At 48.9% G+C, this 65061-nt stretch overlaps 2 protein-coding genes across 2 annotated transcripts; both read left to right on the forward strand.

Moving 5' to 3' along the window:
• Window positions 1-20342: 20342 nt before the first annotated feature.
• Window positions 20343-54077, forward strand: notch3 (notch receptor 3). Its single transcript, XM_079746297.1, has 33 exons — window positions 20343-20612; window positions 21753-21825; window positions 31937-32079; window positions 32252-32587; window positions 33404-33526; window positions 33839-34072; window positions 34251-34406; window positions 34773-34958; window positions 36282-36395; window positions 37892-38005; window positions 39326-39559; window positions 39797-39907; window positions 40053-40245; window positions 40558-40703; window positions 41252-41485; window positions 41970-42122; window positions 42447-42675; window positions 43072-43273; window positions 43559-43715; window positions 43874-44058; window positions 44185-44317; window positions 44489-44746; window positions 45391-45503; window positions 45658-46187; window positions 46346-46672; window positions 47056-47204; window positions 47675-47900; window positions 48151-48241; window positions 48366-48534; window positions 48881-49185; window positions 49559-49706; window positions 50016-50113; window positions 50259-54077. The coding sequence occupies exons 1-33, from the start codon at window positions 20552-20554 to the stop codon at window positions 51822-51824; spliced, it is 7497 nt and encodes a 2498-aa protein (XP_079602423.1). The 5' UTR covers window positions 20343-20551; the 3' UTR covers window positions 51825-54077.
• A 1659-nt stretch (window positions 54078-55736) lies between these two features.
• LOC307082538 (microfibril-associated glycoprotein 4-like) lies at window positions 55737-60639 on the forward strand (the record flags this gene model as incomplete). Its single annotated transcript, XM_079746157.1, has 5 exons — window positions 55737-55742; window positions 55854-56105; window positions 57065-57161; window positions 57270-57437; window positions 60374-60639. The coding sequence occupies 5 exons, from the start codon at window positions 55737-55739 to the stop codon at window positions 60637-60639; spliced, it is 789 nt and encodes a 262-aa protein (XP_079602283.1).
• Window positions 60640-65061: the final 4422 nt, after the last annotated feature.

Consider the following 65061-nt stretch of genomic DNA (forward strand, 5'->3'; position numbering starts at 1 on the left):
CCGGCTCTGTGCTGGTGGCACCTTATTCAGGGCTCAGTTTAAAGTTTCCTCTCATCTGAATAGGAAAGCAGGGATCCAGCAAAGACTCACTCGCACAATGCAGAGACAGACAAAAATGGTATTTCATTCGCTAAGATAACAGCACAGTTACTCTGACGCACACTTTAAGCCTCTCTAACCCTCCTTTAAAGCCAAGGGCCCACACAACATTAAGAACACGTATTCAGCAAAGTTACAAAGTTAGTTCTTATCCAGGAACAAGTTCAAATTCCTAATAAGCTGGATAATAAGTGTTGGGCTTAGTCTGTGTGTGTGTGTGTGAGCAGGAGAGATGGCAGGCATTGTGCTTCCCTGGGTCAAAGCTGTCTTGTGCATTGTGTGGACAGGTTGTCTCTAAGCCAGGGTGGATTCACAGGCTGAATGGTATGAATTTATATTTCATTTTTAAAACTAATAGAAGTCACTGAAGCCAGCACTCCGTGATAAAAGATATTGTTTTGGCCTTTTTTGTTTCAAACCGGTTCTTGTGAACTGTCAAGCTCAGGAGTTGCTTGAAGAAACTGTCTTCCTTTAGGTTGTTGAAATGGTATAAAAACGGGGTCGATTTTGTTAAAGAGATAAAATAGTCAAATGTTTTGAAGTTTATGTTTCAAGTATGTTTAACATTATTGCAAAAGCACGAGTAATATGGTTCCACTTAACCACATTCAAATAATTTTTGCTGGATTTGGCTCGACCCTGTAAGGTATTTCTTGGGGGATTTGTGAACTCAGACATTGAGTTCCTCCTCCAGCGATAGACCCAGTCTGACCCAGGGAGGGAGGGGATGAGGGCTGGGTCCAAAGGGCCTACAAAAGCATCTCCAACCTGGAATGTTTGATGAAGAAGGGGGTAGCTGAGCAATCCTCACTGGAAGGGACGCAGGGTAATTTGATCATTGTAATTATTATCGGGACATATGGGTGACGATAAGACGATAGAAGAACAATAATAAGAAGAAAAAAAATAACAACACAATCAAAGGTACGATCCAATTAAACGATATGAATCACATTAGCTATGATAATTATTTCCAAATATTTATTTGAATAATCACTGTAGTTAACACACTTCAAAAAAATATCAAAAATCATCCAGACCATTAGCATCATTATCATCAATCTCCAACCCCCCTTCCCTTGTCTCTCTCTCTCTCTCTCTCTCTCTCTCTCTCTCTCTTTCATTCACACCATCAATATCTCTCGCCCCCGCCCCGGCCCTCTCAGTAGGCCTGGCGCTGCGGCCTGTGAGCGATGCTGCTGCACCGCAGTGCTGAGCAGCGGGGCACACAGCCGGCTGCGTGACGGCCGCAGGATCCTCAGCGACACAAAGAGGAACTTGGCAGACTGCAGCGCAGCGGCCCGATCAAACGTAGCCTTGTTTATTGGACCTCTCTCTCTCTCTCTCTGTCTCTCTGTCTCTCCGTCTATCTCTCTCTCTCTCTCTCTCTCTCTCTCTCTCGCACATCTAATCAAAAATGACACACAGTGTGTGTGTGTGTGTGTGTGTGTGTGTGTATGAGTGCAGTCTGGAGTGCCTTTAAAGATCTGCTCACTTGCTTGCTGGAATACAGCGGCAGCAGCACAGACCACACACACAGGGCCTCTAACCGTCACAAAGGAGAACCACAACACAAGCCTATATATACACACACAGAAACACACACTCACACACAAATGCACACACACACACACACACAAACACACAGCACACACATGTTCTTGCTCTTTTCATTGTCCGACTCCGTCTACCACTCTGTTGGGTATAGTCTGATGGCGGCTAGAACAAAACCCCTCTTTTCTCTCTCTCCTGGGCCTTTCTAGTCCTTTCTCCATGGCCATGCTGTCTAACACAGCTCTGTCTTTTACCTCTCTTGGCAACTTTCCTCGCAGCCCACTGCCCTTTTCCCTCCCTCTCTTTTAGTCTCTCTCTCGCTCTCTCCTTTCTCTCTCCTCCCTTTTGTTCTCTCACTCTCCTCTATATTTTTCTCTCTCTCTCTACTTTCCCCTCTGTCTTTTCCTATAACTCTCTTGCCCTCCCTTATCATCTCTCTCTGACTCCCATTTGTTCTCCTCTCTCTTTTTCCACCCCTCCTTTCTCTTTCTTCCTCTCCCACTCTCCTTTCCTCTCTCTATCTTTACCATTCTCTCCTGTTCTCCCTTCTTCTTCTTCTTCTTCTTCTCTCTCTCTCTCTCTCTCTCTCTCTCTCTCCTCTCTATCTGTATGTCTCCTCTCTCTCAGTGTGTCTCCTCTCTCTGATTACTCTGAGAACAATATGCTGCTCCCATTCGCTTGCCCCTCTTTCTGTCCTTTTCTTCCGTTGCCATGGTTTCAGCTGCAGGAATGCCTTCTTGTTAAAGGTGATATATACTTTCCATTTTGGGAAAGAGAGAATGACTACCGGAGCCATCATTACAGCCAGATACTGTAAACAGGAACAAGTGGAACACGTGTCCCATTATTCAAGTCAGTCGTAAGCCCCCCAAAGTTGATGCCGTAAACCTTAACAGGAATAACGTGGAAGAAAAACGGGTAGCGGATGTGCGTGTGTGACTGCATTTTGAGAGAGAGCCAGAGTGGGATTACGATGGTGTGAGCTAGGTGTGACTGGCAGATCAAGTGGGATCGGACGGAGCACAGTTTTATCACTGCATCTGCTGCCCGGTTTCCCAGGAATCTCCCGGTACTTGGACATCATGTACAACATGGAACGGATGTGATTGAAGTTACCACTGCAGGTGGTTAGGGATGGGGATTACGAGGGTGTGTGCGGATCCCGTTCGGAGCGCTATCCCTATCTGTCCAAATGTTGTGCACGCTTGACTGACGGACTGAACAATTTCCATTCTCCCACCATCTCTCCTCTCCATGACCTTGGTTCCCATGCCCTATAAGCGCAAGGGCTGATGGGAAAGTGTGTTGACAAACACACAGGGACAGTGGAGGGATCCTACAGTTTAGTGTCTACAAGCAACGAGGGAAAAGGGAGAAAAAGATAGATAGGGTTGTTTCTCAGGGTAGCATTGCGGCAGTTTCATTGTTGTTTTTTGGTAGAATGTACAACCCCCGTAGAGGAAGTTCTCAAACACTCCAAATCACGGTTTCCATGCGTGCTCCACCAAGGCCAGTGGGCAAGTCTTATCTCTCTCCCATCGATCCCCACTGGGGGAGAACCACTTTCCCACACAGAGTCCCCCCCCCCTTTACCCAGTAGGATAAACAAACACAGACACAGACACACACACACACACTTTGTCCACCCTCTGCCTCTGGAGCAGCTCACCTCAAGAAGTGACTCGAACCCATAGCTCAGGATCTCCACACACATCTGTCTGAAAAGCACAGAGTCTACCGTGTGTTTTGGAACGGTTGACGGCGTGCGTGCCGCTGTGAAAACCCGGAGAGAGGAGACGAGCTGTGGTCAAAGTGGGGGGATTATGAGCCTTAGTGGGCAGAGGAGGGTTACAAGGAACCTGGTGGAGGACCGCTGGCTGTGGGGGTGGAGTCGGAGGGAACGGTGGGGGGTGGGGGGGGGGGGGGGGGGGGGGGGGGGGGATGATGCAGCAGAGCAGGCTGAGTTAGTTAAGGTCATTAAAAAAAACGAACTTTGCCTTTGGTCCAAATGAGTGCATGTGTTCCAGTCATTAGGCCAGGGGGCTGTGTGGGGGGGGATCCTTTAGCGGTGTACCTTGGCTTGTCTGTCTGGGACAGAAGCAGTCGGTTCTCGTTATTTGGTAACAAGCTGGCCTCCGGGCACCAGAGAGCAGCTCGTCAAGGACCAGAGTGTAGGCTTCATGGAAGCAGCACATGTCGCGAGGCAAGACAAAACATCCCCAGAGTTCAAAAACTCTCCAGAGGAAAACAAAACCCCACCTGTTCCGGGGTCTCACTCCACCCACGCCCAACACCCCCAATGTCACATTCATTTTCCTTCTATCATCCATCCCTTCTTTATCAAAACACACAGGAGCTAAGCTCCACATCGCTATTTACTATTCAGTTGTTTAGCAGATGCTTCAATCCACAGCGAATGGCTTATTCTTATTTTACATACAGATACATTTAGTTAATGTGCAGGGCTAGGGGTTAGTCCTCTGGCCTTCGAATGCCCACTGGTAGACTTTGGACCTTTGGATTGAGACTCAAACAACCTCACCACTTTCCTGTGCCACCAACAAACTGTGTGTCCCCTAACAACTCGTGAGTTTCCCTGCACCGATGATGCCACCCACCTCAACTCCAGCTCTTCGATAAACACCCCATTGTTCTCAGACTGCAGGACTCCATGACGGAACGGTTTATTCCGAGGAGGGGCGGTGTTGACAGGTGGGTCCTTGTATTATCATCTCTCCCAGACTGATAGAAAGAGGGGACTTTCTAACGTCAAGGGAAGGAAGAGAAGACTAAATGGAAACCTCGAAGCGCTTCCAAGGTCGCCCTTTGATGTCCTCCTACGGAGTCAGATCTGATCGCTAGGCAAACAGTTGCCAGCGTTCGTCTGCTCGGGCCCTTATTTCAGAAGCCGCGGGAATGTCGGTACACACTTGCGTGGTCCACAGAGCGAGAATTACCCTGTAAAATGTTCCGGGGCACTGCTTCTCTATGCCAGTTTTCTTTACTTTATTTTCCCGCCATGTTGAAAAACGTAATTTCTAACAATGCCGGACAGGCCGCTATTCAAATAACACGGTGCATGGGTACCATAACTTTACAAAAAAAGCTGTTCAAGCTAAGGCCAGAACATGATTGCTTCAAGAAATGGGGTTTAGTGGAGGGGGTCGGGTTTCACCAGTACTCCAAACAGCCATGGGATCCCTGCTTGTGAAAACCGCTACATCAACAGAACCCCATGTGAAGTCGAAAATATTTTTTGCACTATTATGTTGACGTGGGCTACCTACTTCCGTTCCTCGCTGCCCCCTCACTGCTGCACCTCGAGCCCCACTGTGTCGGCAGTGACCCTCCTCCTGCATGCTTGGGGCCCCCAGGGGCCACCCTTATTATGGGGTTGTTGTGCTTTGGCGGGCCCCCTTCCTCAGACGGCCTATCAGGAGCTGGGAACGAGTGAAAAATCAGAACAATCTGTGGAAGCAACGCATTTCTCCAGGAGAACACTGGGGTCAGAGAGACCCCTCAGGATGTGGTGGTATTTCCCAGACACATTTTGGAAAGCCGGGGTCCTAAAGCCCAGAGCTGAGAGGGATGGAGTCAGGGTTCTGCAGTTAGAAGCCAAGGCTTAGATAATACTTGGAGGAACAACAGCGCGCTCGATGCTTCAATGAGGGCTATGTAAAGAGTATTCATAAGCACAGCACATCCACTTTTGAGAAGACAAAAAACGCTTGTTTCTGTTAAATGTAGGAATGTTTCTCTAGCCTGTGTAAGTGTGTGTGATTGTGTGTATGTATCTGTGTATGTGCCTCCGTGTGTGTGTGTGTGAGTCTGTGTGTGTGCCTGCACGTGTTTGTGTGTGTGTGTGTTTGTGTTTGTGTTTGTGTTTGTGTTTGTGTTTGTGTTTGTGTTTGTGTTTGTGTTTGTGTTTGTGTGTGTGTGTGTGTGTGTGTGTGTGTGTAAATGTGTGTTTCTTAGGCTTTCTCTAGTTTGTGGGTGCATGCATCTATGTATAAAGGCATGTACATATGTGTGAACGTATGTCTGTAATGTGTTTTTGAATACATTTGTCTATACACAAAAAGTTGATGTGTGCGTACGTGGGTGCCGACGAATGCATCTCTGTGTGAACCAGGGGGGAAGAAGAGGGGAGAGAAAGGACATAAATCAATCGCTGTACACTCCCCTGGATCCCACACCCGAGTCTTTCCCATGTCATTACGGCCCCTAACAGGGCCCAGAGGGTAATTAGCTGCCCGGCGGAGAGCAGAATGCGGGGCCACATCTGGGATACCCTTGGGTCCCCTCCTCGTTCCAACATGTTCAACCAGAGTGTGAGAATGTCAGGTCTTTCGCAACAACACCTCAGCACACAAGGCTGCGACACACGGGTACAGACAACTCCCCGCGTGCAACCTGTTGAGTTCTGTAATCGTAAAACCGTAGTAATTTCGGTGGATAACGCCTGTAAGGGTATTACCTAAATACTGCCACTTAGGCCCAAACCTGCGGCTTGCTTTGGAATAAACTGGTTTAAAAATGCTTGTTTATTATGTGGTTTTTGAATACCCGTTTATCTTTCATCTTTCATCTTTTCCATTTCAACCAGTGTGTAATTTGAGCCATTTGAATGTAATTTTGTTCAGAAGCATGTTGTTAAACATGTCACATTTTGTATCATTTGGTAAGGAGAGTTATTATTAAGGCTTGAAGTGATTATGGTCAGCCATGTTTTCCAATGTGGTGTTGCAGGGGACTCTGACTCCCAGAGGCCTGGGACTAATTCCGGCCCCAGGGCTTGTCAGCACTCTGCGGGTATGTTCTCCTCCCCTGGCTGGTGGGCTTCCGCCTCAGTTCCCCTACCAACCCCTCCCCACCTGAAAAACATACAAGTTATGCTAATTGAATGCTCAGTGTTGCCCCAAGGTGTGAGTGTGTATGTGTACCCAGCATTCAGGAAGCCTCCCTGCCCTGAGGCCATGTTTGAAGCGACCTCTCTAACCCTAACCCTAACCCCATTTCCATTTCCTAACCCTGACCAGGCCAAAAGAACAAATCGATTTTTCTTTAAGATATAATTGTTGATTAAATCAACAGTTAGGTTAAATAAAGCTGGGTCAAATTTTTTATTAGACCAAGCTTTAAATACAAATGTCCCTATATTTTTTGTTTGTTTGTTTGTTTGATGTTTCTTATTTTGTTTCCTTTCTTTCATTTCGTCTTGGAGAATCGTGTTTGTTTTTCCAGGCGTCGCTATATCGTGAGATCTCTGTGGTGCTGTGAGAAGCCTGTTTGAGTCAGGATCTCATGGACCAACATGCGCCAATCGGCCCTCCCTCCTCATCGGTATTATAACGTTACTGAAGAAAGTAAACAGGTGATGGCCCGGGCAAACAGGTGCCCGCCCAAGTCTAAACAAGCCAGAGAGGCCCTGAGCTTTTCCCGCGTGAAAGCTCAATCCTTAGGAGACTAAGTTTCCTATGCCCCCCTCCCCAAGCACTTGGTTTAATTGAATTAGCACTGATTGTACAGACAGAGACCCTTCATCTGAATCACTGAAATGGTTATTTTCTTCCTGTGGTACTTTAAGTTAGTAACGATAAGGGTAAATCAATGAACCATTAATTAACATGAGTTAATGCAGTACGAAACAATGCATTAACCAACAGTTAATTAAATGTTAAATAATGGTCATACTTTTTTCATGGTCACTAATATTGTTCATGTTAACTAAGATAATGATGTTCATGCTAACTTGAATTTATAATTGAATAGGGTTAAATAAAGTATAAATAACCCTAACCCCCAACCTTAACCCCTATGATATTATAATGATGCTTATTGCTGCACTTACCCATATTAATTAATGGTTAATTATCCTACCCTTATGGTATAAGGGTACAATTGACCATGTCGTTCCAAGTAATTACAGGTCCTTGCATACATCCAATCTGGTGATCAGAGAAAAATACACACACCACGTCTACGACCCTGTGTACCTCCCCCCCACCACCCTACCCTATACCCCACCTTCCTGGCCAGCCTTGATGGCGGATGGTTTGCTGGGGCCCAACAGCTGCTCCTAAATTAAAGACTAGAGGAAGACACGGCAGGACGCTGGAATGCGTGGATTGTCTTTCCCTTCCGCACGGCCCTGGGAAAAACGGCTCCCGATAAGGACGCCGCTGTCCGGGCATATCATAAACGGAATATCACGTACGTGCATCATACATTCCCACTGTATATTTCTGCTGGAGCTGCCAGCTGACTCACATTCATTACGTCTGACGCTGAATGTCTGAATGCCCGGATTCCAAAGGTTCTGCTGGGAAAAAAACCCATCTTAAGACGTGTGTAGCAATGAGGAAGTGATCCAGGCCCTACCCGTGGGTCCAGCTGGGAGTCTGAGGCCTTCCTGATGTGGGACCCCCTCTGCTCTCTCTTTCGTTCTCCCTCTCTCCGGCATTATCACACTTCCTTCATTAGTTGCCGGGGAGATAGTGACCAACGGGCCACCGGGGGTCAGCGGGGCTAGAGTCAAGGGTTGTAAAATCTGCCAGACAATACAAGCCGGCCTCAATAACGGTGTAGTAACCATTCAGGGGAGATTAGCACGACACAGCCCTCTGAGGATCCACCCAGGAATACAACCTACATCGCCCACCACCCACCCCCGGGGATGGTGTGGGGGGGGGGGGGGGGGAACCATGCAAACACAGATGGAACTGGTGAGAAGAGGGAGGAGGAACAGAACACACAGAATATGTAGCAAGACTGTACTTAGAAGGGAAGCCTGGTGGAGGATGAGTGAGATGGAGTGTGTGTTGAGGGATTCAGGGGGCAGCATTGATGGGCTTCATAGCTGTTAGGACAACATGAGAAGGATGTTGGGGCAAACGAGGTATGCAAGGAGGAAGGAGGAGCGATAGAAGCTTCCGGGAGGGGTGCTGGAGAATGGACTGCATTAACATGGCGCTTTTCAGACCAGTGGCCACTCAAAGTGCTTTACAATAATTGTTCCACATTGACCCATCCCTACACCCATTTATGCCCCCACAGCGCTGTCAGCCATGTTAGATTACACCTAGGTCGCTGGGAGCAGATAGGGTCAGGTGCCTTGCTCAAGGACGCCTCGACACTCTATCTAGGAGGAGCCGGGGAACGGACCAGACAACGCGCTCTACCTTCGGAGCCAAGGCCGCCCCAAAGAAGAAGAAGATAAAGAAGATGGCGGGCAGGCGGGGGGAGGGTTGAATCCCCGCCTGCCCCCCCCCACCCCAATCCTCACCCTTCCCTCTTTTCTTTTCGTTTTCCTTCAATATATTTTAATAAACATGGCATTACCGCGAGGCCTCCCAGCTGACCCCCGCCTCTCCCCTTCTACAGGCCCTGGGTGGTGTGTATGGAATGTCTACTGATGTTAGCTCCCCACCGTCACCCCACCCTTCTCCACAGCCTCCGGACCCGGGCCCATGGTACACTTGACCCCTGCGTCCCCAGATATGCGACGAGGAACAATAATTCATCACAGTTAGCCCAGGACGTAGGATTTCCCACGCTCTCCGTTTGCGTTTCTCTCCGACCGCCATTTGAATAGGAAAGCTATCAGACAAGCAAACGTGTCAGCTGATTACAATGGTTGTGTTCGCCGCATTCATCTGGCTCTGCTACTGACAAATGGCCGAGGGCAGGAGTTAAAACGCTATCGGCGACAACAATCTCTCAAGACTAGTTTGGTTGGAGTCAGAGCTGTCACCCCCGAAAGTGTGCCCAGAATATCTCTAAAAGTAGCAACGGGATAAGGAAAGGTCTCTGGAAGTTTCCTTCATTAAAGCGCCTTGGCTCCAGCCTCGGGCCATTCTCCAGCTACTTCCTTTCAGCCGCAGCCCTCCTCTGATTCCATTACAAACCCTTTGTCACTTATCACTCTGGCGGCTGGTGCACCTTCCAAACTCAACATGGCCATAACCTTTAGACTTGTGGGTCTCTTCTAAGTACACAATATGGGGCTCCGACGGCGCCGGGAACGCTGGGGATTCACCAGAGAAATGCAACATTTAGGGGCCAAGGAACAAACAGCTGAAGTCTTTTTCCCTGAAAATCTTCACTCAACGCTTATAATGACAAAGAGGGGACTTCCCCTGCTCCTTAAATGTCATCAAATCAAACCGCTTTTGCCACGTGTTTTAAATATAGTGTAAGATATATTTTATTTTCATTCAAAAGGCAGGGGGGAGATGGTGTTAATAACCAGGAATGTAATCTAGCTGCACTTCAGTGGGTTTGGACTAAAGGGCCAGAGGCCTCCGTGACAGATTTCGCGATCATAGACAGCTTGGCCGCCAGAACAAACAAGCCTGTTGATTTTGGCACGGAAACCTTCTTAAGATTGGCCAGCCTTGGCAAGATTCACATCACTCATTCACACAGAGACGCTTCTCATACACAGCGCTGAAGTACCATCCAACACACAACAGGAACAGTGTACATATACAAAGCATGAATTCACTGCCCCTAAGATTGTAAAATAATTCACAGATAGAAGGGGTGAAGAGGGAGAGAGAGAGGAGAGAGAGGGGAGGAAAGAGAGAAGACCAAGAGAGAGTTTGAGAGAGAGGGAGTTTGAGAGAAGAGAGAGAGCAGAGAGAGAGGGGCAGAGAAGAGAGAGAGCAGAGAGAGAGAGAGAGGGGGAGTGAAGAGAGAGGCAAAGAGCGATGAGAGAGAGAAAGAGTGTCTGTGTTTGTGTGGGACAATGTGCGACCATCTATGTGCACACGCGTGTGTTTGTCCACGCGTAGATGCACGCGTTAGCTCGCGTTCATTCTCTGTCACGTGTAAATATGCGCATGTGTGTGTGTGTGTGTGTGTGTGTGTGTGTGCGGGGCACGATAAGTATCCCGTTCCCTGTAAAACGCTCGATGTAATTACACCTTGGTGGTGCGATGCCATTGTAACATGCTGCCTGTTGTTTTCCTTGCGTCCCGGGACAGATTTATTCCCCCCCCTCCCTCTCCCTCCCTCCCTCCCTCCCTCCATCTCCCTGTTCCTTTCTTAAGGAAGATCCAGGCTCAGAGGGGACTGTGCTCAGGCAGGTTGGGGCGCAGGTGAGGCCCTGGGAGCAGCCTGTTCTACCTGAGCGCGGAGGTGTGGGAACCGTTCGCTAGCTGCTAGTGCATGAGTAACAAGAGCCCCGGGGGAGTGTGGTGTAATCTCCTCTTAACACCGCAATCTCTTGTTTCTCCCGCTTAGCGGAAAACACACACACACACACACACACAAAACACACAAATCACACATTGACGCGTCATCGAACACACACACACACAAAAAAACACCAAACACACACATGCAAGCATACACACATGCAATTACACACACACACAAACACACACACATACTCACACACACACACAAACACACATGCAACACACGTGCAATATCACACACACACATACACACATACAAATGCACACACTCAGACACAGACAAACCCATACTCACAAACCCAGCAAATGTACCCACCCATACACACATTCACTTAACCTTAAATACAAGCACCCATGACAAGATAATCTCAATCTCAACAAGAAAGGAAAGAAAGAAAAAAAACATTTTTAAATGAGAGTGCACTCTGGACAAGCACAGGCAGAAAGCTGCTCTCCTAGTCTGTTTTGGGATACTAGCAACAATGATGTTAGGTTAAAGTGCAATCAACCCTTATAGAGTTTTGTTTTTTTCATTTTATTTTATAGGAACTGTAACTATTGTTATGTGTACAGGGCTGGTCCATCATCACAGCACATTGACATTGCCATTTTGGAAACATACAAGCATTCGAATTATAGTAATTATGTTCAGGGTAAAAAAAAAATGGGTCATTGTTTTGTAATTGTTAATGAATGGATTCGTCATTATGGGGAATAAATGCCACAGGGTTTCTGATGAAAAAAATACCAAAACAAAGTATTGATTGGCCTAGCTAAAATATATTTACATGGATTTAGGTCCGAATCCATTCTGAATGCGTTCTGTAGAAACCCTTTAATATGTCTAAAATGCGAAATACATAATTATTAATACGTATTAAATAATACATCTTAAGACCACTGTCATTGTAGTTAGAATCAAACCACAATCACAAATACTAACTGCCCCGGCAATTTACTACTAGCGCTCATAAATTACATCTATCATATAATCTGTCTTAACATTTTAAGTAGGGGGTTGTGTGAGGCAGGCTATCAAGTACATTAAGAAAGGCATTGGAACTCTAAAATGTTAATCAACGGTTAATCAATCAAAACACATTTGGAAACTAGGTTTACGGGAACTATTATATGTGGGTTGAATTGAGTGTACAAATTTATAAGAGCCAATACATTTTCTGTATTCACGACGCAACAGAAAAGGGAGCACACATTCAAGGGGATAAAGCGTTCGGCTGAAGCCTGTAATTATGCCCTGTGTTGGGACTATGTTTTCACAGTCTCTCGTCAGTGGCGGGAAGAGGACTCAAATATGGCATCCAAACAACAAACATACCACAACCACCTACTGAGAGCTAAATTACATAATTGCTAACCAAAAAACCATATCTGACTTGGAATCCTTCCCTGGCAGCATGGATGGGCATAGCACTATTTACCATGTATCTACTTCATTTTACAGTGCAAAAATCTCCAATTGAGATTCATAATGTAACAACCAAAAAAAAACGCACTGACCTGTGTAACATAGGCATCCCTGTGAAGGAATGTAAAGGGAAGGACAATGATGGCGGGACCTTATACATATTTTATAGCGCTGTTGCGGCTGGGCCTATGGGGTTTGGGATGGGGATGATAAGGGTGTTGGGGGGGGGGGGTGTGAGGGTCCGGGTGGAAGGGTGGAGGGTGGGTGCAGCGGACTGGCAGCTGTTGTGGCTGCTCGGAGCCCTGAGGTCTCGGCCTACCCCTAATGGCCAGACCAGCTGTCGGAGTTCTGTCTGCAGGGGCGCAGGGCTGCAGGAGGCGGGGAGGGCATGAGAACTCCCCCCACCCCCCCACCCCTGCCCTGGGGGGGGCGGGTCCACGCCTTGTCTTCTCCCCACTGAAAGGCGGTGATTGATGGCACAGGGTTGACACCATGCCTATACAACAATTGACTCAGGAGGCCGAGAGGAGGAGCGCAGAGCCGCGCAGAGAGGGCCCCCTGTGCGGCTTTCTCCTTTTTCCCTTTTTTCTTCAGAGCCAAAACGCGCCATCAATTGTGGTTGTAATTCAGTCATTTTTCCTCAATATCTCCCGTTTTTTAAACGGAGCATAGGCCGCCTCAAAACGTGTTTTTTTTTAACACGTACCAAATCCTGAATTTTACCATCAAAATGTCGGTTCTGTCCACATTGGTCAAAGGGACTGTCCGATTGGCTGGGCTTTGGGTTTGTGAGGAAGCTAAAGCTAAAAGGTAAACGAACCCCAGACAAAAACAATCCTATAGTTAAGCCCTCTTGTTACAGCAGCCCTTTGGTGTCCCATCCCTCAAAGCCACTTCAGTTCATCTGGACAGCCAAGGAGAGAAGCGTGGAGGCGGCTCACTGATGCTGCGGAAGGGTGTAGGGGTGTGTGAGTGTGTGTGTGTGTGCGTGTGTGCATGTGTGTGTGTATGTGTGTGTGGAGCGGGAGAGGGGGGGTGCATTTCCCTGGTCTTAAGCGTGCGTGGGGGTGGGTTACCACCAGTGTGAGAAGAGAGAAAGAAAGAGAAAGAGAGAGAAAGAGAGGAAAGCGGGGGAAGAAAGAGAGTGAGAAAACCTGCAACAGAAAGAACGAACAAGAGGAAGATAGAGAGAGAGAGAGAAAGGGAGAAGCCAATACAGAAAGAAAGAGAACAAGAGCGAGTGAGACAGAGAGTGATAATAAGTGGGAGAGAGAGAGAGTGAGAGAGAGAGATAGAAAGAGTAAGAGAGAGAGATAAAAGCGAAAGAGAGAGAGCGGGAGAAAATGCGAGAGAACGAGAGAGAAAGAGAGAGAGAGAGATTGAGAGAGAGAGATAGAACGACACACAGAGAGAGAGAGAGAGAGAGAGAGAGAGAGAGAGAGAGAGAGAGAGAGAGAGAGAGAGAGAGAGAGAGAGAGAGAGAGAGAGAGAGAGAGAGAGAGAGAGAGAGAGAGAGAGAGAGAGAGAGAGAGACCCGGCACCAGGGCCTGCTAGCATAGCGCTGACCTCTTGGCCCCGGACCCCAGGCTCCTCTGTGGACCCCTTTCAGCAAGTCGCCGGCACCTCCGTCCTCCACCGAGATTTACAGCCCTGCAGAGGAGGAGGAGGAGGAGGAGGAGGAGGGGGAGGAGGAGGAGGTGGTGTTGGTGGAGATGGGCTGGAGGGGCTTGGTGGGGGGAGGAGATGATTGGTGGGTTGAGGGGGGGGGGGGGGGCACTGTCCGGCAGCTGTTCACAGAGGTCTTAAGTAGTTGTTTCACATGGAAAGGAGAAGCCGTGGCATCCTGACTTCCCTCCAGCTGGACGCTGGCCAACATGTATCTGAAATACATTCTTCCACAGCTCCGGCTCACTGCACCCGATGCCCTCCTGTTCTCACTGCTAATGCATCCAGAGCGGGCAAACTGGGAGGCCCTGCCCTGTCCAGTAGATTTACATATTCTCAGGACGGGACAACACGTATTCCATCTCCATGAATGATAGCCCCCCCCATCTCATTCATTCATTGACTAGTACAATAATTCCCCCCCCCCCCCCCCCCACCCCCCAACCACCCCTCCTATGGATCGCCCCGCAGACACAATAGCACCTCCGAGAGCCGTCTAAATCCCAATTTGCTGAGGATGAAAGGGAGTATCTCAATGTAGGACCCTGACAATATTTGCGTTGATTAAGCAAAGTAACGAGCATTTGATTCTGACTCCCAGTGTAAGAATCTGTGAGCAGCACATGTGTAGTCGGGTTTAATAACTGTTTAGAGGCCTTGTGTGAAAGTCAAACACTTTTTCACACAACTCAAATAAAGATCCATCATTCCCCTCGTGTTTACTTTAGAGGGAAAAAAGGCTTTTTCTGTCTCACATGCTGTGCACGTGCAAACGGGCATGTGTGTGTGCGTGTGCGTGTGCGTGTGCGTGTGTGTGTGTGTGTGTGTGTGTGTGTGAGAAAAAAGAGAGAGAGCCAGAGAGAGTTAGAGAATGAGAGAATGAAAGCAAGAGAGAGGAAGAAAGAGAGAGAGAGAGGGAGTGAAAGAGAGAGAGAGAGAGAGAGAGAGAGAGAGAGAGAGAGAGAGAGAGAAAGAAAGAGAGAGAGAGAAAGAAAGAGAGAGAGAGAGAGAGAGGGAGGGACTGGACAAAGAAATCTTCTCAGCTCAGTGTTTCAGTCTACTTAAGGTCAGGGTACTTATCCAGCCAAACCCTGATCATAAGGAGATCAAAAGATTATTAGGCAGTGATACAGCAGGTTAATAAAGACTGTAGAGCGGAGCCCTGATTGGCCCAGACATCTGAACTCTGATTGGCCTCAATATCTGTCCTTAGGGGGTCTTGGTTGCTGATAGGCCATGACGTTTTTTTTTTATCAAGAGTGTCTTTAATCCTCTCCACACACTCCATGGGCGCTCTGAGGGATTTTCCCACATAAATCAGTCTCGTCTGGGTGGTAAAGTCATCACATTTACTGTGTCCAGAGAGACCGCCTATTAGCAGCGCTATTACACAGAGCGGGCTTGCTCTTTAAGCATAACAGGAGAAAATGTATCTGCTGCACTTTTGACCTGTGTAATGCCTGCGGGGGCACACAAATCACATGAGATTGATTGAGATACCGTTGAAGAACGTACAACACTTTAAGTTTTATTAGTGTTTGAAACACCAATGGTGTCAATAAAGATATATTTTTTGGATGAAATATAGTCTATAATTATATAGTCAAATATGCATAGCATATACAGTACTAGATAACCGCAGTTATATTTTTTCCATCTTTTTCATGTTTTATTTTTTTCTGTAACGCTTTTGACTTCAGGTTACAGGGTCAATTGTACTTGAACTTAATCGGAAGCCGGTCTGAGTTACCCGGTGGGTCTTTCCTTACGCTGCGTTCCCCAGCGATACCGGCACTACAGATAACGTTCCCCAAGAATGGATATGCATCGATTTGACAGAGGGAAGAAAGGATTGCGATTGGCCCGCTTAATCTCCACTGCTAGGGTTTCCCGGTTTATTTTCACTGAAAACAACGAGGCAGATAAAAGAATTGAGAAGGTTTGCATGCATGTTTGTTTTGGTACGACGCGTCATTAACGCGTCATAAAGATAATCAACCAGATAACCCTTACCCTCACCTTGTTCGAAACGTCTCCGGTGTTTTTGTAACATCGTCTTAAGAAAACACTGACGTGTTAGCCTACTCCACTGTAGGGTGAGTAAGGGAGGGGAGGGGGGTGATAAGAGGGTGACATAGCATTGGGTTAGCACTAATGTCTCTTGTGACCCCCGTGGGTGGTCTTCTTCCCTAAGTGGCTTTCACTGCTTCCCCCCGTGTCATCGTACAGTATCATCAGGGGGGAAACAAAAAACGTGACGTTGCATCACAGTGTGTGAGTGTCTTTGGGTTCGTATTTTTGCATGTGCGCGTGTGCGTGCGTCCGTGCTTGAATCTGTGTGTGTGTGTGTGTGTGTGTGTGTGACTGTGTGTGTGTGTGTGTGTGTGTGTGTGTGTGTGTGTGTGTATGTGTGTCTGTCTGTGCGTGTGTTGTTCGATATTTGATTGAGATTCAATGAGATAGCATGAGAACGACAATCGGCTTGTTCGAATGTTGTACTGTAGTTTTGGCACGCGAGTACTGTATACTGGTGGGCCAGCTTCATTCAGAAGCATCGTGCTAGTGCGGCAGGGGGAGAGCCGGCGGATCCGCAGCCCCGATCCCTGTGAGCATTGCTGAGAACCGTCCAAATGAAAGTTCAAAGGAGGAAGCTTGGGGAGTGCTGCTCTCTCTTCCCAACAGTGAGCAGCATAATAAATCCTGGCTGCTGTCACCATCTTGTTTGTTTGATTGGAGTTCCCCCCCCTGGGTCCCGTGCGAGAACTCTGACGGCAGCCCTTCCTTTCTCACACTGTCTCCCCTAACACAAACAAAACACAGTCTGCCCCTCTCTGTGCCTGCACGTGTGTGTGTGTGTGTGTGTGTGTGTGCGTGCGTGCGAGTGTGTGTGTCTGTTTGTGTGTGTGTGTGTGTGTGTGTGTGTGTGTGTGTGTGTGTGTGTGTGTATGTGTCTGTCTGAGTAAGTGAGTCTTTCTTTGTTTATGTGTGTGTGAGTATGTTTCTTTGAGTGCTTGTGTGTGTACTTGTGTGTGTACTTGTATGTGTGTGTGTGTGTGTGTGTGTGTGTGTAAGTGTGTGTCTGAGTGAGTGAGAGCTTTTGAATGTGTGTCTGCATGTGTGTGAGAGACAGTAAAAATGGTTTAAAATGTAGAATGATAGCCTACAACTGCCTATGACATTTATAATAGGTATAAACTGTATCAGATTGAATTTCATTGACAAGATAAAAAGATGTTGCCTTAAGATGAAGAACAATGTTTATGTTTTCATTCAAATAAAGTAAAGAAGGGTTGGAATTTTGGAACTGTAATACGACAAGAAAGGAGTGAAAATAATACAAGGGCAAGATTGACCAATCTTGTTCATTGTACAGGATTGGGCAACATTACTAAAGTTCCTTTCTCTGTATTGTTTCAGAGGTTAAACCCAGATCTTTGAGATTCCCTCAAACCGTTATTCTAAAGTAAAACAAAAGGCAGAGGAATGCCAGGTTTTTTTAACAGCACACTAAAAGTTTTGTGACAGCCAACTCCAGTTACACAAGAAGATTCAAGACTTCATGAACAGCAGGATGTAACATTGCTGACATACCTGGCTCACACACACACAGACACATACACACTCCCACCCTACCACACATACACACTCACACAAACACACACACACACACACACACAAAAACACAGAAGCACAGACGCACACACACAAACACGCACATGCAAAAATGCGAACACACACATACGCACAAACATACACATGCACTCACACACACATACATAGACACAGACGCATGCAGGCAGACACAATCACTCACATAAATGCACACACACACACACACACACAGACGCACGCAGGCACACACACTCAAATAAACGCACACACACGCGAATGCAGGCAGTCTAGAGATGGAATGATACCCATCAATTTAGAGGGCAATTTATCACTCGGTTCCGCTCCACCTGCCCTCACCACTCAATGCCACAACTATGGAGATAATATTCTGGTATCATATTTTTTCCTACGTTGCCATTTTTCTAACATTGGAAATTGTATTAACAGTTATATCGCAGAGATACAGAGATAGTTCATTTCAAATCAAAGTGCAGTGCTATGTTCTCATTGTCAAGAGGATGCCGCAACCCTAATAAGGGTATATGCGTTTCATAACAATAGCGATAATGTTACAATTGCGTTATATTGCGATAATTTCACATAAGGGTAGTTAAAAAATATCATTGTAAAGATATTTTTACATGTTTTATTTGAGTGGATATTAGTATTGTTGTTATTAAAAGTATTGGGCTCCATTACAATGTCACCTCCCCTACTTTCGAAGCATAGGAGCATTTATTAGTAAATATGTTGGTAGTAATGTTTTTTGGGGCACTGTTTAGTAATTAATGTCTGTCATAATAATTTTTCATGGCGAGGAATTCTAGTGCTTGAAACTGCATCGGCATTTCTCATGCAAGATCTTAGCCTAGTTCCCGGTATAATTAGTAATACTAACTCTTGATCCTCAATATAGCAACAACAATAAAACCCCAGGATGCATTCTGATGCACAAGCACCTGTTATCATAATAAGCAAATCATGATACAGCAATAGCCTGTAATAAAACAACTTTGAGACAACACAGCTCCAACATGAATATCTTAAGTGCAACACTGCGTCTAGCGCCAGTGTCCATCACAATTGATGATGATTACACAAACACGTCCAATTAAGGGCTGCAAAGAGCCCAGCGTGCAGCGAGAACGCTCCACACAACACAATCTCTGGGCTGGGCCATTGACAATGTTACTCATGGCAGCGCACAGCGCTCTATCATGGGCCAAACGAGGCAGGTGTCTGTTTGGCCTGCACAGTCTCTTTTCACTGAACCCCTATAGATGACGTCACACAGGCACTAACGAACTTCACTCCAAAAACCAGCCAGCCACATTCATGCCCCCCACGTAATTTATTCAAGGCCAGGAACGAGAGTTTTGAGGGGGTTGCGGGGGGATGTTGGGGGGTTTGGGTGAACAGAGGGCGGGGTGGGGGGGGGGGGACGTCCTTGAATATTAGCATGTTGCTCTCCCCCACAGCATCCCATCCTCCCCCCCCCCTCCTCTATCCCCCTTGCAGAAAGAAAACTGTGTCATAATGCCGAGCGTCTTTTATCATTCAAATCACGGCCATTGTCTCTGTAAGCGACGGGCACCACTCCGTGGCACAGAACAACAACCCAGGGCCCTATATACGCGCCGGCTGCACAGAATGAGAGTCTGCTGCTGCGGGCCGGCCACAAGCTGGAGGAGGTGTGAACGTGAAGGAGGTCCCGCAGCGCGACGCCAGCGTATGGGCCAAGGGACAACAAGAATGGCGGCTCTGATCACTTCCACCCGTGTAAACAGAATGCACTCGCTCTTATTGGAGGGTCGGGTTTGGGGGGTGGGGGGGGGGGAGAGAGAAAGGCCAATGTAAACACATAGTAACAAACAGGTTATTGTGCACTCCGGTGTGTATAGTTTAATACAGTTACTATAGTTTTCACTTCCTTTTGGTACATTTCAGAGGTAGAAGTGAATTGAAAAGGGTTTGAGGTTGGAATGGTACGTAATAGAAAAGCACAGCTTTTTATTTTTCTTTAAAATACTCCTAAGCCTGTAACCACCTGAACAAATATGAGGCATATGAACAGCCTGAAATTGATTAATTAATATGAAAGCCCCTTCGGTGGAAGCATATCTATATCAAAGAGCAGAAGGTTCAGGCACAGATACAAATTGGTGAACATAGTTGTCATAATTAAACATTACACATTTTTCTCAAATTCTTCTGTGGGACTTTGCCAGATTAATCAGAAGTGCAAAGTGAGGTTCATATCTTATCTGTACTTATGTCTGGGCAATCAACCATTTACACTTTCATCAAACTTTAAGATTGTCACTTGTATACTTAACCTGTGTGGGAGGATAATTTAAACACACTCCAGGTACATTTATAAAACGTAAATGTAAAATGTAAAATATTATTATAAAAAGTGCATATCTAGGGAAAGTGATGAAGGTGTAAATGTAAAGAGTCTTTAGAGCCATATAGCTTACAACCAAAATCAGTCAGATGCCAGGCTATAACCTATCGGTCATTAAACCGTTGCTACACAGCTTATATCTCCTTAACGTTTTGGTTTAATGTCTGCCAATCATCTCTGCGTCGCGTGTAAAGTCCTATGGACCACAAACTATTGGGTAATACCACGGGAATACGAACTACTTGTGTGCGGAATAGCGGCCGTCTCGAGGGAGGGGGGTGCGGCAAGGAGGAGAAAAGGAGGCGGAGTAATACCAGCCCGGACCAGCGACTGGAAGCGCGAGAAGAAAGTTTCTCCAAAGTTTCAGGAGGTCGGTGAAGACGCACAGCAGCAGTCCCCGTGCTGCAGAGGATATTACGGGATTGGACCTACGCTTTCTTTGCTGTTTTTTGGCTTTGAGCTAAAAAAAAAATACAATATATGAAGATTGCCTATCCACCTTGGAGCTTTTACATTCACGTGAACTTCTAAAAGGATGTATCACTGCTAATATTTCACAGAAGAATTGGAAAGTTTTCCACCGAAATGGAAGGGACTATTCCATGGATAATCTTTTCATTTGTGTTGTTAATTTGTCATTGTGAAGGTAAGACCACGCTGTGAATGACTTAAAAAATAAACGTGAAGTTAGCCGGTTATTATGTGGACTAGGCATGCCTGGACAATATCACTTGATTCTAATAACGTCGTAGGGATCCATACCTACCTTCCTCTAACGGGAATAGTTTTAATTATGATGCCCACCAACAGTGGATTATTATATATCATCAAAACAAAGAAGTACTATATGATACAGTTCTTAAAAGTTTGCTCATTTTTCGGAAAGTCGGTTGCGACTGAATGATTTTAAACACACGTGTGAAAGTAGCCTACCTATCTAGCTTACTACTGCGCTGGGAAATAATCGATGACCGAAAAGACCGCTAAACATGTTGTATCAATCTGACCCAACTCCGACTTGTTTGGTGTGTTTATGGAGGTAAAGTTGTAAAATTCACTTGCTTGGGCGCACCGCACTCACGTTAGACTACGGAGAGATTAAAGACCCCCGCTTCCAATAGATGCACTTTCCAAAATCTATCAGCCGCTAACGACCGTTAGCAAAGACACGAGCTGATGCCTCAGATGCTAATTACTTTCCAATGCATTTAGTATTTTGGCTAACTTATTTTAAAAGGGAAATTCAAATTGGTTTGGTTTGGGGGGTAGGGTGAGCATTTGTGTAATAAGCCATTGAACGGAGTGATGAGTGGAGGCTTGCTCCCCTCCCACCCTCCCCAACTCTACACAAAGCGGCTGAAACAATTGAACTCCTCTTTAGCGGACGGGGTAATTGCTGCAAGAATACATTTATATTGCTTACAACACCAAACGACCTAATAAAATGAGTTGAATTAGAAAGTATCGTTGAGTATTAAATTGTTTTCAAACTCAGGCCGAATTTGTAATAAACAGGTCTTCATTGTCTGGAAACAAAATTGTTATCTGTGGTGGCTCAGAAGAAGGAAAGTCAATGCTCTGGCGGGTGTGTTTGCAAAATGCCAGCAGTGGGAAGAAAACCACAGCCAGAGTAGCTTTATTTTAAATTTACAGATTAAATTATGGAGTTTATGATAACGTAACCGGTTCCCCATTAATCCTGTCAACATAAAGTGACATCATATTGATTGCATTTTTAGGGCTGTTGGTTTAACTGACTCTGACACACTGTGCCTTTTCATTCCAGGATACCGCTGCTCGGAAAAAAACAGACCGTGTGAAAATGGTGGCACATGCATAGAATCACCCTTCAAATGCATGTAAGTGTTTAATCCACCAGGATGTACTCCCTAACGCCTTCCCTCCAGCTCTGACTTGTCTTTCATTGACTCTTCATACAGTTGCCAAATTAACGAATACAGGCCCTTCTGTCTACAAGTTTTCACATTTATCATGTCGATTTGATATGATTAGATGCTATTTTCAAAAACAACACTGTATATCCCGTTTTCAACTTAAAAGTGTTGTAGTGCATGACTAATTCACGAGTGCCTAAGCCCTGGGTATGTGTCAACATGTTAGAGAGTTGGCATCAACCAGCCTCTGCATGTTGAGCTGGTTCAAACACCTCATGCACCTGTTGAACCGCTTTGATCACACATCAATTACATCATTTGACTGTTCCTACAATGACTGAAGCAGTCATTGTACCATAACTGACTTGTTTTTTTTCAGTAAGCGATATGAGCAACCGATCATTTCGCAACTCAGGTTTATCTGGAATTGTTCACTTTTCACTTGGTTGTTTTTTCCCGCCTGTTCTGTGAGATTTTTGCTTCGGCTCTCATCTTTTTCACAGAGATAAGGCCTTTGTTTTTCCGATGGATGAAGGGTGGGGGCAGGGGGCCGATCTAAAGACCCTACAGTGGGCTTGCCTTGGGGTCATTAGGGCTTTTATTCCCTTGGTGTAGGAAGCATGCGTGGGTGCTTCAGACTGGGGTTGTCATTGGCTATACAATACCTGGCTGGTGGCCAGTTTCTTCCCTCCAAAACTGTCCATTTAGGCTATTTTCTCTAATCCTGGGTCACCCTTTGACCTTAATGCAGAGGTCACACTAGAGGTGTGTCGCAAGCAGAACTGAGGCAAGTCATCATTTGAAGCACATTCCCTTACAAATAGTAAAAAGAAAGTTAAGCACAAAGTAAAAAGTAAACTAGAAAAACACAATATTATATTTAAATTTCGTTTGTCAAAATGAGCCAACAGTTTTAGGATTGTGACAGTTGAAATGAGTGTGTTCAAACATTGTGTAACTGGGTTATAGGTGCAGCTAGGAACTAGTACTTGCAAATTACTATATTCTTTAATCATTAGCTGGCCCCAGACATGCGGTGTCATTAAATGGGTAAATGTGTAATTTTATGGCCGGTTTGCAAACGCTGCACAATGTATAAGGCAAAGAACTTTCTGAGACATTCAATTTTGCCAATGGGCTTGTAGCACTATATGACATATATACCATAATGAAAACCCAAGCAGTTTCAAACATAATCTACGTTTTGTTTGGTTAACTTCTGTCTGCCTTGTGTACATATGTGTTGGGGGAGTGGGAGCCAGTGTGTGTGTGTGTGTGTGTGTGTGTGTGTGTGTGTGTGTGTGTGTGTGTGTGTGTGTGTGTGTGTGTGTGTGTGTGTGTGTGTGTGTGTGTGTTTCTGTCTAATCACAAGCGCACGATTCGCAATGCAGATAACCAGGAGGAGCACTATAAAAGTGAAGTGAAGGAATGTCCAGTAGAAAGGGGACACTCCCGTCCCACAGCCGCCCGGTTGAAGGCACCACGGCAGGGCAGGCCAGTGGAGCGGGGCGGGGGGGTGGTAGTGGGGGTGGTTCAGATCAGTTCTGGACATAGGTGAGTGTTGAGGCAACCCCACCCCTTCCCAAGGGAGCCTGGCGTAACGGGAGATCCCGAACTGGGGGAAAAAAGGATCCTTTCTTCCGCTGGGTTACCTGGCTGTAACCCGGCACCCAGAGAATCAGGGTGGGGAGAGGTGGAGAAGAAAGGGGACAGTGGACCGAGGCAGATACGGTGGACGAGATGAGTAGGCCAGGGGAAAGGATTCCACGAACAAAAAGGAGGTTTCGCTTGAATACACTCAGGGCGCCTTTACCTATGGCCCACTTTGATTTTGGCCGAGACTGTTGGGTTATGCTTCTTGAAAACTCTGACTTGACCGCCATAAAATATTGATCCAGGAGAAGGATGGTAGAAGGCTGGCTTTTTGTCTTAAACCAGCCCATCCTGTCTGCGTCATGCCTCTTTATGGGTCACTGGCAGTGTTGTTCCTTCTCCTTGGGTATCCATGCCAGAGTAGATGATACGGGATTACAAGAGTAATCCTCACACACCTGTTCCACCCACGGCCCCTCTTTAGTCAGTCACACCCTAGGATGTAGCAGGGGCGATATGGGTGATGCACAGCTGAACAGGTGGCTACATGGCCTTGATTGATCACCAGAACAGCAAAATAGGAAACATAATTTGGTGAATGGCTATGGTCAAATCTTGACACAGGTAGTCTTTTTTTAGGTCATTTGTACGCGTGTAGAATAATTATCCTTACACCAAATACATTCCCCACATGTATAAAGGAGTCATGATGGACGCTACGAGGGCTTTTCCCCCAACCTGCCCTCCTCCACCCTTAAAGTCTGTGTGTGTGTCAGATTGTTAAAACTTCACACCACATTTTTTTGCACTTGACACTGAAGGGCCGAGAGTCTGTCCGTCACGGTGCGGCCGCCCTCTGGGTGAATGGTCAGGAAGTCCTTTCTGGTGGAGGGCTGCCCCCTCGCAGACCACCAGTGGAATGCGGCCCTGGAGAGGGCAACAGTGGCGAGCCCGGAGGGGAGATAATTAGGCAGATTGAGAGGGTGTCATTCAGAGAGGATCCAGCTGGAAGGATTGGGCGGGGTGTTGGGGGTAAAAAAGGGGGCTTTAAGTGTCCGTGTGTGTGTTGGTGGTGGTAGGGCAGGCGGTGGTGGGCGGGGGGGGGGGGGGGGGGGGGGGGGGGGGGGTGTTGTGTAGAGGACAGCTGGTGGATGTTGTGATGGTAATCCAGCAAAGTCAGATCTTGACAAAGGGGGGAAGCGTAGGGCCAGGTGCTGCCATTGAGCGGTCGGCTGCCCCCCATGCTGGGGGAGACAAGCTCGTGGGGGCAACGGAGCCGGTAGCTCACGGGCAACTCCACAAGCATATGTTCCATCTCTCACAGTGCAGCCGCAACAAAGAGCCGCTCATTGTGCCAAGTTGTTGTATCACAAGTCCTTTCTCTCTCTCTCTCCCTCCCTCCCTCTGTCTCTGTGTCTCTCTCTCTCTGTCTGCCTCTGGCCCTCTCAGTGGCATATCCCAGATTACATTCCCTCTCCTCATATCACCATGCAAAATGAATAACCATCTATTTTGTGCTCAGCGGGCGATACAGTGGCTCTCTGTATGTTATTGCCGCCTTGGCCTTGACCTTGGTCGGGAAGTGAGCCTATAAATCTTGAGTGTTGTATTTTAATGACCCTATGGGTAGCTTCTAGACTCCACGAGGAGGACAGCTCAAGATCTTGACAGGAAGAAGACACTGAAGCCATTGTCGACGTTGTACGGCAAGTTGTGCCAGAGGGTCCGTCCCCTGACCGTCTCCCCTGCTTTCATTTACTGTTTGCTGAAAGCCGGGAAACGTTACTTTAAGTGTAGTTTGAATTCACGTGAACTGGTCTCTTATTATTTCTTATCACAATTCAGCAACAACAGCATTGAGACTCTGTTCCTTGTCATGAAGTCGTGGTCTCCACACCAGTGCGTAACATATTCCTGTATATGCTTACTCATGGATAGCAACAAAACAACCGCTGTTTACATTGTGTTGTTGGCCCAGAGAGCACCACCGGGCATGTTTTCTCTTTGGTGTTTCTACGGCGGATTAGAAAGGAATGCCTTGTAGGTTTCATGCCGTCCGTGCGTTGCTTTCAGGTTATTGTCCACCGCTTCTATCCATTCCCTGTGGCAGTCAACTCAGGAATGCCTTCAAACAATGCCATCAGTCCAGTGTCATTGAAGAAAAGGCATGCTTGGAATGGCCTGTTTGATTTGCAATTAGTTGCTCTGCCATTTTGTGAGCCCGACGTGGCAGCCCAACTCATCAGTCAGGACGGCCTGACAGGGCGATGGAGCCATCGGTCATGCCAGGGTCCATAAGGGCTCTGTTGGTGGTAGGCGATGAATGGGAAGGACGGCTTGTAGAAAGAGGATGGGAAAGTTGTGGGGACGGAAGTTTGGATCATCAAAGGTAGCTGGTGGTCCCACTTTCTCTCGGGGGACATGAGCAGCAAAAATGTTTTTAAAAGAGTACGGGACTTGTGGTTTCCCAGGCCCTCTTCTCAGGAAGTGGTGCCTTCTGACCCTCCCCCCAAAGTACACACATCCTCTCTATCTGCGTAGTTCGAGTAGCTCTATCTCACTGGGCCTTTAATCGTGTCCTTCAGGTTTCAAATCAAAGCGGACATCCCCTATTTTTTTTCTTCTCCTCCTCCTCTATACCAAATGAAAATCGGTCTCATGATGTGAGCATAAACCATTTACCAGAAGAAAAGTCAGTACAAGCTATTATGACTATGAGTACACAAGAGGAGAAAAGCACTCCTACACGCACACATTCAAGTCAAGTCGACGGTCAGACATCAGACATTTTGACGGTCAGACATTTTGTTATCGTTTAGCTGGCAGAAGGATGGCCTGGACATGATTCACTTATGATTAGTCAATTTGGAGACGCATGTCTCAACCGCATGCTTAGAATGGGATAAGCCAGGTCTCTTGAGTCTCATTTTTGGGCACCATGACTCTTCATTCACTCTAGAAAAATCCATCTCTCTGACATCTGAAGGAAAGGATCTTTATTTTTCCATAAAGCTACATTTTCCAGGCATAATAATTGGTGGGAACCTGAGATCGGAGCAACATTTTGGCTAAATGTGTGCAACACTCTTAAAACAAGGCAAGGCAAGACAACGTCAGAGCGTTCCCACGCTACGGTTATTTGCTTTTTGATGTTTTAAAGATGTCTTAGAAGATAAGCGGGAATCACACCCATTATTTGAAAGGTCTCCTGTGTTTTATGGGTTCACGGTTAATCGCGCCTTATCAAAGTGAAGCTGTGTGTTATTAAGAAACACTAGACTTCATGAACGTGTTTGAGAGTTGGGCTGGAACTTGGTCAATGTGTTGCACAGTTTTTACCATCAGCCATAAACTCTAACGGTGTGATTTTATTAATGTCAGATGGATTCCTTATTCCACTCCTCTTGCACTTCACGTTGTGGAAGCACATACAATGAACAAATAAAAACCCGGTCTAGGGTGTGAGTGTTAGAAAGGCCATAGAAAATGCCATATGGATGTTACTTTTGTCCCAGAATGTTGGCCCAAAGAACTTGGAAAGGTTTTGCCGTTGCTCTTTTATTTGGGCAAAAAACGTTCTTACGTATTTATTTCAATGTTTTTCCAGAAGTCTGGTTTAGTTTAGGTGGAGGGGTGGGTGGGGTTTTGGTGGTTTGTGTCTGATGAGGAATGCTTTGAAAGCCCTCAACCCTGGGATCCATGCAGTGTGGTTATGGGCAAATGGCTTACTATTCCAAAAATGTCAAGGAGGATTATTTCTTTACTCTAAAATTTCAAGAACATTTCTTAAGGAAAGTGGATTCCACAAAAATAAACTGCTACTTTGTCTAATTGTGAATGTTGCCGTTATAATTTTTGTTTTCTCATGGAGGTGTGACTTATTTGTGACTATTTCTGCATGGTCACATCGCCATGCAGAGAAATAGGCCTCCCAGTTATATTTAGTTGAATACTTTCTGTCTCCCTAAAAACCTAGATGGCACAATCTCCTTTTGAACATTAATATTTGCGTTTCTTTGGGAAAAAGTTAATTGTGCTGATGTTCACATAGTTAATATTCATGCAATGGGGGTGCAGGGGAAACCGCCTTCTGGAGATTTCAATACACCCATTGTCTGCCGAAGCACCATTGTTAAAAGTAAACTTTGGACTTTAAACTGTGAAATTCTTAGAACACACAGCCTGTTTTTTCTTCTTCCAAGAAGCAACTGGTGATCAGTGTGAATTGGCATCAGGTGTGCACTGAATTGTACCTGCGTAGCTCCCTTTAAAGTTCTCCCACTGTCCTCATGAAACCTCCCCACACCCTGAGTCCCCTCCCTCTGGCTCGCTGTCTATTGCTACCCCACCATGGGTTACTGTTGCCAGGCTACCACACAGGACTGTTGGTCCATGTAAACTCAGACCTAAAAGACTGGCTGTTTGGGTCACTGCCCCCCTACACCCCCACCTCTCTCAACCCCCTCCACCCCCCACCCCACCCTCACACAAAGGGGTTCTGACTGCTCTGGCTCCTTTATTTGGGCCACAAAACGCTACCCAACCCCCAATCTAGCTCTTTGCTGAGAAAGGGGAGAGCCTAGATGTGGAGAGAGCTGAGCAGAAGAGGGGTTTCTGGGTAGGAGGGTGGGGGGGGGGGGTGCTCTTGTTGGCAGTGTGGTGTTAGTATGGACTCTCACAAAGGACTGAAGAAACTACTGCTTTTTTTTTTCTAAGCCCTGTTACGTGCAAGCTGCAGACTCACAGAGACATTTTTGTCTGAGGTTTTTCAACAATTAACATTTTCTCTACTTAAAGTGAACGCGAGAAAATCCAACCGCGTTCTGCTCCCTCTTTACGTTCCATGAGGTGTGATTCCGGTGTGCTCCCGGTGTGTCATTGTCCATTTAGTTTGGGAGAAACGTGAGTGTTCTCCTCTGCTGTTTCAGTGAAAAGAACGCAGCTGGGTGTATGAACCGTGTCCGAGATTACAGCCCCTGAGTCCACAGGTGAGTCGCCTCCACGACCCCGGGCCGAGGCGCGAGCTATTGTGGGGAAGAGGATGAGCTCAGGTTACCCCCCCGCAAAAATGACCCAGCGAACAGGAAGACTGGCGTTGTGTTACACAGGCCAGTGTGTAGGTGCCGCGATTCACACGCATAAATCAAAAGGGCTTTTATCGAAAGGGAACAAGGGAACAACGCGACCCTGGGGAAGAGAGGAACACACAGAAAATCAACAACAACATACAGGATGGCATTGTTTAAATGTTTTATATCTTTTTTTCCCCTCTCACTTCTTTTGAAATGCCTTCTCAGTGTGGACCTCCACCTCTTTTATGAGTTCACGACGCTTGTAAGTCCCTGCCTACCGCGTGGGTGTGTGCGGTGTGCTCTGTGATGCATGTCGCAAGAGGTTGTTTGCTTTGCGGTGTTACAGCAACGCTGTTACTAAAACTCCCTCCAGAAGTTGCATCAGTTCAGAGTGACTAATGCATGCGTTCTTTTGCTGTGTTTCATATCGTACTGAGAGTGTGTGTGCGATGGCCTGTGTGTGCATCGGGGGCCTTGTGAGTCTAGCGCTGGGCTGGAATCCCTGTGTGCTTGTCCACATAGCATTGTTATAGCGTAAAGCCTATCAACACAGGCACATGCCAGACATCCAGAGTCCAGCCGCTGACAGATGCGGACAGATGCACGGTGCCGGAGACTGCAGCTGGCGCGGGCCCTCATACTTGTTATGACGCAAAGAGATTACCCAGGTCCAACTCTTCTCCCCCCCTCCTGGCCCCCATGGACCACGAGGACTCAACACCGCAGCCCTCCGCAGTCACACCTGCTCTCCTCATCCAGGAGGTGCAGCTCCGGCTCCCAGGAGCGGCTGGAGTCCACAAGGGCGTTAAGAGCCCACTGATAAGGGCAATTCTCAGGGAGAGGAAAAAAGGGAAAGAGCTGACTCTGAGTCTCTCTCATTCTCTCTCTCTCACTGATAGAGCGTGCTAGACTTGTGTGTTATGGGAGTAGCATGTTGGCCGCGGTTCAGGTCTAGACAAAAGAATGTGTTTCGGCTGCCGGGCTCCGTGTTTTTGGAGAAGGACAAATAACTGTGAGCGCTCCGTTCCAGGGCCGTTCTTGAGCGAGCTCTTCCAGAACACACACTGATTCCTTTGCTCACTTCCTCCTTTTTCCCCTCCCCTAATTGCCACACAGATACAATTTGTCCCTATTACCTCTGCGTTTTGTTGGCAGTTTCCTTACGTCAGCTCTGATTGTATCGAACATGCAGAGCCATACAGCCCGCCACAACCCTTCCTAGAAGCAGCTGTAAGTTATTCTCTTCCCATAAAGACTTGTGTTGGACTTTTGGAGGAGAAGGAGGAGGACAACGGACCGCCGTTAAGACTGTAGCTCTTAAGCTTCATTCAGTGGTGAAATGGTCCGGAGTGCAGAATGGCCCAAGCATAGTTTGACTGTCAGACTGTGTTGTGGTTTTCAGCCGTCTAAGCAGCGCTCTTCCTGCGGCCCCTCGAAAGCCCTCTTTGTGCCCACCACTTGGTTTAATTTTTTGGTGACACCCTAGATTCCAGACATAGTTAATTTGCCTCTAAATAAACCCAGCCACGCCATGACAAATAACCAAGGGGACGGGGACGGGGACGGGGGCGGTGGGTGATTTGGTAGGGTGTCGGGGGGCTTGCTTGTTCGTCTGTAAGGTTGCCCGGGCAACGGGGATGTGTGGATTCACAGTGAGCGCGAGTGTTTTCAGAGCAGGAGACGGGGGGATTACAGGAAATATGACATGACATTCTCCCTGCCTGCCCCTCTCTCTTCCTCCTCCTCCTCCTCCTCCCCCCCACCCACACTCCTCCCTCCTCCTCTCCACCAAACCTCACGCTCCTGTGCCCCGCCCCCTCCCTCCCCAGCCTGACTGACATTATCATCACAATCAGACTGGAGACCTCTGGCATTTGACCTCTCAGCGTGTAGGGGGAGACGGGGTGAGGAAAGGCGGGAGGGAGTGAGGGAGGGAGGGACTGTGGAAAGGGGGGGTGGGCTGAGGGGGAAGCCGAGCCAGCAAATGGGTGGGGTGCAGATTTTTGCAGATGGATGAGATTTGTTCGCACTCTCTAACAACATGGCCGCAGCAAGTGGTGTTTCGTATTTAACGGACGGGCCGGGTCTGTATCGAGAGAGGGGAGGGGGGGAGGGGGCGAGAGAGAGAGAGAGAGCGATAGCACAAAGTGGCTAGAAACAAAGCAGATATTTGGGTGCTGCGTCTGAATCTATTTCTTACATTAATCCGCGAATACCCTGGAGCACGCTTGTTTTAAGAGCTTATGACAGGTTGAGGTGTGGATTAAAGAGGAGGTGTAGCCCGGGGGATCACAACCACAATAAAAGGTGAAAACAACCCCCCTGTTTGAATGGCTGCTGCTCACGAGGGGAAACACATTGTGATTCCTGCCCAGGGGTCTCTCTCCCTCGGTGAGAGAGAGAGACGGCCCCGGGGAGGGCCCAGAGGGTTCCGCCATCGGCCGCCCTGTCATCAGCATCAAACGGCCCCCGTTTGAAAAGCGGCCCGTCCCCAGGCAGGAGCTCTCTCTGGGGGTGTAGGGTTACCGGTCCAACCCCTGCTCCCAGCTCCCCAAGGCCCCTTTAAAGAGCGATTAAAAAAACATTAAGGTCAAGGTATTTATCAAGATGACGAAGCGGGGCCGCGTTGACGACGCTGATATTTGGGAAGCCATTTTTTTCAGATTGTGTATATGTAGCTCTCTGAGGAGTCTGCGATTTTACTTTTTGAAGAAGAAGAAAAAAGGGCTTCCCAGTGTTTTGATTCTGGGTGTGCTGCTCTCGTCAATGTATGAGAACAGGAGCGAGCGCCGAAGTGCGGAAAAACCCTCATAGTGTAGGAATGTAAGCAGACATGGAGAGAGGGAGCTTTCCCAGCTGGAAGTGACTCAAGGCGAGAGGGAAGCAAGAGAGACCTGAGAGTCGTGCACAATCGTGTCTCTTTCGTAGAAAAGCACACTAAAGACCAAGAAGAGAGAGACTGCCCATATCTGCTTCCAAACAAGGCCGGCCTGTGTTTGCGGTTGCTGTGTACATGTGTCTCATTCATCCAATTCACAGCCCGTTGCTTTATGAATGGTTTCGAAAGGGAGGGGAAAAACCAAGTTTTGCTGTAAGCCCGAGGTAGTCCAGTCCAACGCCCCCCCGGGGCACTACCGCTGCCAAGCAATGAGCAAGGCACCAAGCCTTGCCAAGGTGTTGGGGGGGGGGGGGGGGGGGGGGGGTTGTCAGTTGCTGCCAAAAGTCCAGAGGAACCTCATGCATCATTGTGAGAATGGAGGCTGCATTGGCTTTGGCAGCAGCAAACTTTGATGGTAGTTTTTCACAGAAGTGTCCCAAATGCCTCATCTCATCTAACATGTATATGTGCCTGTGTGTGGGTGTGTGTGTCTATGTGTGTGTGTGTGTGTGTGTGTGTGTGTTCTGTTCAGATGCCGGCCGGGCTTCATGGGACCTCTCTGCAGGCAGCTGGACCCTTGTCATCGCTCGCCCTGTTTGAACGGAGGAGCGTGCAAAAGCCAGTTGGTGAACGGGGTCCCCCAGTACAGCTGCGTGTGCCAGCGAGGCTTCAGAGGTACGGCCGTGTGTAATCAACCTGCCCGTGAAAGGCGACCAACGGAAAACGCCTGTGTAGAGAACAGGATCCCATTCCTTTTAGGAATGGGACAATGGGACATTTGACAACGTCGTTGTCAAATGCTTCCACACATTTTGACCCGCTTTTCATCATCTTCGAACCCGCGTAGGCCAGGACTGCGGCCTGATTGACGCCTGCGCCACCAGCCCCTGCGCCAACGGGGCCAGGTGCGCCAACTGGAACAGCCAGTACAACTGCTCCTGCCCGCCGGGCTTCCAGGGCAAGAACTGCCGCAGCGACGTGGACGAGTGCCGCAAGCCGGGCCTGTGCCTGAACGCCGGCCTCTGCATCAACAGCCACGGCTCGTACCGCTGCCAGTGCCCGCCGGGGTACAGCGGGCGTGCCTGCGAGACGGCCACCCTGCCCTGCGCGCCCTCCCAGTGCCTCAACGGCGGGACGTGTCGCCAGACCAGCGACCACACCTACGAGTGCGCCTGCCTGCCAGGTATGACCGGCTGCCATTTTGTTATTGTTCTAATACACACTGTGTCAACACACTCCCCGACATGCCTAACACTAAACCAAATCCAGATTTTCCAGAGCGTTCTCCCACTGTTTTCCCACGTCCCACTACCGGCGCTATAGGGGCCAGGCCTTTCCCAGGCTTATGACGTAGCACGTACACACACAGATCTGGGATTTGTACTCCCTACGCTTGTTTGGGGTTAGCATTGGGGTTAGGGTTAGTGTGCTGCCATTGGGGGGGGGGTCAGTGTGCTGCTATTAATAGAACTCGATGGGAGATCGGGATAGAACGGCGTGGGAGTCAACCGAGGCAGCCCCGCACACTCTCAATGCCGCGGCCGCTCCAAGCGGGAGGAATTTTACTTTATTGGCCTTCTGGCTTCCCTCTGGGGAGCGGACAGGAAATGTCTCCTGCCAGAGAGGAAGTCATTGAAACTGCGAGAGATGATAAAACAAGCAAACACTGCAGGGAGCGCGGACCTCTGGGGCAAGAGAGCGCTGGCGGTTGCTGGTTTGTACGGGGCGCTCGGGCTCTGGGAACCGGGCCATGGGACGACGTAAACACTCCCCTCACGCCCCCGCTGCACGTCTTTTACTACCTCACGTTGCGGACTCTAATCCACCATGGGAAACCCATGACAAGAGTTAGGGAGTTGTAATGCTGCTAAGTGGTTGTAAGGGGGGTCCGGGGCGGGGGGACTTCTGTTTGGTTTATGCACACTGTGGGAGAGCAATTTGAATTATACTCATGTTTGTGTCAACTCTTTCCATCCTTTGCTTTTCTCTTTGACCCCAGGGTTCGAGGGGCACAACTGTGAGAATAACGTGGACGATTGCCCGGGACATAAGTGTATGAACGGAGGCATTTGTGTGGATGGAGTCAACACGTACAACTGCCAGTGTGCTCCAGAGTGGACAGGTAGGAATAACCAACTATACCCAGTCAGAAATACGTCTATTACGGCAACTCCGAACTGTCCCCCGAGGGAGAGTTCCCTCTTTCAGTGTGCTCCTTCAAGCCTTCTTTCATCCTAATTATTTTTTGATCATTTATATATTTTTTTGCTATTTTGGTGGGCTATGTTTACTGCCAGGGTCATAGAGCATGGCCTGTAAAGCCTGTCTGTAAATACTATTATGGGCTGTACAAATCAAATTGACTCGAGCAGTAGTATAAAAAACAAATGCCTGTATTGAAAAAGAGCTGACGAACACAAACCCAACCCTTCAGGCCAGTACTGCGTGGAGGACGTCAACGAGTGCCTCATGCAGCCCAACGCCTGCCACAACGGCGGCACCTGCTTCAACACCATCGGCGGCCACACCTGCGTGTGCGTCAACGGCTGGACCGGCGACGACTGCAGCGAGAACATCGACGACTGCGCCATCGCCGTCTGCTTCAACGGCGCCACGTGCCACGACCGAGTGGCCTCCTTCTTCTGCGAGTGTCCCCTCGGGAAAACAGGTAGGCACCACGGTCTCTCTCTCTCTGTCTCTCTTTGTCTTTCTCTCTCTCTGCCTCTCTATCTCTCTCTCTCTCTCTCTCTCTCCCCCTCTCTCTCTCCCTCTCTCTAATCGCCTCCGCGATCGGCCTATAATCGTATGGATAACGAACGGTAAATCCCTGTGGCCCTCCCCCTCAGGTCTTCTGTGCCACCTCGATGACGCCTGTGTCAGTAACCCCTGTAACGAGGGGGCGGTCTGCGACACCAACCCCCTGAATGGCCGAGCCATTTGCACCTGCCCTGCTGGCTTTGTGGGAGGGGCCTGCAACCAGGACATGGATGAGTGCTCCATTGGTGAGTGTTTCAGATGGGCTCCATTTCCTTCTGGCCTTTGTCCGTACTTTGGCCATCATCCTTTCTCAATTGTTAATTTATTATAGTTGATAATTCCCTTTATAATTCATTATTTAACTTTATGAACTATATTCTTCTATTCATCTTGTATTATTTATTTATTTATTTAGTATTTGTGTAGACTTTTTCATTCTTTTTCACTATTCCGCTGATTCTAAAATACAATAATATTCAGGCTGCACTGTGTCGCATTCAGACAAAATGCAAACAATAACAATAATACAAACAGAACACCATGTATACACCATCCCCCTTGTACTGCCTCTGACGATGATGTCCTCCTGCGCTCCCCTGGTCCACGCCCAGGCGCCAACCCCTGCGAGCACTTCGGGAAGTGCGTCAACACCGAGGGGTCCTTCCAGTGCCAGTGCGGCCGGGGCTACGCCGGGCCCCGCTGCGAGATCGACATCAACGAGTGCCTCTCCATGCCCTGCCAGAACGACGCCACCTGCCTGGACCGCATCGGAGAGTTCACCTGCATCTGCATGCCAGGTAGGCTTCTGTTTTATGCATGCATAGTGTGCTCCCACGCAACCTGTGTTAAGAACGTACGCACTCACACAAAACGTCCAAAAATGTAGTTGATTATTATTGCACGTTTATCCCGTGTGATTTCCCCCCCCCCTCGAGTTTCACCGAAAGCAAACCCCAAGACGTGCCCCCGGGAGTAGGTTGATCGGGGATAATGTGTCCGAAAGGGGGTTCCACTGTGATAACTCGCGCCGCAAAAGTTATGTAACGCGCGAGCTCTGTGGCGTGCTTTGATGTCGTCGGTAATAGAGGCTTTTCCTTTGTTGTCAACGCGCCAGACAGTGAAGCGGAGTTTCGGTCTGGACGCTCATTGACGACACAACAAAACAAAACAAAACCCAGAAGGGAAAAAAAAAGCCCCCAGTGGAACTCTCACACGTAGCCCCGCATGCATCCTGGGGTTTTGGGGACTATACAAATTAGAGCTGGGAGTTTGCTCTATAGGGCTGGGGTGGGAGAGAGGGCCGAGCCGCAAGGGGGGAGGAGTGTGCTGTGAATACTAATGAGCCGTGGAGTGGTGGGAATGGAGCCGAACAATGGGGGCCCTCTGTGCTCCACTTTGCACCCCTCATACACACAGAGAGGCAGAGGCCTTTTTCCCAGACCCCCCCCCCACTCACTCACTCCCCCCCTACACCCTCCCATCCCTCCCATCTACCCCCGCCTCCTCAGACAGGGCCCTTCCTCCCACCTTCTCCTCCTCCTCCTCCTCATCATCAGCAGCTAGCCTGGCGAAGCTTGCGCTGCGTTGCCGATTGTGTCCCGATTCCACACACACACACACGCACACCGGTCTCCCACTAGCCGGCCCCCCTCTGCCTCACCTCAAGAGAGGAGCCCTCCATTACAGTGAATATGTGACAGGGACAGGCTAAGTGAGAGGTTTGACCCAAGGAGGGGTAGCGCTCTCTGGACACTAGCAGGGTGCTGTGGGGATTCAGCTCAGTACAGTGGGATCAGGAGTTTGTGTTCGGGAGGCTTTGATGCAGTTTTGTTCTTTTGGCCCCTTTGGTTGTTTCCACCGAGATAGTTTGATTAAAAAAGCCTCCTCCTTCCTCTCCTCCTCCTCCTGTGAGGGGGAGAGCAGTTTCCCACCGGCTCGTTAAACACCTCGTTTACCAGGCAGTGCTCTCAGTGGCTCCAACACACACACATTCACACACACACACACACACTGTGGGGCTAAAGTCTCCATCGATGTACCCTGTCTACTGGCCGCTATTTGCTTGTCCTGTTTATTTTTTTGTGTGTTGAATTTTCCCGATCCCTACGTGCCCCCTGCAGGCTACATGGGCACCTACTGTGAGGTCGACGTGGACGACTGCGAGAGCAACCCGTGCGCCAACGACGGCCACTGCCGCGACATGGTGAACGGCTTCACCTGCAAGTGTCAGCCAGGTAGGTCCGCCGCTCCCCTCACACCTCCCCACGTCCTCGCTAGGGCCCCCAGCTCCACCCCCAAGGCCAGCCTCACACTCCAACCCCCCCTCCAGCGGCCAGGCTGCTTGCGCTGGCTGGCATTCAGAAACACCACTCGTGAAAAAAATTCATATAAAAATAGAGAGCCCAGTCCCCAAAAGCTGCCTGTCCTCTTGCCTGAACAAAGAGTTTATTGTGACCCCACGCCCGCCTCCCTCCCCTCTCTCTCTCTCCCTTTCTCCCCCCCCCCCCTCCTCTGTGGCGGAATGTTGCAGGGGCAGCAGTCTCCCTCGCTCTCCCTCGGCGGTGGGGGGAACAGCAGTTCTCCCTAATGAGATTCTTTTCCAGGGTCTCCGCAATTTACATCTGGGACAGACAACCCCCCTCCCCTCCCCTCCCCTCCCTTCCCCCCCCTTCCATGTCGCTATTGAGCCAGCGGAGCTGATGCAGGAAGGGAGGGGAGGGGAGGGTTCCCCCCCCCCCCCTCCCACCCCCAAGAAAGAAAACAATTCCACTGTCTCACCCCCCTCACCCCTCCTCCTCTAACCCCTACAACCCATCCCAAGCCCCCACTGCCTGCACCCCCCCTCACCCTCCCATCCAATACACAGGCTATCCTCACACTGTTAATCCACAGGGGCAGCCTCTACCCACCAATGCAGCACTTCACCCGGCTCTGGGCATCGTGCCCAATCTGTCCGGGCCTTCTCACTTTCTCATGCTTTTTTTCCTCTTTTTTTTTCACCACCCCTTCCCTCGCAAGGGGAAAAACAAATCCATCCCCTGAAACATTATCCACAACCGATAGTACCGCTCCCATCGCTCTTCGCAGTGTCGCGCCGTCTGGACAGGAGGCAATGCTCCAGAACTTAGAAAGACGTTTGCATTGGTTAACAACGTTGGGGGGGAAAAGTGCAGCCAGCCTCAGGCCTCCTGACATGCGTTGCATTCCTCGGAGCGGTCGTTACTCACCGTGTCCCCGGGCATTCCAGGACGCACAGTAGCCTCTCCCAAGATGCAGGAGGGAAACCTCGAGTCACGAATGATGTGACTAACTGCATGTCGTTTATGTCACACGTTCGTAGTCGTGCATGTTACACCCCCCCCGCACGCAAACAGCCCCAAATAACCAAGCGAACCCCCCTCCCGCCCACCCTCACACCTCCCCAGAAATGGGAGTTACACGGTCGATTCCGATACCCGGGTCGAGGGAGCTCCTCTTCCTCTCCTTGTGCCTTCTCACAAGGTCAGTGGCCGGCCGGGCGAAAACAATTGACGGCCGCTCATCCCGGCACGCCGATCAAGTGCACATGTGACAGGTCCTTAACCAGTTAAGGCGATCGCCGACACGACCTTGGCCGGACTTCACTAAGAACCCCCCCTGGACCTCTGCCCTCTTCGGCCAGAAAAAGGGAGAACGCTGCCCCTCCGACCTCTGGGGTGACCCCCCTCACCTCTGTGTTTGCCCGTCCCAGGCTTCACCGGCACCATGTGTCAGATCGACGTGGACGAGTGCGCCAGCACCCCCTGCCAGAACGGAGCCAAGTGCTACGACCGGCCCAACGGATACGAGTGCCGCTGCGCCGAAGGTGGGTGCCTCGAACCTCCCGCCGATTGGTGGTCCCTGTGTGTATGTGTGTGTGTGTGTGTCGGGTGTAAAGGCAGAGCCATGCTCACCTGTGCCACGGTCCTGTCTCTATGATGTTTGGGGAGCAGGAGGTGGAGGAGTAGGGATGTGGCAGGGGGGGGTTTGGGGGTCGGGGAGGGCTGGATGGGTCAGCAGGTTCTCTAGATGTCTGTTTGGCCCCCGGCAGACTGACTTGAGGCCCCTAATCCCCCCCGTGTTCCCACCCATCGCCCCTAAGGATCACAGGGTCACCCAGGGCCAGCAGATGCTGGAGAGGCAGCCATGGTCATCTACCCACCCCACCCCCGACATCTGCTCATCCCTACACTCGCTTACACATGCCCTCAAACACTCAGACCCTCCCACAGACACACACACACACACACACACACACACACACACACACACTCAGACACATGCATTGTCTTACATGAACACACACACACACATATATAGAGCTAAACTCCTCCCGATGGACACATTAATGTACAGGAATAAAAATAATTCAAGAAATCCTGACAGTGCAGAAGGCCCTCATTGGCTAACTGAAGGGTTGAAGCAGAGCCAAGTCAGTATGTGAGCATTAACTCTTTTTTTTGTTTGTTTGGGCCAATGGGGGGCTGGGTGGGGGGGGAGGGAGAGTAAGGGGGAGGGGGGGGAGAGACTGGCTCATTGTTTCAGGGACCAGCTGCTTGCTATCCCCTCTGTTTGTGGGCCCCCACTCTGTTGAGTGAAGTGGCCCTGTTTGACGTAGCGGGGCCTATTGTTCGGCTCCGCCGCCCAGAACAAAAGGCCGACTGGGATGCCCCGTGCAGGGACCCTCCTTTCAACTGCTCTGCCCAAACTCAGCACCGCACACATGTCGCGCACACACACACACACACACACACACACACACACACACCTCCCCTCGGTTGCTTCTCAGGCACTGTTGGCATGGTAACCGCCAGGGACAGGCCCCCAAACTTTAAAGGCGCTAATAGAGAGAGAGCGAGAGAAAGAGAGAGCAAAAGAGGGAGAGAGAGAGAGAGAGGAAACGTTGAAATAGCATAAAAATTAAAAGTGTTTCATAGTAGTAAAGTGAAAAGGTAGTGTTGTTCCGGCACATAAAAGTAAATTGTAGTTGAAGCGGTCCGGGTTTTACGCACATTCTTTTCCAATCATTAAACTGCAACGGGCTAGATTCAATCATATATATTTTTTTATTTTAGTAGTTCCTGATTATTACTATTAATACCTCATTATTAACCCCCCACCCTCTACCCTCATTCCCCAACCTCAGGCTACGAAGGCACCCTGTGCGAGAGCAACATCAACAACTGCCAACCGGACCCCTGCCACCACGGCACCTGCATGGACGGCATCGCCAGCTACACGTGCCAGTGCGACGCGGGCTACACCGGCTACCGCTGCGAGAACCAGCTCAACGAGTGCCACAGCAACCCCTGCCAGAACGGCGGCAAGTGTGTGGACCTGGTCAACAAGTACATCTGCCAGTGCCAGCACGGCACCTCGGGTACGTGGTTCCTCTGTCTCGACCCCCCGGGTGCTGGGCTCGACCGCTTCGGGAAGGGTTTTGATCGCGTGCGTCATAACACGGGCTGCACCCGTTTGGGAATGCCTGACTGACTTGTTTTTGTTCGGACAACTGAAACAGTTGTTAGTATGCGTCAGTATGTGTGTTTAGCAGACTGTAGTTTGGTAAACGTTTTGTAAAAGTTTCTAAACTCGCCGCCCTTTCTAACATTCGCAGGCACCAACTGCGAGGTCAACGTGGACGAGTGCGCCAGCAACCCGTGTGACTACGGCATCTGCAAAGACGGCATCAACCGCTACGACTGCGTCTGCAAGCCCGGCTTCACCGGTACACCAAAAACCCAAACGATAACACTGAATCATACCCCCCCCTCCCACCAGTGCAGTGTCATTCCTCAGTGTGTGTGTGTGTGTGTGTGTGTGTCTCTTCACAGAATCACTCACTCACGTTCTCCACCTCCCTCTCCCAACAGGTTCAAAGTGCAACGTGCAGATAGACGAGTGTGCGTCGGGGCCGTGCAGGAACGGCGGCACGTGCGTGGACGAGGAGAATGGCTTCCACTGCATGTGTCCGGTGGGCTTCAAGCCGCCCTACTGCTACTCCCAGGTGGACGAGTGCGGCAGCGGGCCCTGCATGCATGGGATCTGCAGGGACGACATCAACGGGTACGTAGAGGAAAAAGTTCAGAGGTGGTCCACCTGCTGACGGCTGTCGACGATGTGGATCCACGGCATGCAGTGGATCCACCCCGCTGGCATGCTAACAACATTGGCACTAATCCACAAATGACCTAATATGCAAATCGTATTCTACATGTCATTCTAAATAAGCTTACGATGGATTCATTTGTTGTCATTTAGCATTCATATTTGTAACCCAGCATAAGCAAGATGAATTCAACTGGTCAAGGAGGGAGAGGACCATAAACATACAGCTGAGCTTATCCCCGCCGTCTCTCTCTCTCTCTCTCTCTCCAGGTACCGGTGCGACTGTGAGCCGGGATGGGTGGGGAAGAACTGCGACCTGGACAGGAACGACTGCCTGCCCAGCCCCTGTCAGAACACCGGCACGTGCATCGACCAGCTCAACGGCTTCAACTGCAAGTGTCGCCAGGGCTTTAGAGGTGAGGGGCCCCGGGACGCCTCGCACTGGGCGGGGGGATGGGGGGGGGGGGTTTGCGTTCCCTCGGGGTCGGGGGGGCCGTGTGCAACTGGGATTTTTCACCGGGATTTGGTGTAACTGAATTGCCTTGACTTCATAGTACACACAATTCCAAGCTTTTGTTTTTATTATTATTTAAATGACATTTTGTTTTTTGGAGCAAGTAAACGATCCAGCTTCACGTTATTATATAAACAGGACTGCTAGTCAAGAAGGGCTGAGTGAATAGACGGAAAATACTGAAGATTGGATATTTGACCTCTGCATCAGTGCATCACTTCATTCCAGTTCCAAACTCACCTCTAGTCCGGCTTTGTAAATCCAAAGCAGTTTGAGGGCCCGTATTGCGATGACCTACAGCACTCTACCACCCCCTAGTGGATGTCACGTACAACTACAACCAACCGCATTGAATCCCTCATCACATACCATCTCCCATTCAAACGTACGACACCACAACAACCTCACAGTGTAACTCATGCGTACCTGTGTGTGTGTCCTCTCTCCCAGGTAACCTGTGCCAGGTGAACGTCAACGAGTGTTTGTCCAGCCCCTGCCTGAACAAGGGCTTGTGCATGGACGGCGTGGCCAGCTTCACCTGCCTGTGCGAGCTGCCCTACAGCGGGCCCACCTGCGCCGATGTGCTCACCCCCTGCTCGCCCAACCCCTGCGACAACCACGCCCTCTGCTCCCACACGCCCGACTACCAGGGCTACCAGTGCAACTGCCAGACGGGCTGGCAAGGTCAGTCCATCGAGCGAGTCATTTGATTTAGATTGATTTAGATTTATATTATAGTGTTCGTTATCTCGAAGGGAGATTCACAGGAGTTTTTACCTTTCTTAGATTAAGGGCAAGGGTCATGGGGTTGGCAATCCCTGAAGCAACTTGAACTCCGTTTAAAGGGTGTGCAAGTCAAACAGATTTAACTGAAATGGACTTAAGCCAGTTATGGTGTCGCTTTACTTCGCCTCAAGTCTTGTGGTTAATGATAGCAGTTTGTGGCTGCTTGTTTTGTTTTAATACCAGCGGTATGTGCTATTGCGTATTTTATTATTTGAATGTATCAATTGTTGTATTTTATCATATCGTTTACCTGTAGTAGTATGCGAGGATTCCTGAAATCCAAGTATTTTATGGCCATGGATGACTGCTGCTTGTTATGCTGTATGTGTGCAGGCATGACAAATAACAAGGAACTTGAATTTTTTTCGTTGTGGTTCTTCAGGTCAGATGTGTAACATCGACGTGAACGAATGCATCTCCAACCCCTGCAAGAACCGGGGCGCCTGCACCAACACTATGGGGGGCTTCATGTGCTCCTGTCGGGCCGGCTACCACGGGCTCACCTGTGAGACCGACGTGGACGACTGCTCCCCCAGTGAGTTGGAAATAAACTGGGGGGGACGGACGGGGGGGACGGGACGGTTGCACGTCGAAATTTCTAAATAGCAGGGAAACACTAGTTAACGAAATCTTGTGTGTTATATTTGAATGTATCTTTATTTTTTACATTTGTACAGAAAAAAATAAAATAAATACAGTTTGCATTATTTTTCTGTTATTTCCTATTGCTGTTCTGTACTCTCTGCTGTCCCAAGCAGATTCCCTGTCTGTGATGACCAGAGACATCCATCTTATGTTAGCCAGTTCTCTCCTCTGAAGCTGAAGCCTGTCTCTCTCTCTCTTCCAACCCTCTCCCTAGACCCGTGTCTGAGCGGGGGCTCCTGCAAGGACAGCGTCAACTCCTTCCACTGCAGCTGCCTGGCTGGCTTCACGGGCCCCAGCTGCGCCATGGAGGTCAACGAGTGCCAGAGCTCCCCGTGCAAGAACGGCGCCTCCTGTACTGACTACGTCAACTCCTACACCTGCAGCTGCAGGCCGGGCTTCACCGGGATCCACTGTGAAACCAACATCCAGGATTGCACCGAAAGGTACGTGTGTGTGTGTGTGCGCTCTTGTGTGTTTGTGTGTGTGTTCGGTGTGCGAGTGTGTGGCATGTGTGTGAGTGAGTATGGTTGGGTGAGTGATCATGAATGATCTAGAGCAGGGCAGAGAAACAATGGATGACATGAAGAATTGTAGGGGTGGGCGAGATGGTAAAAATAACACGTTTTTTTGGAGTTCTATCGACATAAATATATATATATATCATGTAGTTATAGTGATATAGTATATATTTTTTTTACATCATTAATTGTTCTTGAAGACGAAGCAGTATAAACAACAGAGAAACATTGCTATAGATAGACATAACGTCATATCACCCGAATGCAAATCTGAACTCCGCGACCAACTGTTAAACCGAGGCGCCGTTTGTTCCTCCCCAGCTCCTGCTTCAACGGAGGGACGTGCACCGACAAGATCAACGGCTACTCCTGCACGTGTCGCAACGGCTTCACGGGCTCCCACTGTCAGTACGAGGTGAACGAGTGCGACTCCCAGCCCTGCCTCAACGGCGGCCTCTGCCAGGACGCCTTGGAATCCTTCCGCTGCACCTGCCCCAAGGCCCACACCGGCAACCGTTGCCAGGTACAAACACAACACAACACACACACAGACACACGCAAACCGAACAAACACGTACGCACACCGAACAAACACACACACACCGAACGCACACCAAACACACACCGCACACACACACGCACGCATACACGCACACACACAGACTCACACTCAGACTCACACTTAGACAAGGACTGGGAGGTTCTCATGAAAGAATGTGAAGTAATCCCTGTAGCTCCCACTGGATTTAAAATGTTCAAGCAATGAAAACGGTTTCTGTTTCCCCTCTCTGATCTCCTCTCCTACCAGACGCCGGTGGACTGGTGCCGCCGTTCCTCTCCCTGCCAAAACGGAGGCCGCTGCCGCCAAAAGGACGCCTCGTTCTCCTGCGAATGCGCTGGCAGCTGGTCCGGCCGATACTGCGACATCCCCAGGGTGTCCTGCGAGTCGGCCGCGCGGCAGAGAGGTACGTCCGGGACTATTAGTCGGACACGTGTTATGTCCTAATAGTTTTGTTTTCCGTCGAGCGTGTGATCCCAACATCGCGCCGACGCGGCTGTGATGACACAAACAACACAAAGTGTTTGCTGTAACGTGTTCCCAACCTCGACACTCCTCCGCCAGGCCTGCAGACCGACGAGCTGTGCCACCACGGAGGACACTGCGTCAACACGGGCAACACCCACTACTGCAAATGCCCCATCGACTTCACGGGCAGCTACTGCGAGAGCCAGGTGGATCACTGCGAGGACAAGCCCTGTCGCAACGGCGCCACCTGCAGGGGCTACGTGGGAGGCTATCACTGTGACGTAAGCCTGCCGCCTGTGTTCTCGTCTGGCCCTTGTGTGTGTGTCTGTGTGTGTGTGTGTGTGTGTGTTTTCAAACCTTTTTATGAGAACAGTGGTCTCATTGCTTACCCCCTCCTCCTTCCACAGTGCATGCCAGGCTTCAGGGGAGAGACCTGTGAGATGGAGGAGAACGAGTGTGAGTCCCATCCCTGTCAGAACGGAGGCACCTGCATCGACCTCGTGGGCCATTACATCTGCTCCTGCCCCCCGGGCACACTGGGTACGCCCCCCCCCCCCCCCCCCCCACACACACACACACACACACACAAACACAAACACCCCCACACACACACGCATGCATCCGTTAGGAAACAGTGACGGGACAGCGTCTCGCCCGGCGTCGACCCTTGTTTCGAAACTGACGGCTTTTCTTTTCCTTCCCCCCCCAAAGGGGTGCTGTGCGAGATCAACGAGGACGACTGCGCCCCGCCCTCGCGGATGCGCGGGGCACCGCCCAAGTGTCTGAACAACGGGACGTGCGTGGACCGGGTGGGCGGCCACCGCTGCAACTGCCCGCCGGGCTTCACGGGGGAGCGGTGTGAAGGTGACATCAACGAGTGCCTCTCCAGCCCCTGCAGCCCCGCCAACAGCTTCGACTGCATCCAGCTGCCCAACGACTACCAGTGCGTCTGCAAGCCCGGCTTCACAGGTAAGGCCCCCCCCCCCCCTTCCCCGGAACTCCTCTTCCTGCACACGTACCCCAGGGGCTGGGGGTAGGGATGTGTGCGGGCGTACGATGCACATCACGAACGACACACGGGTCCCGATGCAATGTGTCGGGATATATTTACGTTCTTTCGGAATGAGATGGAATGAATGTACTGCAATATATTTTAGGTTGAGTCGATTTTTTGTGTAAGTGTATTCTAAAAAATGTATAAAGAATGTTCTTTATTAGGCTTACTGACAAACACAATACTATTATAGTGGAGATAAATACTATGACACGACATGACAACTAGGTCCCATGAATTAGGCCAGACATGTTACTGTATACTGCCAGAAAACATGTATTATTATTATCCTATTTTACTATTTTGCTTATTCATTAGCTCATCTTCTCTCTTGTCGTCTGCTACTGGATCACTTGATTTCCTTCAGGATAAATAAAGCATTTAGCGTTTAAAGGGAGCGTTATTGCTCAAGGGCACCCCCACACAGAGAGACTGCACAAGGCAACCACAGGCTGGACAACCCGCCCCGCCTCATGTAATACCAGGAAATGTATTGGGAATGATGTGTTGTTCAGCCCCACGGCGCTAACCCTGGGAATAACGCCCGTTTGTCCCCCAGGTCGAAGGTGCCAGAGCCGATTCAGCGTGTGCGAGTCCCAGCCCTGTCAGAACGGGGGCGCGTGCACGGTGGCTAGCAACAGCGCGATGGCATACACCTGCACCTGTCAGCTGGTAAGTGCACACTGAAAGTCGCTCATGGTCCCGTCCCCTGTGCCCAAAAGGACTGGGGACGGGCCGCGAGTGTCTGTCGGCCCTGAGCGGTTGTCCTGCTCGTACCCAAGTCTCCCGATCGTCCTCTCAAACGTTTTTGTCCCCGTGTCTCCAGGGCTACGTGGGCACCGCCTGCGAGAGGAGCATGTCCTGCCGGGAGCTGTCGTGCTACAACGGCGGCAACTGCGCGCTGACCGCGCACGGCGCCCGCTGCACCTGCCAGCCGGGCTTCGCCGGGCCCCAGTGCCAGCACCGCAGCAACGAGGGCTGCTCGTCCCAGCCCTGCCGCAACGCGGGCCTGTGCACCGAGGAGACCTCCTTCCCCTTCTTCCACTGCCAGTGCCCCGCCGGCTGGGGCGGCAAGCGCTGCGAGCAGAGCAGCAAGCTCCGGGAGCTGCCCGTGCCGTCCTGCCCCCTGGCCGAGTGCCACGGCAAGGCCAACGACAGCGTGTGCGACAAGGAGTGCAACGAGTTCGCCTGCCGCTGGGACGGCGGCGACTGCTCGCTGGCCGTCAACCCGTGGGCCCGCTGCCCCGACCCGCGCTGCTGGCGCGTCTTCAACAACAGCCAGTGCGACGAGTCGTGCAACAACGCCGACTGCCTCTACGACAACTTTGACTGCAAGGTCAAGGAGAAAGTGTGCAAGTAAGTCCGGACGGCAAAAAAAAAAACAACGATTGAATGCCTTTCACGTTTTTTTTTTTTTAGTTTACACCGGTACAAATAAAAAAGAGAACAAAAATTAAAAACGTTGCACTCTGTTTTTCGTCCCTCCCCCCCCCCCCGCCACACACTCACACCAGTCCGATCTACGAGACCTACTGCATCGACCACTACGCCGACGGCCGCTGCGACCAGGGCTGCAACTCGGAGGAGTGCGGCTGGGACGGCCTGGACTGCGCGGCGGACGTGAAGGAGGACCTGGCAGAGGACCTGCTGGTGGTGGTGGTGCTGCTTCCCCCGGAGGAGCTCAGGCGCTCCAGCACCATCTTCCTGCAGAAGCTGAGCGCCATCCTACGCACCACCGTGCGCTTCCGCCTGGACCGCAACGGCGAGGCCATGATCCGGCCCTACACCCGGCCCGGGGCGCGCTACCGACGGGAGCTCGAGCGGCAGGAGGAAGTCATCGGGTAATTGAGCCGTGTCACATTTTGAAGCGGGGATTCCTCTTGTGTTTTACCATGCCTGTAAATGAAAAACAAAATGGTCGGCATTTATATAGCGCTTTTTTTGTAACCAGTGGCCACCCAAAGCGCTTTACAATATTGCCTAGCATTCAGCCGCATTCACGCACACATTCACGCTTCGACGGCGGCGTCAGCCATGCAGGGCGACAGTCATTTAGTCGGGAGCAGTTAGTTGAGGTGCCTTGCTCAGGGACACGTCGACACTAAGGGGAAAGAACTAGCGACCTCGCGGTTACCAGCCAACCCGCTCTACCCCCTGAGCTACTGCCGCCTGTAGGGTCCCTCGGCGCTCACGCTGGTGGTCTGCCCTCTTGTGGTCGCTGCAGGTCCGTTGTGTACCTGGAGATCGATAACCGGCTGGGCTGCGAGCAGGGGGGCTGCTTCCGCACGGCCGACGGCGCCGCCGACTACCTGGGGGCGCTGTCCGCCTGGGAGATGCTCCGGGACTTCCCCTACCAGCTCAAAACCGTTTCCAGTAAGGACAATGTCATGAAACCACCACTAACACATGAAACCATCAACACCATAACACATGAAACCATCAACACAAATAACACATGAAACTATCAACACATGAAACCATCAACACCATAACACATGAAACCACCACCACCCATAACACATGAAACTATCAACACCAATAACACATGAAACCATCAACACCAATAACACATGAAACCATCAACACCATAACACATGAAACCATCAACACATGAAACTACCACCACCCATAACACATGAAACCATCAACACATGAAACATGAAACCACCACCACCCATAACACATGAAACTATCAACACCAATAACACATGAAACCATCAACACCAATAACACATGAAACCATCAACACATGAAACCATCAACACATGAAACCATCAACACCATAACACATGAAACCATCAACACCAATAATAAAACCCTGACGCATCTTCCCCCCCCAATAGCAACGCCCGCCCTGACTGAGGCCGTATACCCCCAGTGGGCCAAGCTGATCCTGGTGGGCATCGCCTCCTTGTTCGTGTTTGTCATCCTGGTGGTGGGGATGCTGATCGCGCGCAGGAAGAGGGAGCACAGCACCCTGTGGTTCCCCGAGGGATTCTTCCCCAAGAAGGAGCCCAGCAGCAACAAGAACCGCAGGGAGCCCGTGGGCCAGGACGCGCTGGGCATGAAGTGAGTGGGGGGGGGGGGGGGGGCGCGTGGATTCAGCCGTGAGAGATGTTTTCCAATGCGTGGATGATCTGTGTTTGTGTGATGGTTAGATCAGCCTACCGGTTGGGACAGAGAGGCTGTTCGGGTGGGGCTGGCGGGATGATGTATCTCTTATCAGTGCATTCATCTTTATCGCCCCGACAAACGCTTGTGTTTCCGGACGTCGTAGCGGGCGCCTTTTAAATTGATCTGTTGCCTTCTTTCCAAACAGACACATGCCCAAAACCGTGGAGGAGTCTCTGCTCGGAGACCACAGCGATCAATGGATGGACGCAGACTGCCCGGAGATCAAAAGGCTTAAGGTGGGTCACGCTGACTCTACGTTTCATCCGTCCCCACGTTTCACATGCTGTGGGGGTTTCTACTCCAACCCGATGGCCCAGTGTTGTGATGTAACACGGCGGTGGCGCTCCTGTTGAACCACAGATGGAGGAGCCCAGCATGACGTCTGACCATGAAGACGCGGTGGACAGCAGACAGTGGACCCAGCATCACCTGGCCGCCGCAGACATCCGTGTTCCCCCCACCATGGCCTTGACGCCCCCCCAGGGAGAGTTTGACAGCGACTGCATGGACGTCAACGTCAGAGGGCCAGGTGGGTGTTCCAAACAATCCGCTACAATGCCAATCAAAAGGGGCGTGTGTAGCGTGTCCACACACGCCCCTTTTGTGTCGGACCCATTGCGTCCTTGCGGACCCTCCTTGCGTCCTCGCAACGGCCTGACGGGCTCCTCTCAAAGATTGTAGCCTCCCGTCGAGGCGGCGCAAGCAGCAAGGGCTGTGATTGGTCCGCTCTCTAAAACCCGACGCAGAACCAAAACGGGTTCACGACTGCGTCGAAGCGTCCTCGCAGACAGTGAGTTGTGTCGACGTGGAACCCTATTCAGCCCTTTACTCACCCCCCCCCCCCCACACACGCCTTCTCTCTCCGTGACCCCCAGACGGCTTCACGCCCCTGATGCTGGCGTCGTTCTGCGGCGGCGGCCTGGAGCCCGAGATCCCCGAGGAGGAGGAGTCGGAGGAGTGCTCGGCCAACATCATCTCTGACCTCATCTACCAGGGCGCCTCGCTGGCCGCGCAGACGGACCGCACCGGCGAGACGGCGCTGCACCTGGCCGCCCGCTACGCCCGCGCTGACGCCGCCAAGCGGCTGCTGGACGCCGGCGCCGATGCCAACGCCCAGGACAACACGGGCCGCTCGCCGCTGCACGCCGCCGTGGCCGCCGACGCGCAGGGCGTCTTCCAGGTGAGGGGACCGCCCCATCGCCGCGTGCTGCGCGTTTCACGGCCTTGTAATCCTCCCAGTTTTTATTTTATTTTCAAAAGGCAGCATTGCTTCGCTACGTCACCATATCGAGTAAGACGAGGTCACACGTACGCTCCGGTACGCCTCGGTGTCTGCAGATCCCCCCCGTGGGTCGATCTGCAGACACCGGGTTTGAACCCAGACCCTTTCAGCCCACCGCCCTCATCATGTGACCATGCCGCTCTCGTTATTTTTTTTTAAACTACTTCCCATTGATTTACGCCGCTCTCTTCATCCATGACGATCCACTGGTACTCGCGCCCACCGAAACATGTCAGTGACGGTTGCTGCTGTCGCACCCCCCCGCAACTAGATCCTGATCCGGACGCGCGCCACAGACCTGGACTCCCGCATGTACGACGGCTCCACGGCACTCATCCTGGCCGCCCGCATGGCGGTGGAGGGCATGGTGGAGGAGCTCATCACCTGCCACGCCGACGTCAACGCCGTCGACGAACTGGGTAAGGGTCCTCCACCTGGTCCACTGGTGCTGGTTCCAAGGATGTGCTCACGTTATAGTGGTGGTGGTTATAATGGTTATAGCACTGAGTTTATGTAGCATCTTGTCCTAGCTATCTTTGTTGTTGACGGAGGAAGGGGTTAACCTAGCGATTGTTTGCTTTGCACCTGGTTCTATAAAGATCCTTATTGTACCGACGGCGATATATTGTTTCACTTTGTTGTGCCAAATGCACTTATTTTAAGTCGCTTTGGATAAAAGCGTCAATTACCGCTGGTAACCGTGTCTTCGTCGTTCTCCTCTCGTTCAGGGAAATCCGCGCTGCACTGGGCGGCGGCCGTCAACAACGTGGACGCCACCATCGCACTCCTCAAGAACGGAGCCAATAAAGACATGCAGGATCTGAAGGTACGGGCGCTTCTCTACGGTTTCAAAACACACAGTGTATGTTTGTGTACATGTTGGAATACATAACACTGCATTTCCTCCCAACACGGGAAGAGCAACAAGTTGTCTAACCCCCCCTTGGTCCACCCCCCGTCGCGTGACGCAGGAGGAGACGCCCCTCTTCCTGGCGGCCCGCGAGGGCAGCTGTGAGGCGGTGAAGGTGCTCCTCGCCCACTTTGCCAACCGGGAGATCACCGACCACATGGACCGGTTGCCGCGGGACATCGCCCAGGAGCGCATGCACCACGACATCGTCCAGCTGCTGGACGAGTACAACACGGTGCGCAGCCCCCACGGCGGCGGCGGCGGCGGCGGCCACCACCTCGCCGGGGGCCACACCCTGTCCCCGCTCATGTGCCCGCCCAGCGCCTTCCTGCCCAGCCTGAAGACCACCCCGCAGGGCAAGAAGAACCGCCGGCCCGGCGCCAAGGGCTCCGGGCCGGCGGGCCAGCACGCCGCCGCCCTCAAGGAGTCGGTGAAGGCCCGCAGCAAGAAGCTGACGCTGGACATGCAGAGCGCCCTGCTGGAGAGCTCCGTCACCCTCTCCCCGGTCGACTCGCTGGACTCCCCCCGCGGCGGGGCCAGCAACGCCGGCTACATCACCAACCCCACGTCCCCCGTGGCCATGGCCTCGCCGGGGCTCTTCCACACCTCCATGTCGGTGCCCAACACCCCCATGGTGCACGCCGGCATGATGGAGGGCGGCGGCCCCTTCGCCGTGTCCCTGGCCCAGCTCAACGACCTGGGGGACGGGGGGATGTCCATGCAGGGCCGCGTCTCCATGGCCGGCGGGCTCAACCACGGCTACGTGCTCAACGCCGGCCCCATGGGCATCAACATGGGCATGGTGAGCCCCGTCAGCGTGCCCTTCGACTGGCACAGCCGCATGACGCCCTCCTCCCAGTGCGGCCAGCAGGTGGTCAACCTGGTGCACACCAGCCAGGCGGGCATGCACCCGCAGAGCCCGGCCATGCAGCAGCAGCAGCAGCAGCAGAGCATGCTCCTGCACCAGCAGATGTACCGCAACCAGATGCTGCAGCCCACACCGGTCACCTCCACTCCGACCATTAGCCCCGTGAAGCTGCCCTCCATCGCTGAGCAGCAGCAGCAGCAGCAGCAGCAGCAGCAGCAGCAGCAGCAGCTTCTCAACCACTCGATGGTTAGCCAGCAGAGCATGGGCCGCATGAGCACCTCAACCCCACCGACACCGCAAACCTCCCAGCCCCCACCGGCCTTCTTCCAGCAGCAGGGTCCCCAGCAGGGTCCCCAGCAGGGTCCCCAGCAGGGTCCCCAGCAGGGTCCCCAGCAGCCCCCTCAGCCCCAGGCCGGCGCCCAGATGGCCCAGGCAGCCGCCCCGGCGGTCCTGGCTGCACACATGCCTCCCTCCCAGGCTGGCAGCAGCACGGTGGGCCTGGATGACTACCCCACCCCTCCTTCACAACACAGCTACTCCTCCGCCCTGGATGCCACCCCCAAGCATTACCTCCACCTGCCCAGCGAGCACCCTTACCTGACCCCGTCCCCGGAGTCCCCCGAGCCCTGGTCCAGCCCCTCCCCTCACTGTGTTTCTGATTGGTCAGACTCGACCCCAAGCCCGGCAGTAGCCGGTCCCGCCCAGACCCAAATCTCCCACGCCACCGAGGCCGGCGGGAAGATGCAGGTGTTTGCGTGAGCAAAAGCCGCCTGACAATGGACTCGGGTCTGAGAAAATGTGGACTGGCCATGGGACCTGTCCTTTATTAAGTATGTCAGCCTGTTTTTTCCAAGATTTTTTATTGGATTTGGACTGACTGATGTTTAACCCAAGAGGACTGTCTGCTCGTGATGTTCGCAGCAAGAACAAAGTAAAGGGAAGTGTATGTTGTCTGTGAGAAAGTTCAGACAATTTAATGAAGTAAGACTTATTCTGTCACAGATGGACTTGTTTTTTTATTATAAAAAAATATATGAAGAAAGCCAAGTCTTTCATTTCAAAGACTTGGAGAAGACTAACATTTAAAAAGTAGATCAAATTAAAATGTTGAAGTGAATACTTTTATTTTATTTATTGTTTTAATGTCCCTTTTGAATTGCTTTTTTTCCATTATATATTCTCTCCCTTTTTCTGCCCCCGAACCCCTTGCATCCTAAACCACCCGTACAGAAAAAAAAAAGTTTTGACATCCAGCCAACTGGTATTTTCTTTGGTCTCATGGACAGATGTACCCTGGCGAATATTGATTTCATGGAATCGGTTCTTTCTTGATCACCTTCCATAGAGCTATTTAAACAATTAGTGGACTTGAGGCACCCTGAAGCACTTCACAGGATGATAATATGACAGTATTAACTTCTGTGGTTTCTTCGTCAAAACATCCCTTCATTCAAGAGTCAAGTCAAAATGGCTCAGTGTCAGTTTGGGACGTCATGCTCCCCTTCCCGGCATCAGTTATTTTATTTCGTATGCAGTTCAGCCTTTATTAACTCTACCGGGTACTACCTCCAGGTACTAACATAGTCTCAGAAAACGTCAGTCGTCGTTGTCGGTTTGTTTTCATTTATTTCTGAACATTAATTAGAACTGCCTTAAAATAAACTGCATTTCACTGCCGTTTTTTTAACTGTCTTTTTGGATTGTTTCATTTGCTTATTTTTATAAACCGTTCATTTGTTGACGCTGGGAATTCTTTATCAACGCGATGTGCTAAGCGATGTTCATCAGCTGCTATTTTGTGCATCCCGGCAGACATTCAAGTTATAACTGGCTGCTCAGCGATAGACGGACACTGATCTCAGCCCGCAGACTAGAGAACCAGAGTTTTGGAGATGCATTCAGAGCTTCATGTTTACTTGGAGACAGAGAAGGGAAGCGTTACTTTGGGCAGGACGCGCGGTCGTGCAAGTAAGTGCAGGTAAGTGCAGCTGCTGCAATGCGACTGCATAAGGGCCCTGTCACTCCTAAGGGAGGCGTTCTCTCTAAAAGTGCCATAAAGGGCTGGACACGGAGCAGTGGCGTTGCGGGGGCGAATCTAGGGTGACATGTCGGAAGATGTGAGGGGAGTGAACGCTACCATGTAGCGCTACAGGCACTCGACAATGCTCCCAAGAGGACACTCTACCGTTCTCGCTCGCCCTACTTCTGTGCTATCTGTGCTGCCCAGCAAAGCGCCTTTGACTGCTCCACGTGACACAAAACTCTAGGATAGCAACATACTCCTCTTGATATACATTCCACTTTTCAGAAGAAAAAAAAAAGACAAAAAAAATGATTTCATGAGGGACAAACCTGTTTTGCTGTTTTGCGACGATTGTGTTTGTTCCCTTCTGTTTGCACGCGATGCCACGACATCCACAAAGCGGACACTAGCCCCGGAACCAACCCCTGCCATTTCGGTGCGTCTTAAATTCTCCTGGTCCAATTAGTTTGGTTTGGTTTACCCATTAGGAGTGGCGTCGCTCACATGTGTTCCACTGCTGAAATGTTTCACTGATCCGACAGATTCCAGAAAGTTCTATTGTAAAGTAGTTTAGATGTATGTTCAGCTTCATCATGAATGATATGTTTTGGTCTTTTTTTTTGGTCTGTTCATTTCTTTCCCAGGTCACATTATATTAAGTATTGTGTACATTTCAAGCTTTGTGAACCCTTTGTGTAAATATGTTGGTCCTGGGTAGATTTATTTGTTTGAAAAGTTTTATGTTTTTAAAATGGTTATTTACTAAAAATGACAAATAAAAACCTTCCTTTTAGCATTACTGTCAAGCTGTGACTGATATTGTATTGGTCTTGTATTATTAGAACTGTCATAGATATTTTCTATCATTATTAATTACTATACTTGTTTAAAAGTAGTTTGAAATCAGTGTACATAAATCCTTTTCACAGTTTTCTGTCTACAGACAAAAGTTGCAAAATAAGTTACTTCTAATAAAAACTGTAGTTACACTTTTTTGTACTGTGTGATTTTTATTATGTTTTAGACATGAATGACATCAGGATTATCTAGTAATTTCACATTCAAACACTTACTTAGTGTTTGAAAGAGTTATTTAAAAGTATTTTAAAGCAGCAACACTCATTATTTCTGTAATTCTGACTACAGCAGACATCTTTATTCTACATACATGCATACAATATGGAAAAAGTAGAGTTAATGTAGCATGATATGAATAATTACGAGTAATAATGTAATTCTGAGTACAAAGAATTTTAATCTAAGATAATCAAATTTGAAGTTAGAATTTATATTTTATGTCACTGATGCGGTTATCATTGTAACAGATCTTTTGAGTCTAATTGTATTTTTACTTCTTTCTTAGACCGTATTCTATAAGATACAAAGCATACAAACAGTTGCTTCAAACATTCCCTTCTTTGTGGTCTGTAGAAACCATGATGTATAACAATGAAGGAAGTTATGTTTTAGGGCAGGCTATTCATATTCAATGAAAGATTTTTATATCAACATTTGTATAACTATAACTACCACTAGGTGGGGAACGAAGACTCCAAGAGTATGACCGTTCAAATCAACTCATTCTAGTGAAGTGAATTTAAAGTTTAAAATATGGATCAATCTGTGTCAAAGGTGAACTATAGACCACACAAGCTTGTTGCACATGCCGTTTACAAACATTGATCATTGATAAGGAGATGGGGATGGACTTTATCTACTTCAATTTGAATGAGAATCTTTGCTTAAAAGCACCCAATAAAGATATTATTTTCACGTAAACAGTGGCTGTAAAATGAACATATAGTTACGTTATAGATGTGTAGATCCTCGGATTCCCAATCTGTGTGCATGGTTTTTAAAATCCTTTCCCATGGATTTGGTTTGTGCTACACAGCAGGGATTACCCATGACGCTTTCTGAATGCCAACGCATGTCTGATTCGGACCGACATATAATACAGTATAAATGACTGCATGAAGTGTTCATCCTTCACATTTGACTGAACAATCACCGTACAGTATAGTGTGACCCATAGATTTACAAGGTGAGGGAATAGTTGACCAATTTTCATGTGCGGCCGAACTAAGGAATAAGGAATAGTTCACTCAAAATTCATAATTACGTAGTTGTCTCCTCCTGTCGGTTGTGGGCCAGTATTGATTTAAAAACCTGCCCCTTTTCTGTGGCTAATGTTGATTTCAGAATGATCCTTTCTCCCTGAAGTCAAGCAGCAGGAGTTAAGTGACAATGTGCAAATACTACTGGGCCATTTTTAGGAGAACAAGATGAGAAGAAGAGTAGTCTCACACTGTTTATAACAGTGTGTTTATTTATTAGTGCCCACTTCCCCATGCACCACTACATCACTGGTGAAAGCTGTTTTAAAACTGAACCCGAGATCTAAGTCTAGTGATCTATGCCTACGGTATCGTAAAGTGCGGGCACATCAACTTTTATTCTCTACCATGTGATCCCATGCAGGGTGGTCTCTGTAGGAAATGTCAAAGTTCACATATCCAGTATGTTATGGTAGACGGTGGAAGGCTATTAATATACAGAGGCACCTATAAATATCCCTGACACACATTGAGTAAGGAATAACTTGGATCTAAGTGTCGAAAATCAAAGGCAGACCTACAGCGAGGAAAATGATAGTAAGTATTGCCTATACAGCATATTTCTCGATTCTGTGTTACAAAATTGTCAAAAGTATTTCGGAAACCTGCAGTTGGTAGGACCCATTACTTATTTTGTGTCTTCTCCAGGGACCTTTAGGCCTACTCGTCCTCTTGGTGGTGAATCCGGTGGTAGTGAGCGGGTCTCCGGTGGTGCTGAGCGACACTCCGGTGGTAGTGAGCGGTACACCCGAATCGCTTCCAGTGGATTGCAGCGACCTCTATAACAACGGCTTCGGTAACAGTGGCGTCTATACGATCTTTCCAGCAGGACCCACTTCCCCGGTTCAGGTGTTCTGTGAAATGGGTAGCATGGATGCACCAGATAGTAACAAATGGACGGTAATGTATAAGCTGGCATCCTCCTCAATGAGCCATGATTCATTCATGAGGCCTAGCTCACTAGATCTCGTTAATCATTTCGTTTTTTTAAATGTTGGGCGTGCATCTTGTTGAAAACATAGTGAAAAAAAAAGGGATGTATTTTCAGAGTTGCAATTCGAATGCACTGTGCAAAAAAACACACCACAGCAGTAATGATATTTTATCCTTGGGGATTTGATCACCAGTTGCAGGCCTTATGGAGAGGGGAAACGTGATTGGTTACAAGTAAGCTGCCCCTTTAAGCAACTTGTTGACATTTACAAAACAAAAACAACTGTGCTGTAGTATAGAGGACTGTATTTATTTTGTTTGGATGTCATACATAACAGACCATCAAAAAAGTCATATATATTAAGCAACATGGCCTTACCCCTACCTTCTGCTCAAAGTCATGTATCTGAATTCATTGTAAGTCCCTTGAAGCACCTGATCATCAATCTTTTGATCTGAGCATCAACATTTGTAAGTAGTACGCCGTCGTACATTGTTGAAGGGGTAAATAATATCACAATGACTCAAAGTCGCAATGTGTCACATTTCAACTAGCCCCCATAGCTTAGAATAACCCTCTACACATCTGTATTTAATGCTGGTCGATATTCATTTAAAAAATGCCATCAATAAAATCTCATGACTGATATATTCTACAAATCAAAAATGCTGGCCGGTCCGTCTTCTCTCTTTGTTCACAAGGATCATACTAACGACACTCCCAAAACCCTTCACCCTCACGCCACCCACACAGCCGAGTTGCGCTAGTTTGTATCCAACAGTTGCACAACTGAAGTGGAAGGTGAACAGTTAGTGAGTTTTTTGAATACTGAAAGCCTTCCGCCCATTAAGTTGGAGAGGCTCACTCATACACATTTCGACTTTAAAGGTTATTTGTAAGTAAACGTTATTGATTTCCAACTCAGGTCATTCAAAGAAGGACAGATGGCACCATTAACTTTTACCGTGGGTGGGAACAGTATAAGACTGGATTCGGACAAGCGTCAAGTGAATACTGGTTGGGTGAGCACTGGAAAGTTGTACAGCTGTACATTTGAATCTTGCAAAACAATTTTAATCACATTTAAGTCCTTTCAATGTCAAATTAGAGATAGCATTGTTTCTTTCCAGGTCTGGAGAATATCCATCTCCTGACTGGGAAAAAAAGCTACAAGCTGAGAGTGGACATGGAGGACTTCGATGGCGCAAAGGTATTCGCGGAGTATTCCTCCGTCAACGTGGCCCCAGAGAAGGACGGATACAGGCTCACGATTAGTGGCTTCAAAGACGGTGGCGCGGGTGAGACTAAACAAGGGTTGACACAGGTTGTAGAACCTGATAATGCAATAAATTCCTGATAATGTAATAACCCCAATAATGTAATAAAAATCTGCAATTGAGTCCATTTAAAATGTAATATAACCTGATAATGTAATCACTTCCCGATAATGTAATAATCTCTGTACCATTAATGTTATAAAGTGTTATTAACGGGAGGTTATTACATTATCAGGTTAGCATTAATTTCGCAGAACCAGATAATGTAAAAAATCCCCAATATTGTAATAATTTAACAGCAGACCACTCATTACTTGGGTCCAAGTGGTGATACTGTGTATGCTACTCTAGATTAAGAGCTCTAGCGCCACCAACAGATCAAAGTTGGACATTACAAGAACATTAATGTTCTTTACTTTTGACCCTTTATCCGTTTTTCAAAAACAAGGTATCTTTGGTACACTTGGGCCAAGCCGAGTTCAACACATACTATGACGTCATTTTCCGCCACATTGGATTTTCCGCCATGTTGGATTTGATCAAAAACCTTTTAAAGGCCTCTCGTCACAAATGCGTCTAATCTTCTCAAAACGTTGCCCAGATGATCTTCAGACCATGACACACGAATGCAGCTTCTTGAAATTCAAAAACGTTTTGGCCATGACAACCAATCAAACGTGATGGCTAAGTCGCCGAACAGGAAGTAAGCCCATTTCTGAGCAATCCTTTAACATATCTTAACCAAACTTGGTATATAGAGTCATGACATCATCCTGGGGACACACAAAACATTTGGTGACCTTTGACATCTAGGGGTGCAATTATCGAAAATGTGTTTTAACTCCTATCGCCTCACATAAGTGGATTGCAAACTTATTTTTCAAAGTCTGGTGATATTGCCAGACCTCCCCAAATAGCTCCAAAACATTTTTTCATATCAAAATTTGCCATTTTGAAATATGTTAAAATCAATAGTACATTTTCACAGACCATATACTCTGTCCAATCCTCATGAAACTTGGCATATATGACCTTCAGACCAAGCTGAGCAATTGTGTCAATTTCAAATTCAAAACCGTTTGGCTGTGACAGCTGTCCAAATACGCCTGCGAGGCCGCAAAACAGGAAGTAAGCCCATTTCTCAGCTACCTTTTAACATATCATCGCCAAACATGGTACATAGATTCATGACATCATCCTGGGGATACCAAAATAATGGTGACCTTTGACCTCTGGGGGCGCTGTGTTTAAACTGCTTTCTCTTCACATGTGTGGATTTCAAACTTATTTTCAATGTCTGGATATACTGTCAGACCTCCCCATACAGCTTCTAAATGATAATTCATGAAAACATCAGAATTTGGTCGCCATTTTGAAAGTTGTCAAAATCAAATCGTACATTTTCACAGACCACAAATTCTGTCCAATATTTATTCATGTGAAACTTGTTGAAAGTGCCGACGGCCATGTGTACGACGTAGTTTTATCTTGTTGCCGTGGCTACTCTGGCCTATTGCTGCTTGGCCCCTTCATTGCTACTTGCAGCTATATTACTATTATTGTCTTTAATCATCTCAATTTCTTCTGCCATTATAGTCTATGGCAGCTTTTAGACCAAATTTTTAAAGGGGTAAGAAAGTAGACAGATTAACCTGATGAAAGTTTGATTATTCTTTTCATTAAGATTCATGTCCGATCTTTGAGCATCCTGGTTTTAATGACATTAAACCTGCTTAGAACCTAGGACAATAACCTGGTCTCAACCAGCCTTGGTGCCATCCACTATATCTGCCCCTTCATCATTGCTTGCAGCTATTATACGTTTTTGGAATGGATTATTTTGTATTTCAAACTATATGTAGTGGTGGCTTTCAACATTTTCAAATAATCATCAGCAATATTATGCTACATAGTTCTGCTCAAACAGTGAAGTAACACTTTTACTTTGTAAATAGGTTGGATACATTGTATTAGGGACCCTAAAGTGTTACCAACTGTGCACTGAGCTAGTAAATATCACTGGCAAATGGCAGTGGATTCCAAATGCAATGGTTTTGTGTTTAGTTAATTTCAACACGCAACAAAAACAACCTATATCTAGTAAAGCAACCTCCTTTGAGAGCTTCTTTATGGTTGATGTCTTCATCATGACTACTTTGAACATGGATTTGAACTTTCTTTTGGCATCCAGGCCTCCACCACTCTCTCCTTGAAAAAGAAGTAATAAGATATGAATGTTCTGAAAAGGTTTGGGATATCAAAACATATACAAAATCCATACTCATAAACACTCATACCAAGTTTGAAGAAATTGCGCCAATGCATTCTAGAGATATTGCATTGAAGATCATCATGAATGTCACAACCAAATGGTTTTGAAATTGAAAAAGCTGTTTTACACATTTGTTCAGCTTAATCGGAAGATCATATGCCAAATTTCATGAAGATTGGACAGGATATGTGGCCCCCTAGAGGTCAAAGGTAATCAGATGTTTTGGGTGTCCCCAGGATGATGTCATGAGTCTATGTACACAGTTTGGTTAAGATATGTAAAAGGTGTGGTGAGAAATGGGCTTACTTCCTGTTTGGCGACCTCACCGTCGAGTTTGATTGCCTGTCACGGTTAAGCGCCTTTCAATTTCACGAAAATGTTGAAGGCATTCGTGTGACATGGTCTGAAGATCATCTGGGCCAAGTTTCGAGAAGATTAGACAAAAATTATGACAAGAGAGGCCTTAAAAGGTTTTTGATCACATCAAAAATGGCGGAAAATCCAATATGGTGGAAAAACACATCATAGGATGTGTCAAACTCAGCTTGGCCCAAGGGTTCCGGTGATACATCGTTTGCGAAAAGCGGATGAACGAATTATCAGGTTCTACACAGGTTACTCAGTCAGTTGCCACACTTCATCCATAAGGATCACTTAACATGATATTCCATTACGTTCTTTTCAGGAGATTCGTTGGCTCATCATAATGATCATAAGTTCACAACGTTTGAAAAGGACCAAGATTCCTCTACTAGGAACTGTGCAAAAACCTACCTGGGAGGATGGTGGTACAATGATTGCCATCATGCCAACCCTAACGGGGAGTATTTGTGGGGTGAATCAATCTTTGGCCTTGGAATTAATTGGTTTACTTGGAAAGGACACACGTATTCCTTAAAAGCCATTGCATTTAAGTTAAGTCCCCAACTGGAACTGGATGCTATTGGATGAATTGTAGTAGAATAACAATTCATTGACAGTGTGACTATTTAGTTGACGAGGATTAGGCCCGTTATATTTAGTCATAAGTCATTATTTACAACTTCCACATGTTGAGCATCAGATGGGATTTCAGCATTATATTGTTTAGGCCTTTTACTCAATAAAGAATGAGAACATTTGTTGTATTTTGATTTTGGAGTAACACACGAGTACCACCAGAGAGGACGACAAATCGATCAGGTAATACCCAAGTTCCCAGCGACCAGTGTGATGAAGAGACTGATGTGCACACTTTGATGATCCTACTTCCACACCAGCCCACACGTCTGCATTGTGAACCATATGCAGAGTTTCTCAACTCAAGCGTGGATGTGAGATCTACACAAATTATACTCCCGTTGTGAGTAGCGGCCAGTGGTGGGACTCTCTATATACATAACTAGACTGCTTGTCTTGTCCTGCCTTTGTTTTTTAACAGTGATAATGAGTTTTTCAATTGGTGGCGTGAGGTGGGCATGGCTGAGGGAGAGCCGGTGTATCCTTGTACAACCTGAGTGCCCGCAGCTCTTCGTAGAGAGGGGGGAGGCACGCAAATGAACAAAATAGATTAATAGATTCATTAAAAACAAAAGAAAACAAGAGATTCCTTTGTTTTTCACGAGAATACATAGAGCTATCTTAATGTTTTTACTGCATGATTATGATGAGGCTGAATAGTGCAATGGAAAGAATTAATGAATGTTTAATAAAACACCATCATTTCTATATTTAAACAGGGTTAGAACATTTTGAAACATTCCTAAATTCTTTCCATGGCACAATTTGTCCTTGAAATGAATCTACTGAAAGATTGATAGGTTTTAGCAATGCTAATTTCCTTTCTTTGTTGTTATTATGAAATCCTTTTTTTCATCCACAAGGAGTATCACTAGAGGCTGCTTTAAAAAGTACAGGAATTCTCAGGACTCACGTCGCAAAATCGCCTTTTCATCATCCTCCCTGGAGTGTGGCAGAAGGTTATACTGGAGCCATAAGCTCCTGGTATGGTCACCTGGGGTGAGGATCTAGACCAGACTTTATCAAAGTGTGGTCCCCGGACCAATGGTGGTCCGTGAGCGACCCCTAGTGGTCCGCGAGGTGACAGGTGAAAAATAAAAAAAATTAAAATTAAAAAATAAATAAATAACATTTAAAATTTCAGTGTTTGAATTTTAGTGTTTCTCAAACTGTGACATATATGTATTTTTTTGTGGCATTGTCTGACTTGAGTAGTGCAGTGGACCGGTTTGCGACACCGCAACCGGTTTACGTCAAATAAACTGTGACCCTGCTGCCGTAACTGTGGGAATGTGACTGTGCAAAGCGGTGTAAGCAGTTACATTACATTTTGTCTCTAAGAAGGTTGTCTCATATCTAGCTGTGGTGAGTCTTGAAGGTAAGAATTCTAGTGTTTGGCATTGCCATTGGTTGTACTAACTTTAACCCTAGTTTCTGCAGTGTTGGTTTTTGCTGTGTTGTTGTTGATAGTAAGGTCGTTGAGTCTAGTTTCGGTCACAAGGTGTGAACATTAGGCTTGATTGACTGGGCGGAGCTAAGGCTGTCTGAGCTACCATGTGCATTTAAAGGCTAAGTGTTAGTAGCGTCAGCTTTAGCGTCAGGACCCAGTAAACGAAGACCCGGCAAACAAAGACTAAGGGAGTCTCTCTGTGGGAGTCGGGAAACAGACCCGGGAAACAAAGACTAAGGGAGTCTCTCTGTGGGAGTCCCTCGAGGAAGACCTTAGAGGCCACGGTATTGTAGTCATGTGTCGTACTTCAATTATCGTTAGAATCTCTACTCATAGACGACGCCATAATAGATCCTCTGCTCGGCGCCGTAACCCATCCAATCTATGCCATTTACCCACCCTCGCCATCACTGACCTTGAAGTGATGGGAGGACTCTGGAATTGCCAGTCAGCGGTCAAAAAGGCAGACTCTATTTCGTCCTACGCGTCCCTCAATACACTCCATTTCCTGGCCCTGACAGAGACCTGGATCACTCCAGAGAACTCTGCCACTCCTGCTGCCCTTTCCACTGTTTACTCATTCTCACACACCCCTAGACCTTCGGGGCGAGGAGGAGGGACCGGACTCCTCAACTCTCCGATGTGGTCTTATCAGGTCCTTCCACTAGAACACTTGGCCAGATCTGCATTTGAACTCCACGCTGTCACTGTCAGCCTTCCTATTAATCTCTTCATTGTGGTAATCTACCGTCCCCCTGGTCCCTTCGTGACTTCTATGATGAAATGGATGCCCTTCTCAGCTGCTTTCCTGAAAATGGCACACCACTCGTTATACTTGGCGAGTTTAACATCCTGCCAGAGAAGTTGCACTCACCTGAATTAACCAACTTTTTTGCCACCTTTGACTTAACACTATCCCCTTCTCCTCCCACACACAGGGCAGGGAACCAGCTTGACCTGATATTCACAAGGTCCTGTGGCACCTCTGCTCTCTCTGTTACCCCACTCCCCGTGTCTGACAATCACTTTGTTGCTTTTTCTCTCCCCTTAAAGTCCTCTCCCCCCTCCTCTCTAGTCCCCACTTTGTCACCAGCCGCAACCTCAAAACTCTCTCTCCCTCTACGTTTGCCTCAACTGTTCTGTCTTCACTACCTTTTATTGAACAATTCTCTCAACTATCCACAGAGGAATCCTCTGACACTCTGCTATCCTCCCTCTCCTCCTCTTTGGACTCCCTCTGTCCCTTCCACTCCAGACCGGCGTGATCTTCACCCCCCCCCCTCCTTGGCTGTCTGAATCTCTGCGGACCCATAGAGCAGAGTTGCGGGCAGCTGAGAGGAAATGGAAGAGATCAGATTAAAATTAACTCCTCCGCCTCAAACCCCAGGAAACTGTTTTCCTTGTTCTCTTCCCTCCTCAACCCTCCATCCCCTCCTCCTCCTTTCTGCCTCACTGCTGATGACTTTGTTACCTACTTTACCCAGAAAGTAAAGGACATTAGCTCCTCTTTTATCACTGCCACCATCCTCCCTCCCCCCACCCCCACCTCTGTCTTTGCCCAATTCATCCCTCTCACCTCAGACGAGGTCAACAGAATTATAACATCTAACCATGCCACCACCTGCCCCCTTGACACTATCCCTTCCTCCCAACTCCAGGCTGTGTCAAACGACATCCTGCCATTTCTCACTGCACTTATTAACTCCTCCCTCACTTCTGGCATTGTTCCAACGTCTTTCAAGACTGCCAGAATAAAGCCTCTCCTCAAAAAACCAACCCTTGATACCACTGACATCCAGAATTACAGAGCGGTATCTCTTCTTTCATTCCTCTCTAAAACATTGGAACGTGCCGTCGCTAACCAACTGTCCTCCTATCTCTCATCTAACAACCTGCTTGACCCTCACCAGTCAGGCTTTAAAAAAGCGCACTCCACTGAGACGGCTCTCCTTGCGGTGACTGAGTCCCTCCGTGCGGCCTCCCTCTCATCGGTTCTCATTCTCCTAGACCTGTCTGCAGCATTTGACACTGAACCACCAGATCCTCCTCGCCACTCTCGCCGAACTTGGCATAGCTGAATCTGCCCTTTCCTGGTTCACATCCTACCTGATGAATCACACTTATCAGGTAACATGGAATGGCTCCTTGTCCAAACCTTGCACGCTTGATACAGGTGTCCCTCAAAGTTCTGTACTGGGGCCTCTTCTGTTCTCCCTCTACACCAGATCTCTGGGCTCTGTAATTACATCCCACGGCTTTTCCTATCACTGCTATGCTGACGACACTCAGCTATTTCTCTCTTTTCCCTCATCTGACAAAGCCCTGATTGCAACACGCATATCTGAATGTCTGGCAAAAGTCAGCACCTGGACAACTGCCCATCACCTGAGGCTTAACCTCAACAAGACTGAGCTCCTCCTAATACCAGGGAAAGATTGCCCACACATGGACTTACTGGTCACTGTTGAGAACATCACTGTATCTCCTTCTCCAACTGCCAAAAACCTTGGTGTAGTGTTGGACAATCAGTTATGCTGCACCGCAAACATCACTGCCGTGGCCCGATCCTGCAGATTTGCACATTACAACATCCGCAGGATCCGGCCCTACCTCACAAGGGAAGCAGCTCAGCTTCTAGTCCAATCACTGGTCATCTCCCGCCTCGACTACTGCAACTCGCTCCTGGCTGGACTCCCTGCCTCTGCGATTAAACCCTTGCAGCGCATCCAGAATGCGGCAGCGCGCCTCGTGTTCAACCTACTAAAGTTCTCACATGTAACCCCCCTCTTCTGAGACCTCCACTGGCTCCCTGTAATAGCTCGCATCAGATTCAAGATGATGGTACTGGCATACAAGGCAGTCGATGGAACTGCCCCTGCCTACCTCCAAGCATTAGTAAAGCCACACACCCCAGCTCGATCCCT

Source organism: Pollachius pollachius, assembly GCF_949987615.1.
Source record: "Pollachius pollachius genome assembly, chromosome: 11".
NCBI lineage: Eukaryota > Metazoa > Chordata > Actinopteri > Gadiformes > Gadidae > Pollachius > Pollachius pollachius.

Coding starts and splice junctions, on each gene's coding strand:
- notch3 (XM_079746297.1), top strand. CDS start 20,552: ATGGAAGGGACTATTCCATGGATAATCTTTTCATTTGTGTTGTTAATT. Junction 32,080..32,251: donor GTGCCAGCGAGGCTTCAGAG/GTACGGCCGTGT, acceptor GAACCCGCGTAG/GCCAGGACTGCGGCCTGATT. Junction 40,704..41,251: donor GTGTCGCCAGGGCTTTAGAG/GTGAGGGGCCCC, acceptor CCTCTCTCCCAG/GTAACCTGTGCCAGGTGAAC.